We start from the raw sequence: 72,089 nt of genomic DNA, 5'->3' as shown, positions 1-72,089 counted from the left end.
ACTGATTAACCCCTTATTGACAGAGGACGTACCAGGTACCTCATAGAAAAAACTTCCCTTAATGACAGTTGATGTACCTGGTACGTCCTCTGTTGTCTGAAGTGCTGGAAGCGATCATGATCGCTTCCAGCTGCTTACAAGGGATTGTAGTGATGCCTCAATATTGAGGCATCACTACAATCCCCCATTTTACATACCGATGCAGAAAGGGCCACTCTGTGGCCCCATCTGCATCGGCTATGTATGTTTACAAATTAGTTGGTTGGTGGGAGCTGCTTTTACTTAATAATCCCACAATGTTTGATTAAGTAACCGATCTTGCTTTCTCTGCCTTTGCAGCCCGTGCGGCGGTTGCGGCCGGGGGGGGGCGGTGGTGGCGGGTGCGTACAGCCCACTTAAAAAAAAAAGGATCGATCTAGATGCAGTGGCATCTCTGTTCTTTAATAAGGGATCTGGGAGGGGGAGGGATGAAGATTATTTAGGGGGGCCAGCTACACTACAGAAAACAAATATTTTATATTTAAAAAGTTAAAAAAAAACTATATTGGGGGGCAAATTGGGTACTGGCAGACAGCTGCCAGTACCCAAGATGGCGGCAAATAGACAGAGGGGGGATCAGGGAGGTTGTGGGGTAAGGGGGGATCTATCACTGCAGACTGTATGCCAAAAAATAAAAAAAATAAAAAAATATATTTTTATTTCAGTACTGGCAGACTTTCTGCCAGTACTTAAGATGGCGGTGACAATTGTGAGGTGGGGAGGGAAGAGAGCTGTTTGAGGGGGGTCAGGGGGGGATCAGGGGTTGGGATGTGTCAGGTGGGAGGCTGATCTCTACACTAAAGCTAAAAATTAAAACCACAAGCTACCTAATTAACCCCTTAACTGCTGGGCATATTACAAGTGTGGTGCGCAGCAGTATTTAACGGCCTTATTATTACCAAAAAGCAACACCAAAGCCATATATGTCTGCTATTTCTGAACAAAGGGGATCCCAGAGAAGCATTTACAACCATTTGTGCCATAATTGCACAAGCTGTTTGTAAATAATTTCAGTGAGAAACCTAAAATTGTGAAAAATTTAAGTTTTTTTTTTTATTTGATCGTATTTGGCGGTGAAATGGTGGCATGAAATATACCAAAATGGGCCTATATCAATAATTTGGGTTATCTACTACACTACACTAAAGCTAAAATTAAACCTAAAAGCTCCCTACAAGCTCCCTAATTAACCCCTTCACGGCTGGGCATAATACACGTGTGGTGTGCAGCGGCATTTAGCGGCCTTCTAATTACAAAAAAGCAACGCCAAATCCATATAGGTCTGCTATTTCTGAACAAAGGGGATCCCAGAGAAGTATTTACAACCATTTATGCCATAATTGCACAAGTTGCTTGTAAATAAATTCAGCGAGAAACCTAAAGTTTGTGAAAAAAATTGTGAAAAAGTCAACAATTTTTTTTATTTGATCGCATTTGGCGGTGAAATGGTGGCATGAAATATACCAAAATGGGTCTAGATCAATGCTTTGTGATGTCTTCTAAATATAAATATATACATGTCCAGGGATATTCAGGGATTCCTGAAAGATATCAGTGTTCCAATGTAACTAGCACTAATTTTGAAAAAAAGTGGTTTGGAAATAGCAAAGTGCTACTTGTATTTATGGCCCTATAACTTGCAAAAAAAGCAAAGAACATGTAAACATTGTGTATTTCTAAACTCGGACAAAATTTAGAAACTATTTAGAATGGGTGTATTTTGGTGGTTGTAGATGTGTAACAGATTTTGGGGGTAAAAGTTAGAAAAAGTCTGTTTTTTTTCAATTTTTTCCTCATATTTTATATTTTTTTATAGTAAATTATAAGATATGATGAAAATAATGGTATCTTTAGAAAGTCCATTTAATGGCGAGAAAAACGGTACATAATATGTGTGGGTAAAGTAAATGAGTAAGAGGAAAATTACAGCTAAACACAAACACTGCAGAAATGTAAAAATAGCCATTGTCATTAAAGGGACATTATACACTCATTTTTTCTTTGCATAAATGTTTTGTAGATGATCTATTTATATAGCCCATGAAGTTTTTTTTTTAAAAAAAATGTTTAGTTTTGCTTATTTTTAAATAACATTGCTCTGATTTTCAGACTCCTAACCAAGCCCCAAAGTTTTATGTGAGTACTGATGTATACCTTCTCCAGCTTGCTCCTGTTTGTGTAAAGGGTCTTTTCATATGCAAAAGAAGGGGGAGGGGGGAGTGTCTTATTTGCCACTTGCAGTGGGCTTTCCAGCTATCTTTTCAACAAAGCTAAACTGAAAGCTTCTAAGTAAGTTTTTAAACAGTTTTATATTGGATTTTTATATCAGTATCTGTGCATCTTATTCTTTATAGTAGTGTCTATTACATGCAGTGATATGAAAATGAGTGTATACTGTCCCTTTAAGGGTAAGAAAATTGAAAAATGGTCCGGTCATTAAGGGGTTAATTTCAGCTTGCTTGGCTTTGCTGCATCACAAGCGGACAGCTCCACCTACTGGCTATTTTAATAAATGAACTGCTTCTCAATGCTTTTTAATAGCAGTCACATGACTGGAAAAAAAGGTTGTTATTCTGAAACGGTGTAAATTGAACCGTTGTAAAACGAAGGCCACCTGTATATTAACCCCTAATCTAATCCCCCTACACCGCCGCCACCTATATTAAATATATTAACCCCTAATCTAATCCCCCTGCACCGCCGCCACCTATATTAACTATATTAACCCTAATTATATTAGGGTTAATATAGTTAATATAGTTATTATATTATATATATTATTAATATAGTTAATAATTAATATAGTTATTATATTATATATATTAACTATATTAACCCTATCTAACCCTAACACCCCTAATTTAATTATTATTGCAATAAATCTAAATAATATTAATCTTATTAACTAAAATATTCCTATTTAAAACTAAATACTTACCTATAAAATAAACCTTAAGATAGCTACAATATAATTATTTTTTTTTTACAGGTAACTTGGTATTTATTTTAACTAGGTACAATAGCTATTAAATAGTTAATAACTATTTAATAGCTACCTAGTTAAAATAATTACCAATTTATTTGTAAAATAAATCCTAACCTAAGTTACAAATACACCTACACTATCAATAAACTAATTAAATAAACTACAATTATCTAAACTAAAATATAATTAAATACACTAAACTAAATTACAAAAAAAACAAACACTAAATTACAAAAAATAAAAAAAAGATTACAAGAATTTTGAGCTAATTACACCTAATCTAAGCCCCCTAATAAAATAACAAAGCCCCCCAAAATAAAAAAATGTCCCTACCCTAAACTTAATTTACAAAACCTAATCAGCTCTATTACCAGCCCTTAAAAGGCATTGCCCCAAAGTAATCAGCTCTTTTACCTGTAAAAAAAAAGAACAACCACCCCCCCATTACAACCCACCACCCACACACCCCTACTCTAAAACCCACCCTATCCCCCCTTAAACAAACCTAAGTCTAACCCCCAAGTGCTCCTTACCTGTCCTGAAGACCGGCGGAGAAGGTTCTGTTCCAGGCGGAGAAGTCTTCTTCAAGGCGGTGACCTCTTCTTCTTCCAGGAACCAGCCGGCACAGAGCGGAGGAGTTGAAGACTGATGACCGCGGAGCTGAAGACCGTCCTCTCTGGAACTGAAGACCGGCGATGCAGGAACTGAAGATCGGCGACGCTGGAACTGAAGACCGGAGCCATGGAGCGTGGAGGATCCTCTTCATACGATCGCCGCCGTACACTGAATTGGAATTCAAGGTACGCGATTAAAAATGGCGTCGCTTGAATTCCTATTGGCTGATTTGAGCCTTCAAATTCAAATCAGCCAATCGGATGAAAGCTACTTTAATTCTATTGGCTGATTAGAATAGCCAATAGAATTACAGTAGCTCTTATTCTATTGGCTAATAAAATCAGCCAACAGAATTAAAGTAGCTCTCATCTGATTGGCTGATTTGAATTTGAAGGCTCAAATCAGCCAATAGGAATTCAAGGGACGCCATTTTTAATCGCCTACCTTGAATTCCGATTCAGTGTACGGTGGCGATCGTATGAAGAGGATCCTCCACGCTCCATGGCTCCGGCGTCGCCGATCTTCAGTTCCTGCATCGCCGGTCTTCAGTTCCAGAGAGGACGGTCTTCAGCTCCGCGGTCATCGGTCTTCAACTCCTCCGCTCCGCGTCGGCTGGTTCCTGGAAGAAGAAAAGGTCGCCGCCTGGAAGAAGACTTCTCCGCCTGGAACAGGACCTTCTCCGCCGGTTTTCAGGTCAGGTAAGGAGCACTTGGGGGTTAGACTAGGGTTTTTTAAGGGGGGATAGGGTGGGTTTTAGAGTAGGGGTGTGTGGGTGGTGGGTTGTAATGCGGGGGGGGTGTTCTTTTTTTTTACAGGTAAAAGAGCTGATTACTTTGGGGCAATGCCCCACAAAAGGCCCTTTTAAGGGCTGGAAATAGAGCTGATTACTTTTTGTAATTTAGTTTAGTGTACAACGATTAGTACAGCAACTCCGGAGTGCAGTGCTCGTGAAGACAGGGTCCTGCCAAATCTCCCCAATTCCAATAGTGAATATATAAATGTCCACAGCACTGTATCATTCAAAATATTTTATTCTCTGTACAGAGAATAAAATATTTTGAATGATACAGTGCTGTGGACATTTATATATTCACTATTGTAATTTAGTTTAGGGTAGGGACATTTTTTTATTTTGGGGGGCTTTGTTAGATTAGGTTAATTAGCTTAAAATTCTTGTAATCTTTTTTTATTTTTTGTAATTTAGTTTAGTGTATTTAATTATATCTTAGTTTAGATAATTGTAGTTTATTTAATTAATTTATTGATAGTGTAGGTGTATTTGTAACTTAGGTTAGGATTTATTTTACAGGTAAATTGGTAATTATTTTAACTAGGTAGCTATTAAATAGTTATTAACTATTTAATAGCTATTGTACCTAGTTAAAATAAATACCAAGTTACCTGTAAAATAAATATAAACCCTAAAATAGCTACAATTTAATTATTAATTATATTGTAGCTATCTTAAGGTTTATTTTATAGGTAAGTATTTAGTTTTAAATAGGAATATTTTAGTTAATAAGATTAATATTATTTAGATTTATTGCAATAATTATTAAGTTAGGGGTGTTAGGGTTATATAGGGTTAATATAGTTAATATATATAATATAATAACTATATTAATTATTAACTATATTAATACTATATATAATAACTATATTAACTATATTAACCCTAATATAATTAGGGTTAATATAGTTAATATAGGTGGCGGCGGTGTAGGGGGATTAGATTAGGGGTTAATATATTTAATATAGGTGGCGGCTGTGTAGGGGGGTCAGATTAGGGGTTAATATATTTAATATAGGTGGCGGCGGTGTAGGGAGATTAGATTACATGTAAAAGAGCTGATTACTTTGGGACAATGCCCCGCAAAAGGCCCTTTTAAGGGCTGGTAATAGAGCTGGTTACTTTGGGGCAATGCCCCGCAAAAGGCCCTTTTAAAGGCTGGTAATAGAGCTGGTTACTTTGGGGCAATGTACCGCAAAAGGCCCTTTTCAGGTCTATTTGTAATTTAGTTTAGGGTAGGGATATTTTAGTATTTTAGGGGGTAATACATTTATTATAGGTGGCGGCGGTGTAGAGGGGATTAGGGGTTAATATATTTAATATAGGTGGCGGCGGTGTAGGGGGATTAGATTACATGTAAAAGAGCTGATTACTTTGGGACAATGCCCCGCAAAAGGCCCTTTTAAAGGCTGGTAATAGAGCTGGTTACTTTGGGGCAATGCCCCGCAAAAGGCCCTTTTAAGGGCTGGTAGTAGAGCTGGTTATTTTGGGGCAATGTACCGCAAAAGGCCCTTTTCAGGGCTATTTGTAATTTAGTTTAGGGTAGGGACATTTTAGTATTTTAGGGGGTAATACATTTATTATAGGTGGCGGCGGTGTAGAGGGATTAGATTAGGGGTTAATCATTTTAATATAGGTGGCGGCGGGGTAGGGGGATTAGATTAGGGGGTAATGTAGTTAAAATAGGTGGCAGCGAGGTAGGGGACTCACATTAGGGGGTAATAATTTTAATATAGATGGCGGCGGTGTAGGGGGATTACATTAGGGGTTAATAATTTTAATGTAGGTGGCGGCGGTGTAGGGGGATCACATTAGGAGGTTAGACATTTAATGTAGGTGGCGGCGGTGTAAAGGGGTCAGATTAGGGGGTAGTACATATAATGTAGGTGGCGGCGGGGTAGGGGGCTCAAATTAGGGGGTAATATAGTTAAAATAGGTGGCGGCGGTGTAGGGGGATCATATTAGGGGGTAATATAGTTAATGTAGCTGGCGGCGGGGTCCGGGAGCAGCAGTTTAGGGGTTAATATATTTATTGTTAGGAGTGAGAGGGGGTATTGCGGATAGAGGGATATACGTGTCAGGCTATGCTAGACAGTTACGGGTGATTTTATAATTTAGTCAGTTTTTGTATGCGGCGGCAGTTTCTAAAGCGCCGTAAGTCACTGGCGACTCCAGAAATTTGTACTTACGCAGATTTCTGGACATCGCTAGTTTGTCCGACTTACGGCACTTTAGCATCTGACGGCACCGTATATGTGATAGCTCGAGTTGCGAGCTGAAACTACGGGCGGCGCAGGTTTCCACGCTTGCGCCGAAACCTGCGCCGTATATCGGATTGCGCCCCTGATGTTTGAGGTACCCCAGTATTTCCAAAAAAATCTAATTCACTCACAGAGTACAAGTTCCAACAAATGGCACAAAGGGTTAATCAGTAGGGGGTTAATCTAGTCATTCCCCTTTACTATCGCAAAGCACCACCCACTCAGGCTTCAGGGAATCCTTCATTCATCCATGCAGAGCAAGAGTGAGGGTGAAGTATATTTTAATACATTGCAGCTGTCCCAGGTACTATGTAGGGAAAACGTACAGAGAATTGAAAGAGAGGTTCAAAGAACATAAGATATAAAAAATAAACTAGTGGATACTAGTAGTGTGGCCAGCCATTTTCTTCACAAAAACAATAGCAAACAAGATTTAGAGGTTTGCAAAATATTGATTTAAAGGAAAGAGGAGGTGATTTAGACAGAATATTGCTACAAAATGAATGTAAGTGGATGAGATCACTATCCCCAAATGGTATGAACGAAGAGTTAAATCTGGCATGTTTTCTTGGTGAATAATCCAACATAAACAAATGGACTTATCAAGACACTGATGGGTTAATAACAAACTCATTTCAATTGCCTTTAAATAATTCTCTTCCTCTTTCACTAGTTATATATATATTTTATTAGTGTTATATACATTTTTGCTTATTGCATTATCATTATTACTTCATATATATTCTTTTATGTATGTGTATATATATATATATATATATATATATATATGAATACTTTTTGATTTTTTTTGTAAATACATTCGTTTTTTAATTGATATATAAAAGTATAAACCCATATTTTCTACAAATATCCCATGAAGCAATGGATTATTATGGAATTTAACATAGATAGCAAGTAGTTGAATCCTAACTTCTTCTGTATTGTTTGAAAAATTTAAGAAATTAAGAATCCCACCCTGTATACATATATGTAAATTAAGACTTATATTATAGAAATAATGTTTGAAGGTACTTAGACTATTTAACAGTTTGGGTACCATGTTTCAAGATTGAATAATTTATAAATGTAACTAATATAAGTTCACAATTTCACCCCAGCTACAAAGTGTCAAAATAGCAAAGATGGGAGGAGTTTTACTCCCTTAATAAACAGGTAATGACAGACTGTCACTACAATCACATGTAGCCGGAAGAAGCCCCATGCTTTAGGGGTGAAACGTGCGTAGCTGGCAGATAGCTACATGAAGACTCAGACTGATTAATTGGAAAAGGGGTGATTAGTGCAGTATCAGTGAACAACATGAGAGCAGTGAGTATATCCGACAGCTGGAGAGTAGTATTACATTGAGGACCGCTAATGCTCTAAGACCAACGGAGCATAGAGACTACTTCCTGAATGTCAAGGTAACAGGGAATTTATAGTCAGCTTTCAGTAAAAACGATCAGCGGGAACAATAAGGTATGTCAGTAGCCTTATAGAGGCGAGGTGTAATGTTTGGAACATGCACATTTCTTACTATCTTGCTCTGCTGGGATGAATGAAGGATTCCCTGAAGCCTGAGTGGGCGATGCTTTGGGATAGTAAAGGGGAATGACTGATTGTTTAACTCACTGCTGCTCAGCTTGCTGCTATACTAACCCCCTCCTGCTTAACCTATTGTACCATTTGTTGCAACTTGTACTTTGGGAGTGAATTATATTTTTTGGAAATACTAGGGTACCCCAAACACCAGAACTGAGATGATACATTCCTTAGAGAGCTCTCTAGACAGTTTCTTGTGCACAAGAAGGGACATTATATGGTTTATTAATTTAAGTCTGAGTCCTCATGTGTGCTACATTTTTGTTATAAAAGGGATTGTTGATGTATATGATATATATACACACATAGAGAAGTGCACTCACAAGAAAGAACAACCAGCTAAATACCATTGTTAGCCTGTTTGATGGTGACTTACAACCTGGGTCCAGCTTTTTTTTTAGCCAAGAAATGCTTTTCACAGAGTAGAACTTTCCTGTAATATATTAGTCTGATCCCGCCTAAAATGGTCAGTCCAGCATCGAAATACCAGGCAATTAATCTCTGAACAAGGAACACAGCAACCCCAGATGATCGTTTCGGCCTCGTCAGTGAGGTGTAGCATTATTCACATAAGCACACTGAGCAAGGAGTCCAAGTCTGGTTGCCCCTTTTTCCCTTAGGGAGACTTAATACACTCAGAAAGAAGCACACTCACAGGAACGAACAATTAGCTCAATACCATTGTTAGCCTGTTCTATGGCAATTTACCACCTGGGTGCAGCTTCATTCTAGCCCAGTAATGCTTTTTACAGAGTAGAACTTTCCTGAAATATATCAGTCTGATCCCGCCTATTACGGTCAGTCCAGCGCAGAAATACTAGGCAATTCCTCTCTAAACAAGGAACACAGCAACCCCAGACGATCGTTTCGGTCTTCATTGGGCCTTGTCAGTGAGGTGTAACTATATTCCTCTAAGCACACTGAGAAAGGAGTCCACGTCTGCTTGCCCCTATTTCCCTTAGGGAGACTTAATACACACAGAGAAAAGTGCACTCATAGGAATGAACAACCAGCTCAATGCCATTGTTAGCCTGTTCTATTGCGATTTACCACCTGGGTGCAGCTTCATTTTAGCCCAGTAATGCTTTTTACAGAGTCAGTCAGTACAGCGCCAAAATACCAGGCAATTCTTCTCTGAACAAGGAACACAGAAACCCCAGATGATCATTTCCGCCTTCATTGGGCCTCGTCTGTGAGGTGTAGCTATATGCCTCTAAGCATACTGAGCAAGTAGTCCACGTCTGATTGCCCTTTTTTTCTCTTAGGGAGACTTAATACACACAGAAAAAAGTGAACTCACAGCAACAAACAACCAGCTCAATACCATTGTTAGCCTGTAATATGGTGATTTGCCACCTGGGTGCAGCTTCTTTTTAGCCCAGTAATGTTTTTAACAGAGTAAAACTTTCTTGTAATATATCAGTCTCATCCCACCTATTACGGTGAGTCCAGTGCCGAAATACCAGGCAATTCCTCTCTAAACAAGGAACACAGCAACCCCAGAAGAACGTTTTGGCCTTCATTGGGCCTCGTCAGTGAGGTGTAGCTGTATTCCTCTAAGCATACTGAGCAAGGAGTCCACATCTGGTTGCCCCTTTTTACCTTAGGGAGACTTAATACACAGAGAGAGAAGCGCACTTACAGGACTGAACAACCAGCTCAATACCATTTTTAGCCTGTTCTATGGGGATGTGCCACCTGGGTGTAGCTTCTTTTTAGCCAAGGAATGCTATTCACAGAGTAGAACTTTCTTGTAATATATCAGTGATCTCGCCTATTACGGTGAGTCTAGCACTGAAATACTAGACAATTCCTCTTTGAACAAGGAACACAGCAACCTCAGACAATCGTTTTGTCCTTCATTGGGCCTCATCAGTGAGATGTAGCTATATACTTCTAAGCAGACTGAGCAAGGAGCCCACGTCGTGTTGACCCTTTTTTCCCTTAGGGAGACAATACACACAGAGAGAAGTGCACTCACAGGAACAAACAACCAGTTCAATTCCATTGTTAGCCTGTTCTATGGCGATTTGCCACCTGGGTGCAGCTTCTTTTTAGTCCAGTAATGCTTTTCACAGAGTATAGCTTTACTGTAATATATCAGTCTGATCCTGCCTATTACGGTCAGTCCAGCGCAGAAATACCAGGCAATTCTTCTCTAAACTAGGAACACAGCAATCCCAGATGTTCATTTCTGCCTTCATTGGGCCTTGTCTGTGAGGTGTAGCTATATTCCTTTAAGCACACTGATCAAGAATTCCACATCTGGTTGCCCCTTTTTCCCTTAGGGAGACTTAATACACACAGAGAGAAGCACAGTCACAGGAACGAACAACCAGCTCAATACCAACATTAGCCTGTTTTATGGTGATTTACCACCTGGGTGCAACTTCTTTTTAGCCCAGTAATTTTTTTCACAGAGTAGAACTTTCCTGTAATATATCAATCTGATCCCGCCTATTACGGTCAGTCCAGCGCCGAAATACCAGGCAATTCCTCTCTGAACAAGGAGCATAGCATACCCCAGATGATCGTTTTGACCTTCATTGGGCCTCGTCAGTGAGGTGTAGCTATATTCCTCTAAGCACACTGAGCAAGGAGTCCACATCTGGTTGCCCCTTTTTATCACACACTCATTATAAAAGTACTACTCTGTATGCAATTTATCTATACCCTTATAATAAGAACACTAAGGAAAACTTAGCAAAGTGCAGGCGGAAAAATTCTCAAGTAGAAAACCTGTTAATATGCAATCACCCCTCATGATTCAGATTGCGTGGCAAAATTTATGATTTCACAAGGGAAAGGTCCTGTCATTCACCCCAAACTTGCTTGTTCAGGGTGATTTATCTCCACCACCTCTGAGGTGGCAGAGAGGATAAGAAATAGAAACTATTTTTTAAATTTGTGTCTGCAGGCGCACTCATGGGAGCCTGCACTGAAGAGTCTCAGAAGCTGTGAATACAACCAGATAGTTACCCCATGGCTGTTTGCATTAAATGTATTGTATTGCAATCCTGTATGGCAGGAAATGTATTTAAAAACAGATTTTAAAGAGGTCTGTTAAAGGTGTAAAATGATATACCACTTTTGAGTCACTAAATAAAGGATCCATGAACATAAAACTAACTATAAACGTAAACATCAAAAAGAACATGAAGTACAAGACACCTAAAAGGAAAATATTTACAAAAAATTGTAAAATTAATAAGCAAACCTTATAGTGGCAGTTATAACTGACTAATTGTCTTTTGCTGTACTGTATGAGAGAGATATATAATTTATTCACACTCCTGTTTAACTCAATACTTAAAAATAATGAAAGGAACAGTAGTTGTCTTAAAGGACAGGTGCTGTTTTAGATAGGGCATGTAATTGTAAACAACTTTCCAATTCACTTTTATCAGCAAATTTGCTTTGTTCTCTTGGTATTCTTTGTTTAAAGCTAAACCTAAGTAGGCTCATAAACTGATTTCTAAGCTGTTAAAGGCCGCCTCTTATCTCAGTGCATTTTTACAGTTTTTTACAGTTAGGCACTGCTAGTTCATGTGTGTCATATATATATATAACTTTGTGCTCACTCCTGTGGAGTTATTTATAAATCAGCATTGATTGGCTAAAATGCATGTCTGTCAAAAGAACTAAGATAAGGGGGTAGTCTGCAGAGGCTTAGATACAAGGTAATCAAGGAGGTAAAAAGTGTATTAATATAACCGTGTTGGTCATGCAAAACTGGAGAATGGGTAATAAAGGGATTATCTTTTTCAACAATAACATTTTTCTAGTAGACTGTGCCTTTAAATCTAGCAACTTCTGATAATGATAAATTTAAACTAATTTACAGCAAAAAAAGCCAGAGGGCAGTAAGCTATTGATTCCACTGTAGCTCTCTGTCATAGTAAAGGGGTTAAAATGGGCACTAAATATTATATACTGTATACAATATTCCTTTTTAGATGATGAAGACTAGCATTTGAAATGTGAGGTCTGCAAGGTATTGCAATGTAGTGTTTTTGACAAGGAGATGAGTTAATCAATGTTATGAGGGCAGGGCTGGTGCTATAATAGAGGCAGACTTGGAGACCGCCTTAGGACGCCCCTACAGGGGGGGGGGGGGCGCAAACTTAGTACATGAGATAATTTTTTAAATGTGTATATTTATTTTTGTTGGGCTTCATAGTAGGGGCCATTTGTGATGGCAACATTTCTAGAATAGGAGACCCTCCTGGAACATAGAGAGTGCAGGTCAGTCAGAGCAGTTGGAAGCATCTGGCTGAAAGAACTCACTGCAAAGACTATGCCCTCCCCAGCCTCCATATTTATATATCTGTCTATCTATCTAAAGTTATAATTGTGCAGTACCATGTCTATTATCTGTCTATTCTACATACCTATAGATAAAAGTGTATAGATGGCCATTATTATTATTCAGCATAATATGTCCTATTCCAGTGTATAAATACTTTGCAAAATTATACAGCATAGTTATGTTTTCCTGTTAGACATGCTCGTATCAGTCTATGTATAATGGTGAAAAAGAAAACAGGTCATCCTTCCTCCAGCTTCGTGTGTTTTATATATTTGGGCCAGTCAATGCTGCTTTTTCAACACGGATCATGCAGGATCTACAGCGGATCATGTCCGTCCAACATTTAGTAAATCGGCCCAATTGTCACCACTATTTGATTCATTATGCAGAGCCACCACTGATTTGCTATGTTGTACAGAGCCACCAGGTTAGTATGTTTTATCATGCAGAAATGAACCATTATAGCTATTATAGTTAATATAAATCAGATTCACAGTCAAAAACTTGATGTGATTACAAAAATCTATTTTTTTATCATTATAGATACATCATTATAGATACATCCAGTGCAAGAAAGCAGGCTAGCACTTAGCAGTGGCTAGTACACTGTGGAAGCCAAGCTCCAAAGGCACTCGTCCTGGTTGCAATTTGGTATAAGTCTCCTGTTAACTGGACTTCAGGTACTGCAAAGGAGTAATCTTTTGTGTGTTGTTCAGTTGGTATTGATAAACCACAACACAGACAACTTCAAATAAAAATGACTTTTAATAATTATGACGCGTTTCTCAACCTCCAGGGGTTGTTTCATCAGATAAAAAATTGAAATCACTTTTTTATCTGATGAAACAACCCCTGGAGGTTGAGAAACGCGTCATAATTATTAAAAGTCATTTTTATTTGAAGTTGTCTGTGTTGTGGTTTATCAATACCAACTGAACAACACACAAAAGATTACTCCTTTGCTGTACCTGAAGTCCAGTTAACAGGAGACTTATACCAAATTGCAACCAGGACAAGTGCCTTTGGAGCTTGGCTTCCACAGTGTACTAGCCACTGCTAAGTGCTAGCCTGCTTTCTTGCACTGGTCACAGTACAGGGCCACACCATCTGGTAAGCATAATACTTACTTTTATCTGTACCTGCATTCCAGACGATATCACGCTATTGTGGCGCCCTCTCTCCATTCTTTTCTTTTGCAACATTAAATAGTTTGTACATTTAGATTAACCTTGGAAGTGATGGTTTAAGGTTAAAGGGACAGTCAAGTAAAAAACTTTCATGATTTAAATAGGGAATGTAATTTTAAACAACTTTCCAATTTACTTTTAATACCAATTTTGCTTTGTTCTCTTGGTATTCTTAGTTGAAAGCTAAAGCTAGAAGGTTCATATGCTAATTTCTTAGACATTGAAGGCTGCCTCTAATCTGAAAGCATTTGACGGTTTTTCCACCACTAGAGGACGTTAGTTCATGTGTTTCATATAGATAACATTGAGCTCAGGCACGTGAAGCTCCTAGGAGCCAGCACTAATTGGCTAAAAATGCAAGTCTGTCAAAAGAACTGAAATAAGGGGGCAGTTTGCAGAGGCTTAGATACAAGGTAATCACAGAGGTAAAAAGTATATTATTATAACTGTGTTGGTTATGCAAAATTGGGGAATGGGTAATAAAGGGATTATCTATCTTTTTAAACAACACACATTCTGGTGTTTACTGTCCCTTTAATGCATTGTTTTCATATAGTCTGAGCGTAAACACCAGTATTATTTATACATGAACTGCCTGTGTCCTGCCAGACAATCACAAATATTTTCTGACAACTATAGTGTGTAACTAACAATAATAGTAACAGCGCCATTTGCTTTCTAAAATTGAAAATCAGAATAAAGTTTGTAATTGTTGCTTTTTATACAATTAACTAATCATATGCTGATGGAAATATGTAACAATCCATAAACTGTTGGCAGTGTATCTCATTCTAAAAACAACAGCAAGGCGGTTTCTTAGCTCCTTAAAAATCCCTTTAATTATAAGACATGCGGATCAAAATTCAACACAACATTTCGGTGACGTTCCCCTTAATCATGTGATATTCTCTACACATTCTCTGCCATAATTTATAGTTGTTTTTATACTGTATGTGAACTTGGCAGTAGCTCATGGTGGTCCCTGGCCACACTGAAGACAGTGTTGGTCTGATCAAGTTCCTTAGTGTATCTCATTCTCTCAGGAAAGAACATTATGTTCTGTTTCTTGTGCTCTACGTGTTATGCACAAGCACCTGACATTAGGTTGCAGTCGTCCTCTTTGCAGTCAATGGTTTCTAAAGCCTGGTTTACCTTACACCAGAAGACAGGTGCAGCATTGATGTCTTTGGGCCAGAGAAGGTATGTCTTCTTTTTGATAAACTTCCTCATCTTATGATAAGGTGAAAGTTTGTAACTGGGAATATCCTCAAGAAATAATAAAATCAGTACATCCGCATGCTCATCAAAAAGTCTGTAGCTAGCTACCTGCAATTCCTTAGAACACCACTCACTCTCTAAATAGTAGGTGCTAATGATGCAGACAGTTTTCCGACTGCTGTAGATGCTATCAATTACATTATCTAATATGGGCTTTCCTGGTTCAAAGTCTCTGTGATGGAGGCAAAGCTTCCATTTATATTTGTCCTCAAGGTTAGGTACAAGATGTTTGAAGACCCATTCCTCATCATGATTATTGAAAGAGATAAAGGCATCGTATTGATATTTAGGTTTTCTTTTTTGGTATTTTTTGTCATACAGAAAAGCGAGGAATATGTAATAAGCATAGACCACTTGCCATCTACAAAAATTAAATATTGTTAAAGAAATCATTAGTGTACTTATGAAAATTGTGGTAGATAGAAACATAATAAAGGAATAGTTTAGCCTGCAGGAGGAGATGTTGAAATCATGAAGATTTGTCCCTTTGGAGGATGGGGGATAAGCACATTTGTATTCAAAGAAATACAAAACCTGTGTGTTCACATCATTCAGTGCCCAGTCTATAAACCACTGGTTGTCACAGCTGCAGGTAAGCTTGTTATTTCGAAGATCCAGGAAACGAAGTGCAGGTAGTGCTCCCAGCTGCTTAGAGGTTAGCAAGTTTAATTGGTTCCCTGATGCACGGAGTAAAGTGAGATTGGGGTAATATGATATATTGAGAAAATCAAGAGAATCCAAATGCATTTGATTGACATGCAGTTCAGTTAAGTTAAGCAGAGGTTTTAACAACAGTGGATCCAGAATTTCGACAGGATTGTTGCTTATGTCTAATTCCTTTAACTGTGGAATGTATGAAAATGTTTTTGACTCAAAACTATTAAGAGCCAAATTGCCTGCATGTATCTTTTCTAACGACACCAAGCCTTCCAACAAGTTTACTGGAAAATTACGCATACCACTGGAACCTTGGCTATTAAGGGTGATCAATTTTAAAGAACTTAATTGATGAAAAGGGGCAATATTAAGTTTTTCTGAGGAATCATATTCAATGTAATTGCTAAAAAGTTGTAGTTCAACAAGTGATCTCAGTCCTTGAAAAGTTCCCTTTTGGAAGACATTACTTTTTATTTTGTTGCTTCCAAGTAGCAAGACTTTCAGATTTACAAGACCATTAAAGGCTCCTTCATCAATTGTTTCAATCTGATTATCAACTAGATTAAGATTTTCCAAGGACTCTAAATTCTTGAAAGTGTTTAAAGTTATTGAATCTAACTTGTTTTTTCTTATTTGTAGGTTTTTTAACTTTCTAAGACTATATGCAAATGAATTTGAAATATCCAATAGGTGATTTTCTCCCAGGTACAAATTTTGAAGACTCAAATTTCCAAGTGCTGATGTACTGAAGACTGATATTATGTTTCCACTCAAATCAAGATCCTTCAGGGTGTTGTATGACTTGGATTCATTCAAATGCACATCACTAAGGTGATTGTAGCTCAGGTTTAGCCTTTCCAAGGAGGCTAGATTAGACAAGTCATTTGGCATTACATTAAGCTCATTATTAGCAATAGACAATTGCTTTAGAGAGCTAAGGTGTTGAAAGGTTGATGCAGTAAACCTCTGAAACTTGTTGTGAGATAAATCCAAATATTGTAAAAAAGTGCAGTTTTGAAAGGTGTCTACCTTAAATTGTGTATAATTATTGCCTTGTAGATTAAGAATTTGAATCTTTGGGTGCCAATGACATATCTGTGGAATAAGAGGGTCAGAGTCTGTTAGATTTAGATAGCTTAGGTTAAGTTCTTCCAGACTGCTGCATGAGAGACTTTGTATAACATTTGATATAGCTGTATGATTTAGGAGGATCCCATTCATGTTTAACCTTTTAAGACCTTTTAAGAAACACGGCTCTTTAATGTTCCATGAAACAGTTTGTGGCAAAAATGATATGTCTAAAGAAGTAATGTTCTGTAAATTGCTAGTTATGAACCCGATAAAAAAAAATGGATTTCTAGAAACATCTATTGTTCGAAGAAAGCTAGACGCATTTACTATGTCCCCAGTAGAAAAAGTCTTTAAATTATTATTGCCTATATACAGCTCACTAAGTCTATTTATCTGAAAAAAATAATTAATAACTTTTGTTGTGTACAGTTTGTTGGATGATAGGCCAAGTATCTTCAGCTTTGGTAAGCTAGAGAATGCATTTGGCTCTATAGTTGCAATCAGGTTTGTATCTAGTAGCAGAGTGGTGATATTTTTCAGTCCTTTGAACATATCACTTGTTATGGATTTTAATTGGTTTATCCTAAGGTTCAGTAATTGCAGTGCTTCCAAGTTCTGAAAAGTTCCATTCTCAATAAAACTGATTTGATTGGCTGATGCATTCATTATCTGCATTTGTGTTACATTTCTGAAGTCAGCAATAGTTAGTCTTTTAATTCTATTGTGAGAAATGTCAAGATTGAAGGTACCCATAGGAAGCTGCTCAGGGACATGGGTTAATCTTTTGTTGTAGCATAGAACCTTCAGGTTATACTTTCCATGTACTTCGCAACCTTGCAATGCATAGCTTTCTCCTTTCTCAGCTGAATAAAGCAGAAATGTTATCAAAGCGGTAACTATAATTTTCAACTCCAGATCAATACAATGCATTTTGGTACCAATAAAAATAAATTCTTATCATGTAGGAAATAAATACTGTCCCATAATATTGTCCTGGTTCAAAGTGAAATGCAGGTTCTTTATGCTGTTTTAACATGTAATCCTTGTGATATGCCAGCAGAACACCAGGTGAAGCAAATACACGCCCTGGATAAAGAAACAAAAAGTACAAAGGTTAAATTACCATTCCCAGTCTCCCTGTGTTGTGTTATATACAATAGTGTGGGCTTAAGTCACTTTACAATGTGTACTGGAATAGAGTCCACAGGAAGTTTAGTCATAGAAATAATTCTCCATATAGTACTCTAAAGTGACATGTAGAATTTCATTCTAATTAAAATGTTTATATATCTATATGAAAATTGAAAAAATATGCAAAATAGAAACAGATGAGGTATAATAAATAAATAAACATAGCTCTGTAGTGCATATGCTCAGCAGAAAACAAAAAATCAAAAGTGTACTGAGGTGCCTTAATAAAATAAGTGCATTACATATAGATAGGATTTCTTCTTTTTTCTTATATGGTTTGCTAGAAAAGATCAGGTTGTTAACACCCTATATACAAATATTTATCTAGGATACAAGATATTTATTTTATATTTAACAAGTAAAAATTAGTTTGACATAACAAATGAAATAAAAATAATATACTAAAGAAAAAATAGCTCTAAAAAAAGAAATCTGTAATAAATATAATCTGAAGAATTGGTGACTTTACTAATCCTTTTATAAATTATTCAAATATATTAAACTCTTTTTTTGCATATGCTTTTCTCTATATATTTTTGAGTTTATCTTTTTCTAGCATGATATTGTTATTGAACTTGTATTAAAATCTGCATGTATATGCTATTTATAACTTAATAAGAGAAAGAACAACGAGGATACCCAGGAACTCAAGGCCAAAGTGGTTTATTCAAACGTACAGGTGTTGCACTTGAACAGTGTGCAAGGAAGGCAGGATCTGATGCGTTTCGCGCATGGTCACATACGCTTTATCAGAGATATTATGCATACGGCCGAGCTGGCCTGAGGATCAGAACTTGTCTACGAGCACTTAGCTCTGTTCCCTGCAGAGTGTTACCTGGATTCCCTAAGAAAGGGACGATCTACTCCTTGCATAGAGCTTACCTGCACCGCCATATTTGTACTACCTTCCTGTCGTCATCAGACGAGGAACAAGCACTTGGCAATTGGGCAAGTCATACCGTTACATTCAGCGGAGGTCACAGCGATATACCCGTGAGAGGACCCCGTCACCCTTTGACCCATCCTCCATGCACGTCTGACGTCATCAGGGGTGGACTCCGGCATGCAGACATTTGTCTAGTATTCAGGCTATTACCAGCGGACCATACACCTGCACGCAAGACACAGACTAACCGCACTCTGACTGCCCATCCTGAAACAAATAGGCACTCTGGTATACAGCACTATGCTAATATGGTAACACAGTATCAGCGGTGCTGAAACCTCATACCATACACTATAGAGACTGACTACTCAGCAGAGTCCGTATACACTTTCTCTCTTTTTGGTATTTGCGAACAAGCAGCATCCTTGTGCACATAGCACTCTTACTCTGCAGGGTTTTAAGTTTTAAGTTATAAGAGGGACTGATTATTTTCTTTGCTTTTCCCTATGCTATTTATAACATTAGGATCCTTTAGAGTTTGCAGCATAACAATTTCACTCTCAGTGTTTTTTTGCATTCCAATGTATTAGACTTGCCATTGCTAGTGTTAGTTAAGTCGCCCTAAATACTAATACTATCAAGAAATTCTGGGATTTTTTACATGGATATGTGGTAAAAACTATAAAAAAAAACAAGTTTTTCAAGGGAGTTTCAGTGCACCAACTTTGAAACATAATACTTGCAGTTTAATATTGCACATGGCTTCTAGTGTATTTTACATTGATGATGACTTAAAGGGACATAATACTCATATGCCAAATCACTTGAAACTGATGCAGTATAACTGTAAAAAGCTGACAGGAAAATATCACTTGAGCATCTCTATGTAAAAAAGGAAGATATTTTACCTCACAACTTTCATAGCTCAGCAGAGTAAGTTTTGTGTAAAAAGTTATACTCAGCTGCTGCCCAGCTACAGGTAAAAAATAAATTAAAAAATGAAGAAATGAACAGCAGCCAATCAGCATCAACAGTGCTGAGGTCATGAACTTTTTTACTGTGATCTCATGAGATTTGACTTAACTCTCATGAGATTTCATAGTAAACTTCCTTAAAATGAATAGGGAAATTAGATGAGTGTTCATGAAGCTCACTCCCTTAGCTGTCCTGGGACAGGCATACTGATTTGCTGCTTATAAGTCCTTTACAATGGGATGTGGCTACTGAGGAACTTTTTAGGTAAAATATCTTTCTTTTTTACATAGAGATGTTCAGGTGATATTTTCTAGTCAGCTTTTTATATCTATGCTGCATCACTTTCAAGTGTTTCAACATTTGGGTATCATGGCCCTTTAAGTGTTTGAATATAGTTTTTCGCTTACCAAACAATGGGTTAGTCTCAAAGACATTTGTTATGCAGGCCAAGGGGTCTTGTTGTTCAGACAAGATCATGTTTACAATGCATTGAGACTCACTTAACCTACCTTCCTACCATTACCAAATATAGGGCTAGAGTGGGTCACGATAAGCAATATCACAACCATGCTAACTAGAGCGCATATTACAAGTACATATGTGTATATATATATATGTGTATTTAAATAAATATATATGTGTATGTACGTGTGTATTTATGTGTTTATATGTGTACATATGTATATGTTGTGTGTAAAGTTAGAAATTTGGTAATCACTGCATCAAACATATATACAAAGCACTGTAATTCACACATCTTCACTATCTTTTTTGCCTCTCCCTGTCGGGTTTAAGGGGGGCAAGGTTCACTTGGGGTGAATGCCAGAGGATCGGAGGGGCGCCTTCCTTGAACCCCCCAGGCAGAGGCAAAGAAAATAGAATAGATGGGGGATAATGTCAGATTTACCTAGGATTACCTGGATTTCTGAAGGCTGGTGGCACATTAAGAAGTCACGGTCATTTTGGGAAGGTTGCTGTTAGAATGGCTGGCATCCAGATTTGCGCTAAAGAGAGGATGCTTAGTGCAATGGATAGGGCAATGGATAGTGCAAAGTGCACTATGGGAATCTCGGTGTCTGAAGATAGTGTGCCCTTCTGAACTAAGTTTAGAACACATGATCTGCAGGCTTCTTATATTAACATGGCTAATTGTTATGAAGGTAGCGCTATTTGTAACCTGGATTCTGGATTCTTATGTTCTGGTTTACACTCCAAAGAGTCGATTTACCAATGTCTGTCCAACATGATACGCTGTAGTGTATCATGTCTGACAGACATCGCTGAATACGCTGTCTGCATTTATCATTGCACAAGCAGTGTACCAGAACTGCTTGTGCAATGCTGCCCCCTGCAGCTTTGCCGCCAATCGGCCACTAGCAGGGGGTGTCAATCAGCCTCAGAGGCAGCGGACAAGTTATGGAGCAGCGGTCTTTAGTCCCCTGCTTTATAACTGCTGTTTACGGAGAGCCTAAAGGCTCGCACGGAAACAAAGGGAACAAGGGCCCTTGTTAAATGTGACATAATCACATATAAAGTTAGCTTTGCTCTATTGAAATCTAGCCTAGAGACTTATAGACATATATTTAATTGTTAGTTTGGCAATAGAAATGTGAGCACTAAACACCAACTATAGGTACACATGCTTAATAAATATATCAATTCTAGCTACTAAGGTGTTCCTATGTTGATAACAATGGTTATTTATAAACTGCTGTAATATCTTAAGAGAGCAAAAGACTGCTGCCAATGATTTAAGGTGCATATTTATCTGTATATGTATATGTAAATAACTATTTAGTTAGTAGGAGGACAGCTTCTAATTTCTGCAAATGCTCCTCATACAAATCCGAGATCAATGACATTGAATTTATCTACATCCCTATACATCACATTACTTAATTGTAATAGCGGATTTTAATATCCGATCGCCAAAGATATTGTGGTGGACACTTCCGCAATACACAAGCCATTACCACGGCAACCGCAGAGGATAAAAGACGGCACATGAGGCTGGGCGTGCCCTATGCCCTGACGAAGTCACGTACAGTGACGAAACGCGTCGGTGGGCATGCTCTAGAACTCTAGCGTGGTGAAAGAAAGAGTTACTGATAACTCAAGCCTGTTGGTTACTAACTTGGCCGCTATTATAGAGGATATGTTTGATAGCGATATAGCGTTATATGGGTATTAGCAGTACTTGACTTATGAGCAAATGGTGCCAATATTTTAGAGAACTTGTTCTATTAGTGACGATATGCACTCGGAACTCAAATGAATTTTCTCTAGGCTTAGGAGCACTATTATTTTGCTTTAATTTGCCTGTATAATATTTAGGCAATTTGAATTATAAACTGAAGACCATAGTAATAATCACAAGCGCTATATCACTGCAACTATCTAACTGTCTTATTATCTTTTGTGCACACAAGCATATGAGTGCGATTCCAACAGACACATTGATACTGTATGAATGTTGTGGTACTGATCGATAGGGAACAAGCTAGAAATCGGCTGACTGTGTTAAATCTCAGCAGTACGCAGGTAGGAGGACGCCTTTGAGCGCATAGCCTGTGTGTAAAGTGTTTGGCTCTAACTAGAATATTTCCCAGATCACCACTACCAGATTAACTCTACCACAACCACATTAGTAGCTACTAGAGAACCTTGCCCTTATTATTTTTTACCTTTTGGTTTTATTATGTTCTAGTTGGATCACTTATAATGACGAACACATAGAAACAATTGATGATTATCTGTTTCTTAATAGTGATCCAATTTAAGTGAATTGTCTGTCTTTGTATATATGTTAAATAAAGTGTTAAATTTTAACTGACTCTATTAAATCTACCCCCACGCCTTATCCTTATCTGTAGCGTGAATTGAGGACTGATTTACTGGCTTCTGACTACAGGAACATAACTTTTGACTCCTTCTGCTGAGACATTTCCTTCCTAGGGGTTACTCCGATTGAACTTTGGCCTGGCTTTTGACTATTTTTCTGGATTATGCCTGAGTGCTTCGTTCTGCTCATCTGGTAACAACCTAGGTCTGTTCCTGGCATCCGTATTATCATTGCATCTTGTGCAAGCTTGGTTTCAGTCACCCAACATGGTAAATCCTTTATTGCTTTATAAATAGTAGAATCGGCCTTAACCCTTTACCAACTAATGAGTAGTCACATATTAAAAACATGAAAAAGAGTTTAATTTCTAACTGTAAATTGTCATGAGAGATATAATAAACTTGAAAAAATGTTTGTTTTAAGCAAGAAAACAAAAAAACAAAAGTAATCTAATGTACTAGCAAAATAAATTACTTTTGCTTTACTTTGTACACTTGTCAGATTTTTAAAACTCATGCCTATTTTTATATTTATTCTTTATAGTCCATAATTATTGAAGGGATATAAAACAGCCTGTTTAATTATAGTAATAAAAAAAACACTAAGCAGTGGGTTATACTTAATAGGAATCATTATAATATGTATTATTCATTAGATTTGTGCAGCCAAGAAAATTTCATTTGGACGAAATTTTCATAACGAATATTTGGGGAAATTCGTTTGGTGGCACTATTCAATATTCTTTTTGTTTAAATCTAAACGAATACTGAATTTTAGTTAAACATTTACATTTGTTTTCAATAAAACTAATGTAAATGTGCAAAGCTACAGGTGAAAAGTTCACCTGTAGCAGTTTATACTTATCTTTTGTGCAGTGGATAGCGCACTAACCTGAACCTCTTCTTGCCAGAGCCCCGGACTCGCAAACATCAGGCTTGGCTCACAGGACTGCATTAGCTTTAATTTAGGTCCTGGGAGCCGACTGCGGTAAGGGCACTGGCAAGAAGAGGTTTACCACACTCTCCAGAATGCAAAAGGTAAGTATTAAGCCTTAAAATAAAAAAAATAAAGGAAGCGAATGAATACTGATGATTTTTGTCAGTATTTTTTTGGTTTTCTTTAATTTTTTTTGGGTGCACTCATTCAGATATTCGTTTCGTCAAAACAAAAAGAATATCCTATTTTCTTTATGAAGGTGTATTCCTAATGAAATTAATGCACATCTCTATTATTCATAATTTAAAAAGGATTTTACCTTATATTTATGTTTTTAACTTCATTTGTGCAGGGTCCATTACTTCCAGAAGGGGCTGGGGTCTCAGGAAGGCAAATTAATAGTTTTTCCTTTGATGTGGTTGCTAGGAGACATCTGCTCAAGCTTCAGTCAGTTTATTGCCCATGCTCATTAGAGGACTTTTACTGAAAAATAATATGACATTAGAACCTACGTTAACTAATGTCACTCATATCTCTGATGGCAGTGGCTACACTGAGAATTTCTTAAATGCACATTTTGCAAGAAAACAAGTAGTTTGATGTTTCTAACGCAATCTGATTCTATTTATGTTTACTTTGATTTAACACATGTTCTTACTGAAGAATCACTGTTTCATATTGTTTTAACTATGGATAGTCTAATCAGCTACAATGAAAAGGATGAGGAAACAAAGGAAAGAAAAATAAAAGTGCAAACTTATTAGTATATTGTAGGCATATTCATTTTAGCATCTTCCCTTTCATTGTTTTGAAATAGCAAGCATTTTTTAATTTGAGTAACAATTAAAAGAAATGATCTTTACCAGAAAGCACATACTTCCTCTTGCTTCGTTATGCAATGCCACCACACTTAAGTCACTACTATGAAATCTCCCTGGTTTTCTGAAAACAATATGGATGTCAAATGACAGACTATGATTCATCAGAGCATGACATTTGTGCATTACTAGCCATAGCTAACTATTAGTGCATTTACTATCGGCTAGATTACGAGTTTTGCGTTAGGCTTAAAAAGCAGCGTTGGCCGGTCCAAATGCTGCTTTTAACGCCCGCTGGTATTACGAATCTTGCAGGTACAGGCTCACCGCTCACTTTTTTGGCCAGACTTGGAAATACCGCAAATCCACTTACGTAAATTGCGTATCCTCTTTTATCAATGGGACTTGCATAGCGCCGGTATTAAGAGTCTGCCAAAAAGTGAGCGGTAAACCCTCTCCTGTCAAGACTGGTACCGCATTTTAAAGTCAGTAGTTAAGAGTTTTACACTACAAAGCCGTAGCATAAAACTCTTAACTAAAGTGCTAAAAAGTACAGTAACACCCATAAACTACCTATTAACCCCTAAACCGAGGCCCTACCACATTCGCAAACACTAAAAAATTTTTTTTAACCCCTAATCTGCCGAACTGGACATTGCCGCCACTATAATAAATATATTAACCCCTAAACCACCGCATTCCTGCCTCGCAAACATTAGTTAAATATTATTAACCCCTAATCTGCCGTACCTAACATCACCGACACCTACCTACATTTATTAACCCCTAATCTGCCGCCCCCAACGTCGCCGCCACTATACTAAAGTTATTAACCCCTAAATCTAAGTCTAACCCTAACCCCCCTAACTTAAATATATTTTAAATAAATCTAAATAAAATTACTTTAATTAACTAAAGTATTCCTATTTAAAACTAAATACTTTTAAAATAAACCCTAAGCTAGCTACAATATAACTAATAGTTACATTGTACCTAGCTTAGGGTTTATTTTTATTTTACAGGCAAGTTTGTATTTATTTTAACTAGGTAGAATAGTTATTAAATAGTTATTAACTATTTAATAAACTACCTAGCTAAAATATATACAAAAGTACCTGTAAAATAAAACCTAACCTAAGTTAAACTAACACCTAACACTACACTATAATTAAATTAATTCCCTAAACTAAATACAATTAAATAAAATTAGCTAAAGTACAAAAAAAACACACACTAAATTACAGAAAATAATAAACAAATTACAAGATTTTTAAATTTATCTGAAGCAGCAGTCTTAAGAACGCTGCTCCTTAACTGGTCTGCTGCCACCGTGGCTGCGGACATAAATCCGTCCGATCCTATATGATCGGGTTGATTGACACCCCCTGCTAGCGGGCGATTGGCCGTGAATCTGCAGGGGGCGGCATTTCACAAGCATTTCACTAGAACTTATTGTGCAATGTTAAATGCCGACAGCGTATCATGTCGGACAGACATTGATAAATCGGCCCCTTAGTGTCAAATTTTTGCAATAGTTGCATTACTCATTATTATGTTATTTAACTTTTAAACTTTAAAGTAAAAATTGCAAAAATGTAAACTTCCTGTTAATTCAAAGCATATTATATAGCAACATCACTGAATTGTTAATGTTCATCACTTTTGTCACAGGGTGCGAGAATACATGAGCTTCAAGATTGGTGTGCCCAGTAAGATAATGCAGAACTTTACCAGGGGACAATTTCTCTGGAAAGAGACTCCAAATATGGCTTAGATTACAAGTGGTGCACTAAATTGCTTTTTCGCTGTGCTCAAAGTAAAAACGTATCACTGCCCAGTTAATGTGCATATTGCACATTGAAAGTAAAAAGTTTGTGACACTGCGTTAGACCATGCGTTAGACCATAAATTCCAACACAGGCACACCTCATTCTACTTAAAAGACATGAAAACCCATTTTTTTTTAATGATTTAGAAAGAGAAGGCGATTTTTAACAACTTTCCAATTTACTTCTATTATCTAGTTTGCTTCATTTGCTTCATTCAGAGGGCAAAACCTAACTGGTATTGTATAATTTTATTCACAGTGAGAATATCATAAAAAACATTGCCACTCCAACATTTTTTATGATATCCTCACTGTGAATAAAATTATACAACACCAGTAAGGTTTTCCCCTCTGTCTCTCCAGACAGATTTTATCAACTCGATGTACAGTCCAGCGCAAAGATTGGCAGTCTGGCATAGGTCTGTATATCTTCCTTAGTCCCTGTCACTGGTTGTCTGTTTATGATATCCACATATATGCCACATATCTGTGTATCACCTACCTCCTTTGACATTCATATAAGTTCAATGTGAAACAGCTACTTAAAACTAATTAGAATATCCTAGTTGCTGTAACTAACAAATATTATATAAATATATCATTATTTTTTTCCGGTACATTCAAATAACTGCAGTTAAAGTAATAAATATGACTATTGTACAGAACTATCTGATGTGTAACCTCTCACTCTTTAAGAAAAATGAAATTCTTTATGTTTAAGGTATGCTAAGCTGTGGTCTCGTTAACCAGTAATATACTTACCCATGAAATTTGGGAATAAGAATATAGATGCCGATATCATTTTGTGTCCCCCTAGTTTAAGTCTAAACTTTTAATTCTTATTTTTATTTACCCAATTTTCTTTAGTATGATCATAGTAGTTTGTGTTAAACACTCCTAATGGAGTCCAATTGTTACTTTGTACACATAAACACAAGTATCACGTAATTTGTTAACTACATTGCCATGGTGTCTAGGGGTGTGAGTATCATGTGACACGCCACACCGGAAGTGATCTCCGGCTGTGGCGCTCACTCGTACAGGGGTTGCCTTTGTTTGTGAAGTTTTAAGTATAAATAGCACTGTATTTATTGTGTTTGTTGTCTGAAGAAGGGGTTAATCACCCCGAAACATCACAAGATTAAAAACGTTTGTTCCAAAATCCAGAGAGCCTCCCACTTATTTTCCATATTGTGGAACTGCATATTTTCTTGGCTGGACACCCTGGTCTGTGATTTTACATGAAGTAAGAATTTTCTTTCCTCAAGGTTTGCTTTATATATATATATATATATATATATATATATATATATATATATATATATATATATATATATATACCTGTATATATATATATATATATATATATATATACACAGTATATATATATATATATATATACACACATGCATATATATATAGAATTAATAAATATTTAAAAATACATAGAACGTATTATGCTATGTGCAGAGCATTAGAATGTGAACTATTTACAGTAAATATGCAGTATAACACTTAAAAATGAATATTGCATTCATATGCTTTTACATGTTTTCATCTACTTGACTTCCAAATGCTCTAATTTATATGTGTACATATGTATTTATGTATATATATATATATATATATATATATATATATATACACTTATAAATACATAAATACATATGTACACACACACACACACACACATATATATATATATATATATATATATATATATATATATATATATATATATATATATAGACATGTATATTTATGTATCTCTATGTTAAAGCCATTTGGAGCCTTTTTTTTAACACCTGAGACTTTATAACTTTTTTGTGCAATATTTTTCTTATTACCTTTTATTAGTTAGTGTTATTATTAGTTTAACTGTATTTTTGATGTGTTTTGTGACACTTTTTTGTTTTGCGAAACACTTAACTAGAGCTCTGAAGTTCTGCTATCCCCCGACCATTAAATTCAATTGCACTCAAATGATTGCATTTAGTTTCAACTTGTAATTTTAGCGCTACATCCAACACTTGCAAACAGCCGCGATAAACCCAAAATCGCTCATGCGTAACTGTTAGCGCGCCACTCATAATCTGGCCCTTAATGAGGAGAAGTATAAAAACCACTGATGTAGTACTGCAACAGGAGCAGCTGGATGGCAAAAACAGTGCTAGTAGTATCTCAAAAATAATTGGAATAAAAAAGAACTATTGACCATGCCAAAAGAGTAAGGAAAAGGGTTCAACTCTGACTTTACTGGCCAAGGAATACAATGAGCGTCAGTTTGCTTCCATCCTTAAAATTTCAAAGGTTTTGGTTCATAAGAACAAGGACAAGCAGCAGACATTGGGAACAACAAAGCAACAGACCGGGAGAGGGCGAAAACAACTCTCCACTGTCCACAATGACTGACAAAGTTCCGATGTAAACAAATAAGTAAAAATTTAAATCACGCGGTCGTTCATGCGATCTCATGATTTCAATGATGGGATCGAGTCTTGGGGAGTGCCTATGACACTAGGCATGCCCTTCAGCCCGCAATCCAAGTTAGGAAACTGTTATGGCTTCAGTATAGCCAAATGACTAGGATGTTCCATGCCGTCCTAACGGCGCTAATGCCCAGTGTAGTTAGGACGGCATGGAATGTCCTAATAGCAGGAAGGGGTTAAAGAGAAATTAAAGCTGCATTTGAAGCATTGCCCTTCACATACCATTAGAAGCATTTTCATAATATACTGTATTCTGCAAAAAATGACACTAACAGGCCCATTTATCAAAGGGCTTGCGGACCTGATCTGACACTGCGGATCAGGTCCGCAAGACCTCGCTAAATACGGAGAGCAATACGCTCTCCGCATTTAACATTGCACCAGCAGCTCACAAGAGCTGCTGGTGCAACGCCGCCCCCTGCTGACTCGCGGACAATCGGCCGCCAGCAGGGAGCTGTCAATCAACCCGATCGTATTCGATCGGGTTGATGTCCGGCGATTCCTGTCCGCCTGTTCAGAGCAGGCGGACAGGGTTATGGAGCAGCGGTCTTTAGACCGCTGCTTCATAAGTTGTGTTTCTGGCGAGTCTGAAGACTCGCCAGAAACACGGCCCTTCAAGCTCCGTACGGAGCTTGATAAATGGGTCTGCCTGATTGTTACTGCTAACATGATTAGTTGAAACAAGCATGTGGCCCAACGTCAATAAGATGTTAAGCTGTGTGCTCATGCAATCTTTTTTTTTCACTTGCTTTGGATACCACAGTGATACATTTCAATGTAAGCTTGTTTGAAAATACTGATATTATATCTCCCTGTAAGCATAAGAACAGTAGACTGCTGAATATGAATTTCCAGTTAATTTAAAACTATAAAAAATCATAAAGATGCTGTATTCAGCAAATTGGTTGCCCTACAATTACATTAAACTTGAAAAGTGCAAAAGGGAAATGCCTAATGTGTTATAGCATTTATTTTTATACTATTGCTTGCATATAACTGTGTTTAACCCCTGTTTAAAGTTGGCTTCAGAGCAGAAATTCACTACCGGGGCTTAGGTGAACACATCTGGTGCGCCAATGACCAAAGGCATAAGTGCATATCCACCAATCACTGACTAGCTCCCAGTAGTGCATTGATGGTCATTAATCTGCCTAGCTATACCTTTCAACAAAGGTAACAATGAGAATTAAGTTAATTTGGTAACAGAAGCAAATTTAAAACTTTAATTAATGTCTTCTGAATGCAAAGATGATCATAAAATGCTAGATAATGGCATAGCGAGCTACAGACTCGTTGAACCTCCAGTAAGGATGCTTCTGCAGCTGCATCTCTTCCAGGTTTGTCAAACACTCAGCTAGATTACAAGTTTGTGCGTTTGTCTTTTAACTATGAAAATGTAATATTCTCAGCATTAAAACAGCCCTGCAGCCATTACAAGTCTTGTCGGTATAGGTGTACCGCAAGCCTTTTAGCCTGTAACGCAACGTCAGTCCCCCACTCATAAAAACAACGTTTTTTAATGGGATTCCCATAGCGCTGGCATTACGAGTTTTGCGGTGAGGCTAAAAAGCGAGCGTTACACTCTAAAACGACAAGATCCGTAACACCATCTAAAGTCAGTAGTTATGAGTTTTACGCTACAAAGCTGTAACATAAAACTCATAACTAATGTGTTAAAAAGTACACTAACACCCATAAACTACCTATTAACCCCTAAACCAAGGCCCTCCCGCATCGCAAATACTATAATAAATGTATTAACCCCTAATCTGCCGCTCCCGATATCGCAGCCACTCTAAAAAATATTAACCCCTTTTCCGCTGCTCCCTGACATCGTCATCACTATAATAAACTTATTAACCCCTAAACCGCCATCCTTCTACATCGCAAACACTATTTAAATATTATTAACCCCCTAATCTGCCATCCGCCCACATCGCCCCCACTATACTAAAGTTATTAAGCCCTACACTGCCACCACTATAATAAACCTATTAACCCCTAAACCGAAAGTGCCCACAATTAAATATATTAAACTAAACTATTAACCCCTAAACCGAAAGCCCCCACATCGCAATAAACTAAATTAAACTAGTAACCCCTAAATCTAACCATAACCCTAACGTAACCCTAACACCCCCTAACGTTATATTAAAATTACAATTTCCCGGGGGGCGGAGCTAACAGCCGAGCAGTTCAGACGTCTTCTTATGGAGCTCCTCAAACATACAGATTAAATGAGCCAATTTCAATACAAAAAGGAGATTTTTTGCACCTAGGGCTATATATCTACAGTGATGAGACAACTTTTTACTGATGGAAGTTCTGTTTTCCGAGTACATGGCGGTACCTGAGTAGTAGACGGACAGAAAGTATCTGCGGCCCTGTGCAGCGCTACATAACCAAGCTTGTTATACTAATTCTGTCACGGTACTCACTGGGGATCACCATCCTAAGCTTGGAGATACAACCCGGAATATGGTACGATGTTGTGCAGTGACACACAGGCAAGCAGATTCTAGTCTCCGGCTTAAGAATTCGCCTTCAGGGGCGCAACTACGGACAAATAATCTAAAGTGAGTTTCCCAACAGTGTCGGTTCAGGTACGCCCTCACAATACACAGCCTCTACAGGATCACAGAACGGGTCCCCTATACCCTCCAGCTAGCAATAACCGCTCCTGTAGCGATTCACCATTATCCACATCTCCATACCTACAGGGAGCACTATAAGCTTAGCTTATCTCACAGACATAGCTTCCGCAATACAGCTTAGCTTTGATATAATAGCACATGGCAGTCGCCATCTTGCTTACAGTCTGAAAACAGTAGGAAGGAATCATTCATAGAGGTTAAAGATCTCGGATACTTAAAAGTCACACTCTATACCGTGGCTTGTGAAACAAATAAAGCAGTTTATAAGTATCCTCTACCCCAGCATACTTTACTTTGCTTGTAGGTTTCTACATCAATGTAAGTTTCTAAATACATACAGGAGATATAGTACCTACAGTCCGAAAATCCTCCAACCTTGGGATCAGTCTGATCCTTAGTCAGCTGAGAAAATGGACTCCCTAATCAAAGAAGCGCTGGCTGCGCTAGAACACCGCATGGACACTCAGTTTCGCTCTCTGCTCCAATGCCTGAGCTGTTCTGACACACCAGAGAGTGACCCAGACGGCGCACCTCTCATTTTGGCCCTTATTTCAGAGGAGAACAGTATAGCCGATGAGCATCACAGAGACCTACTCACACCATCTGAATACTCTCATGAGGTGGATCCTCGGCCCTCCGCTTTGCTCAGTCCAGTGAGGTTCCCGGGAGCTTTCCCTGACATTGACACTGCTCACTCTCGCCCTACTCCGGAGCGGCCGGTCGGAGTGGGGATAGAGGATAACAGGGTTGTATCTCAAATTACCAGAGACATTTTCACTCTCAATCACGGTGGGGCTGAGGATCTAATGATCAGCTGGAGTCACATCAGAATACCACGATCTTCATTTTCTGATCCCTCCATTGCAGTATATCCCCTATGCCAGGCCCATAACATCTCTACCCCCTGTCTCTGGGTACCTGCACTGTTAATTCCAAACGCCTTCAGCCTCCCAGCAAATGCTCCCCGCAGACTACCACCTACGGGAGTTAGACACCGTCTGGAAACTAAGGAGCAAACGCTACAACCTGCACCCCACCTAATTGGAAGTAAGGGTCTGAGGAGAGGGGTAGGATGAAGTTCTGCTGACACTTGGTAAAGCTCCGTATTCCTGCAGTATTAATCCTTGACAGCCCTAACTTAACACAAATTCAATAGCTCTCACCCTAAGACATTTCCTGATTTGACTTTTTTGTTGCCGGTCCGGGTCTATGGAGTACGGAACTCAGTGTTATTTTACCTTTACTGCAAACTCTGAAAAACCCATCTAATTTGTAACTTTTATTTAGTGGAGTGGATAGGCCTGTGTGACATCTGTACAGTTGATTACTATTTACATAGAAAACTTGCCACTTACCCTCCTACTAATTCCCTATATTATGTTGCTGATGCTTATGTCTAGCTACCTAAATATATGTGACAGGAGTGCTTCTTCATATATCCTTTGTATAACATTTCTTTAAGTGTGTAGTAATTGGCTGTTTGTGTTTTATGCTAGATACCTATATATAGCTGTTTGTGTTTTTGAGTTAAAAGATATATCATATGTAACCCCCCTATAGCAAGATCTGCACACTTAATGTACCATAGGGGGATATCTCCTGGGCTCTCTATACCTCGTTAGTTTTTCATGTATTGCAGTATGGGTACTACTGGTTCCCCTTACATGAGAGAGAATACATTCATACCTCACAAATACTAGATGTTTAGCGGATTTAGCACTGACAGACTAGACCACAGTACTACTATAACTTATCCTGTAGCAACAACATAATTATCACCCTATATTCCCATAACACCCTTTTTATCACACTGTGGGTACTATTCCTACTCCTCAGGAATAAACTTTAAAAACATACCACAGACTCATCTGTCCTTTCGTTATTGACACTATTTGTGCTATTTGATTTATGATAGTCAGTTGGAATTTTTTTTTTTAACCCCTTACCAAGATGATAAACAGGCATATTTGACTAGACTACATGCGCACACAGTGTAAGCTTGTTTGCTTATATCTATGCATTAGCTACATTAATTTGTGCTATAATTTAAACGTATCCCTCTATTTAAGTATTACTCAGTCTGTAAGCTGCAAACCATCCCCTGGCTTGTATACTAATTGCATATGTTCTGTGACATAACTCACATATTTAGCACTTATCCACAAGCCCAAAAATCTGGATATGATAGCAATTGATCTTATCACTGATTGCCTACTGGACTCAGGTTCAGTGATTTTCTTTTTACCTACACATAGCCCTCCTTTTTGATACCCCCCTATGTTACATTGAATTGCGTAAGAATCTGAGCTTCTGAATACGCAACCTTGTTATAAGACCCTCATAAGTTTTCTATCGCTTCTAGTTCTTTAAGGATAACCATGCTCTCTCTATATTTATTCTAGCCCGCCCCCCCTAAATCCCCCCTCCCCCAAACTAAAAGTGGCTCTGGCCCACTGATATCCCCCCCCCCCCTTTAAGCCATACTACTACCTATATATACTTATAAGCTCCTTCGCTGTATACTTGAATCCATGGGTTCTCTCTGTTCAGAGATGTCTAACTTTCTATAATCCTAAACTATCCTACACAATATTTGCCTCATCATTAGGATTCCTGAATAAGTGTACTCATTTTATCATGTCCCTTGATATATAAGGTAGTTGTTGGTTTATGAAAAAAGAGGTCATTCTTACCCCCGCTCAGGTTAGTTGCTATAGCTATCATCACCTTTTTGTCAATATTTCACAAAAATACTTGAATTGCATCATTCTCGTTTCTCTATTAAGTTTTAATACTGTTTTGCATCTTGTATTTAACCTGTGCGGTTGGAACACTGTATGTTATCTTTTACTTTTACCTCAATAAAAAAATATCTTTAAAAAAAAAAAAAAAAAAAAAAAAAAAATTACAATTTCCCTAACTTAAATTAAAATTTACCTGTCAAGTTAAAAAAACTAAGTTTAAACTAACAATTACACAAATATAATTATTAAACTAACTACAAATTAAATTAAACTAAACTACACATTAAAAAAATCCTAACACTACTATAAAAATTACAAAGTATCTAATTACAAAAAAAAATACTGAATTACGAAAAATAACAAACACTAAAGTACGAAAAATAACAAACGAAATTATCAAAAATAAAATCTAATCTAATAGCCCTATCAAAATAAAAAAGCCCACCCAAAATAAAAAAAACCTAGCCTACAATAAACTACAAATGGCCCTTAAAAAGGCTCTTTGTAGGGTATTGCCCTAAGTTAAACAGCTTACAAAGACCCCCCCAAAAGTAAAACTCACCACCCAACCATCCCCCCAAAATAAAAAACCTAAATCTAAAAAAACCTAAGCTACCCATTATCCTGAAAAGGGCATTTGTATGGGCATTGCCCTTAAAAAGGCATTTCGCTCTTTTACATGCCAAAATCCTAATCTAAAAAAAAAAACACCCAAAAAACCCTTAAAAAACCTAAAACTAACCCCAAGACGATCCACTTACAGTTTTTGAAGTCCTGCTTGAACGATCTTCATCCAGATGGCGAGAACTCTTTATCCACACGGCCACTTCAATCTTCATCCAGCCAGCATCTTCTATCTTGATCCCGGCGGTGCGGAGCGGGTCCATCCTGAAAACATCTGGTGCGAAGCATCCTCTTCATACGGTCGCCGCCGTACACTCAATCTTCAATGCAAGGTACACGATCCAAGATGGCGTCCCTTGCATTCCTATTGGCTGAAAAATTTGAATCAGCTAATAGGAATTAGAGCTGCTAAAATCCTATTGGCCGTTCAAATCAGCCAATAGGATTTAAGCAGCTCTAATTCTACTGGAAGATGAATCAGCCAATAGAATGAGAGTTGCTTAAATACAGTTTGGGGGGTGGGGGTTTGTATACTGTTACGGGGTGTTTTTTTGTAGCAAAAGAGCTGTTTAACTTAGGGCAATGCCCTACAAAAGGCCCTATTAAGGGCCCCCGAAAAGACTCTTTTAAGGTCCCTTGGTAGTTTGGGGGGTGGGGGTTTGTCTATTGTTCGGGGGTGTTTTTTGTAGCAAAAGAGCTGTTTAACTTAGGGCAATGCCCTACAAAAGGCACTTTTAAGGCCCCCCCAAAAGGCCCTTTTAAGGGCCCTTGGTAGTTTGGGGGGGGTGGGGGTTTGTATACTGTTAGAGGGTGTTTGTTGTTTTTTGTAGCAAAAGAGCTGTTTAACTTAGGGCAATGCAATACTATTAGTTATATTGTAGCTAACGTACGGCTAGATTTAGAGTTTGGCGGCCAAAGGGGTGCGTTAGCTACGCATGCTTTTTTTCCCCTGCACCTTTTAAATACCGCTGGTATTTAGAGTTCACAGAATGGCTGGGTTTTCAGTGCGTTAGGCTCCAAAAAGGGAGCGTAGAGCATAATTTAACGCCACTGCAACTCTAGATACCAGCGGTGCTTACGGACGCGGCCAGCTTAAAAAACGTGCTCATGCACGATTCCCCCATAGAAAACAATGGGGCCATTTGAGCTGAAAAAAAAACCTAACACCTGCAAAAAAGCCGCGTTCAGCTGCTAACGCAGCCCCATTGTTTTCTATGGGGAAACACTTCCTACGTCTGCACCTAACACCCTAACATGAACCCTGAGTCTAAACACCCCTAACCTTACACTTATTAACCCCTAATCTGCCGCCCCCGCTATCGCTGACACCTGCATATTTTTTTAACCCCTAATCTACCGCTCCGTAAACCGCCGCTACCTACATTATCCCTGTGTACCCCTAATCTGCTGCCCCTAACACCGCCGACCCCTATATTATATTTATTAACCCCTAATCTGCCCCCCACAACGTCGCCTCCACCTGCCTACACTTATTAACCCCTAATCTGCCGAGCGGACTGCACCGCTACTATAATAAAGTTATTAACCCCTAATCCGCCTCACTCCCGCCTCAATAACCCTATAATAAATAGTATTAACCCCTAATCTGCCCTCCCTAACATCGCCGACACCTAACTTCAATTATTAACCCCTTATCTGCCGACCGAATCTCGCCGCTACTGTAATAAATGGATTAACCCCTAAAGCTAAGTCTAACCCTAACACTAACACCCCCCTAAGTTAAATATAATTTTTATCTAACGAAATAAATTAACTCTTATTAAATAAATTATTCCTATTTAAAGCTAAATACTTACCTGTAAAATAAACCCTAATATAGCTACAATATAAATATTTTAGGATTAATATTTATTTTACAGGCAACTTTGTATTTATTTTAACCAGGTACAATAGCTATTAAATAGTTAATAACTATTTAATAGCTAAAATAGTTAAAATAATTACAAAATTACCTGTAAAATAAATCCTAACCTAAGTTACAATTAAACCTAACACTACACTATCAATAAATTAATTAAATACAATACCTTCAATTATCTACAATTAAACCTAACACTACACTATCAATAAATTAATTAAATAAAATACCTACAAATAAATACAATTAAATAAACTAACTAAAGTACAAAAAATAAAAAAGAACTAAGTTACAAAAAATAAAAAAATATTTACAAACATTAGAAAAATATTACAACAATTTTAAACTAATTACACCTACTCTAAGCCCCCTAATAAAATAACAAAGACCCCCAAAATAAAAAAATGCCCTACCCTATTCTAAAATAAAAAAGTTCAAAGCTCTTTTACCTTACCAGCCCTGAAAAGGGCCCTTTGCGGGGCATGCCCCAAAGAATTCAGCTCTTTTGCCTGTAAAAAAAAAACATACAATACCCCCCCCAACATTACAACCCACCACCCACATACCCCTAATCTAACCCAAACCCCCTTAAATAAACCTAACACTAAGCCCCTGAAGATCTCCCTACCTTGTCTTCACCTCACCGGGTCCTGATCTGTCCAGAAGAGGGTCCGAAGTCTTGATCCAAGCCCAAGCGGGGGGCTGAAGAGTGACGTCCATCCTCGGGCTGAAGTCTGGATCCCAGCGGCGGCTGAAGAACTCCATCATCGGGCTGAAGTCGGAAGTCCATCATCGGGATGAAGTCTTCTATCAAGCCGCATCTTCATTCTTCTTTCTTCCGGAGCGGAGTGGAGCCATCTTCTTCCAAGCCGACGCGGAACATCCTCTTCAACCGACGCCTACTAGCCGAATGACGGTTCCTTTAAATGACGTCATCCAAGATGGCGTCCCTCGAATTCCGATTGGCTGATAGGATTCTATCAGCCAATCGGAATTAAGGTAGGAATATTCTGATTGGCTGATGGAATCAGCCAATCAGATTCAAGTTCAATCCGATTGGCTGATTGGATCAGCCAATCAGATTGAGCTCGCATTCTATTGGCTGATCGGAACAGCCAATAGAATGCAAGCTCAATCTGATTGGCTGATCCAATCAGCCAATCGGATTGAACTTGAATCTGATTGGCTGATTCCATCAGCCAATCAGAATATTCCTACCTTAATTCTGATTGGCTGATAGAATCCTATCAGCCAATCGGAATTCGAGGGACGCCATCTTGGATGACGTCATTTAAAGGAACCGTCATTCGGCTAGTAGGCGTCGGTTGAAGTGGATGTTCCGCGTCAGCTTGGAAGAAGATGGCTTCGCTCCACTCCGGAAGAAAGAAGATTGAAGGTGCGGCTTGATAGAAGACTTCATCCCGATGATGGACTTCCGACTTCAGCCCGATGATGGAGTTCTTCAGCCGCCGCTTGGATCAAGACTTCGGACCCTCTTCTGGATCGATCGCTGAACCCGGTAAGGTGAAGACAAGGTAGGGAGATCTTCAGGGGCTTAGTGTTAGGTTTATTTAAGGGGGGGTTTGGGTTAGATTAGGGGTATGTGGGTGGTGGGTTGTAATGTTGGGGGGGGGGTATTGTATGTTTTTTTTTACAGGCAAAAGAGCTGAATTCTTTGGGGCATGCCCCGCAAAGGGCCCTGTTCAGGGCTGGTAAGGTAAAAGAGCTTTGAACTTTTTTAATTTAGAATAGGGTAGGGCATTTTTTTATTTTGCGGGGCTTTGTTATTTTATTAGGGGGCTTAGAGTAGATGTAATTAGTTTAAAATTGTTGTAATATTTTTCTAATGTTTGTAAATATTTATTTATTTTTTGTAACTTAGTTCTTTTTTATTTTTTTTACTTTAGTTAGTTTATTTAATTGTAGTTATTTGTAGGTATTTTATTTAATTAATTTATTGATAGTGTAGTGTTAGGTTTAATTGTAGATAATTGTAGGTATTTTATTTAATTAATTTATTGATAGTGTAGTGTTAGGTTTAATTGTAGATAATTGTAGGTATTTTATTTAATTTATTTATTGCTAGTGTAGTGTTAGGTTTAATTGTAACTTAGGTTAGGATTTATTTTACAGGTAATTTTGTAATTATTTTAACTAGGTAACTATTAAATAGTTATTAACTATTTAATAGCTATTGTACCTGGTTAAAATAAATACAAAGTTGCCTGTAAAATAAATATTAATCCTAAAATAGCTACAATATAATTATAATTTATATTGTAGCTATATTAGGGTTTATTTTACAGGTAAGTATTTAGCTTTAAATAGGAATAATTTATTTAATAAGAGTTAATTTATTTCGTTAGAATAAAATTATATTTAACTTAGGGGGGTGTTAGGGTTAGGGTTAGAATTAGCTTTAGGGGTTAAAAAATGTATTAGAGTAGCGGTGAGCTCCGATCGGCAGATTAGGGGTTAATACTTGAAGTTAGGTGTCGGCGATGTTAGGGAGGGCAGATTAGGGGTTAATACTATTTATTATAGGGTTATTGAGGCGGGAGTGAGGCGAATTAGGGGTTAATAACTTTATTATAGTAGCGGTGCGGTCCGCTCGGCAGATTAGGGGTTAATAAGTGTAGGCAGGTGGAGGCGACGGTGAGGGGGGCAGATTAGGGGTTAATAAATATAATATAGGGGTCGGCGGTGTTAGGGGCAGCAGATTAGGGGTTCATAGGGATAACGTAGGTGGCAGCGGCGTGCGGTTGGCAGATTAGGGGTTAAAGTTTTTTAATAGAGTGGCGGCGATGTGGGGGGACCTCGGTTTAGAGGTACATAGGTAGTTTATGGGTGTTAGTGTACTTTAGAGCACAGTAGTTAAGAGCTTTATAAACCGGCGTTAGCCCAGAAAGCTCTTAACTACTGACTTTTTTCTGCGGCTGGAGTTTTGTCGTTAGATTTCTAACGCTCACTTCAGCCACGACTCTAAATACCGGCGTTAGAAAGATCCTATTGAAAAGATAGGATACGCAATTGACGTAAGGGGATCTGCAGTATGGAAAAGTCGCGGCTGGAAAGTGAGTGTTAGACCCTTTAATGACTGGCTCCAAATACCAGAGGGCAGTAAAAACCAGCGTTAGGAGCCTCTAACGCTGGTTTTGACGGCTACCGCCCAACTCTAAATCTAGGCCTTAGACTTTATTTCACAGGCAAGTTTGTATTTAATTTTAAATAGGTATTATTTAGTTAATAATTGTAAATTTAAATTAGATCTATTTTAATTATGTTAAAGTTATGGGGTGTTAGGGTTAGGTTTAGGGGTAGGGTTAGGTTTAGGGGTAGGTGTAGGGGTTAATAGTTTAAATTAGGTTGTTGTGATGTGGGGGGCTGGCAGTTAAGGGGTTAATAGGTTTATTTAGTTAATAATTGTAAGTTTAATTTATTTCTATTTTAATTATGTTAAATTTAGGGGGTGTTAGGGTTAGGGTTATGTTAGGGTTACGTTAGGTTTAAGGGGTAATAGGTTAATTTAGGTTGTTGCGATGTGGGGGGCTGGTGGTTTAGGGGTTAATAGGTTTATTTAGTGGTAGTGATGTGGGAGGCCAGAGGTTTAGGGGCTAATAGCTTTTTTTTAGTGTGAGCGATGTTGGGTTGAGGCGGAATAGGGGTTAATAACTTTAGTATAGTGGCGGCGATATTGGGAGCTGCAGATTAGGGGTTAATAACTTTATTTAGGTGGCGGCGATGTCGGGGGCAGCAGATTAGGAGTGTTTAGACATAGGGTTTATGTTAGGGTGTTAGGTTTAAACCGTATTTTCTTTTTCCCCATAGACATCAATGGGGCTGCAATACAGAGCTTTTCTTTCTGCGATCGCAGGTGTTAGGTTTTTTTTCTGACCCGCTCTCCCTATTGATGTCTATGGGAAAAACGAGCACAAGCACGTCAAATCAGCGCTTGTTTTTGGTGCGGTATGGAGATTAAAAACCCGATATCGCACGCACAAGTCTGTTTTTTTAAAACTTGTAATGGCAGCGCTATAGTTGATTAAATAACGCCACTTTTGTTGCATTCGTTAATTTCCCTATAGCGCTCAAAACTCGTAATCTAGGCGACTTTTTGGAGAGCAGTAAGAAAGGCCTTGGTATCAGGAAGAATGGGATTATCTTTCTCCTGCAAAGGAGAGACCAAGGGGCCTATTTATCATATGTCTGTCGTACCTGATCAGACACTGCCGATCAGGTCCGACAGACATTGCTGAATGCGGAGAGCAATACGCTCTCCGTATTCAGCATTGCACCAGCAGCTCTTGTGAGCTGCTGGTGCAACGCCGCCCCCTGCAGACTCAGCAGGGGGGTATCGATCAACCCGATCGTACTCGATCCATTCCATCAGAGCAGGTGGACAGGGTTATGGAGCAGCGGTCAGACTCGCCAGAAACACGGGCCCACAAGCTCCTTACGGAGCTTGATAAATGGGCCCCCAAGGCTAGTGCTTTCCCTTTAAAGAGTGAAATGATAAAAGTGATTTGAGTTGAAGGAGAGTGAAAGGTAACTGGATCATTCTTGAAATGATGACATTGATTGAGAAATCCCCCGCATTCATTTTTTGTACCACTGAATTTCTCAGGTAAGGGTAATTTAGGAGCGGGAGCCCTCACGGTAGGTGGAGGATGAGAAGATGCAGGTGTAGGCGCTTGAGATGATTGCGAGACTTGGTAGAATGTTTTGAGCATTTCTGTAAATTGGCTAAATTTCACATCTAAACTTTGGAGATGAGCAGCATGAGCCCCAAGTAGTTGAGCTTGATGGGCTATAACTTTAGACAATTCCATGCGGTTTCATACTTTTGGTGTATACTATCATGGTCAGAGGTTACAATTTCCACTCAGTAAGGGACCCTTAGGTTGGGAAGTGTAAGTTATGCACAGTGTCCCAGTAAAAGGATAGTTCCCAGAACATGACCAGTAAGGAATGGCCAAGGCGTAGTCGAGTAGGCAAGTCAGCAACAAACAGGGCAAAGAAGTACCAAAACACAATCCAGAAGAATCATCAAAAAAACAGGCCAGCGAGGCAGAAACCAGACGGGCAGACAAAAGCTTAATCACTAGATGAAAGCACAGTCAGGAGACGGGTCAGAGGTCCAGGCAGCAAAATCCAGTAGAAGGGTCCAAGTTCAGGCAAAGGTCGACAACAGGAGAAACAGTAAGCAGAATAAAGCATACACAGGAACAGAATCCAATACACATGCACAAACAGGTAACAGGAAGCTGCTTTTATAGGCAGTTGATTAGGTAACTGCCTGCAGCTGGAAGGCAGTTGAAGCTAGAGAGCCAGCCAGAGCAGGCAGTAGGATACAACTATCCACACACAGATTCTGAGCTCTACAGGTGCTCAAGAGGCAAGGCTATCGGCTAGAGACTGGAGGTTTCAGATTTAATTCTGGGTATGCGGTGACAATATGTCAAACTCTATGAATATCCAACCAAAAAAATACATGAAATCTTATATGAGTTTATTAGTGGAGTTAAAGAAAGAGGATTCTAAATAAAGAAGAATTTGGGTTTATATTTACAACCTAGCCCAGAAAACTGATTTTTTTTCATCATATCCCCAAAATTCATAAACATCACCATAATCCCCCAGGTAGATCCATCATATTAGGGATCAATTCCATTTCCAGTAATCTTGTTATATAGATTGGTTTTTAGAATGGTAAAGAGTATTAGATTCTACGTGAAACACATTAGATGATTTTAATATCTTTGATGGTCTAAAATGGAAAGATGAGAATGTTTGGATGACCTATGATGTTTCAGCCCTGTACACAAGTATGAGAAATAAAAAACAGAGGGGCGCCTCATGTGTGGTATAGTCTGATTGAAGACATAAGAAAAAGCAACAGAATAGCCAAATGAGTACTCACATACTCCACGAGCACACTCATGTGCTGGTAGGGGCAGGCTGTAGATTTAGATGGGTGTGACAGCTCACCTGTTCAAGGATACTTCCAATACTGTAGTTCTGCAACAGGTGTAAAACAAACAGAGAGCACTATATGTGCAGACCATTAAGGATGATACATAAAAATGTGCTTTATAGTATAAAGTGGGTACTCACATACTCCCAAAGCACACCAATGTGCTGGTAGATACAGGCTGCAGATTCAGGCAGGTGTGGCAGCTCACCCAAACAAACGATCTTTTGGTATTGATGCAGTGAAAACAAAGGCAGGTTTAATGCTTCTCAGCAGCTGTGCACTTAGTAGTGATTGCAGGCAGACGGTAGGAAATGAGATCCACTCCAAAAGTAAAAATTTGCAAATATTTATTAAAAACAAAAATTTAAAAACAACACCAGGGTTGTTATACAAAGTGGATTACAGGGTCACCCAGTTGGCCCCAATGATTGCAACGCGTTTCTCGGTTGGCAAACCGTTTCATCATTGCCTGGTTTATCCTAGAGCACAAATATTTTTGTTCTGTTGGTCAGTTTTGTCAACAAGTCCAAGGGACTGCCATGAGCACAACACAACAATGGCACCCTCTTATGCTAATATATATATATATATATAACCCATTCTGAAAACCATTATGTATGGGACAACAATCCTTTTCAAGCCAACAACGTCAAGTATTAAAGATATATTGATGATGTTATCATTATTTGGAAAGAAGATATACAGTGCACTTAAGGATTTGTTAAACATTACAGCCATAATAGCTTTAATCTTAATTTTACTGAAATTATATAACCAGAATCCTTATAATTTTTAGATCTGATTATATTTTATGATACATCTTTAAGTACTATTTCAGTTAAAAATGGGCAAGCAAGAGAAAAAATCTGCCAATATCACGGTCCAATGTACAACTACCTATAGAAATAGAAAAAACACGGAGCGCATACCACTCTAAGAGTAACACTGTTTAATAATTATAAAACACACAGCGCTGTTAAAATAACACGTACAATGTTTAAAACACAACAAGCATAACTACCACTCCACAGTACTGTTCACCGGCTCCCGTTGGTTTGCTGTTCGTGACCCCGTATCTGCACTCCTTCATATGACTTCTGGAAAGCCTCAGGAAACCTCACTAGGCAGGGGAATACACTGACAAAGCAACAGTACTGTGGAGTGGTGATTGTGCTTGTTGTGTTTTAAACATTGTACGTGTTATTTTAACAGTGCTCCCTGTTTTATAGTTATTAAACAGTGTTACTCTTAGAGTGGTATGCGCTCTGTGTTTTTTCTATTTCTACAGCTTCTATCGGAATCAGGAGCACAGCCCTGATATCTACACTAGAGCAGCATCCACACATCCTATTACTGTTTGGGAAGTATTCTACCAATACTATTCCTGTTTTATTTGCAATCCTTTTTCACATTGGGTCTGATGCTTGGAGGTGGCCTTGCTTTTTTATGTGCTTATACTGGGCTCACTGTCTGTGATTGTATTGTATTATACACATTGTTTGGCTTACATATATATTGCATCACCCTTCTCTATTGGGCACAAACTTGAATGTTATTTTAACTTGTATTTGGTATATGAAGCCTGAGCAGAGAAGCGCAGCTTAATTTTATGTAATTGTACAATTACCTATAATGAGGAATCACATTTCATAAAAAAAGTTTTACACAAGCATTGGGGGATCTTACAAAAAGACCCAATTCTCAAAGATGAGGTGGGTCCATCACTATGTGTAGTGTTCAGAAAGAATAAGGCCTAGATTACAAGTGGATTGGTATTTTGCTGGTATTACAAGTTGAAAGTAACCTTTTTTTTTCACTAACAATAACCAAAATCACGAATAAAGAAGAAATCCGAAAATTGCGGTCGCGTTTATGCATTCACCCATAACTTAACACCTTGATATCATGCAAACACTAATGCATATTCACATTCTCTATAGAAGTCAATGGAGAAAATTTTTTTTTAAAAAAAATAACCCCTCAATATCGCGCAAACAACATAGCAAATTCACATTCCCCATAGAAGTCAATGGAAAAGAAAAAAACATAGCATATTCTCATTAGCGCTAACCTGACATGAATATAGTAATATTTTATTTTCCAATGTTCTTTACAAAACAGAATATGTTCTATATATTCAGAATTAAATATTTCTACATATATCTGATGGTTTATAAAACAAATATATTTTTATACCTATATATTTATATATATATATATATATATATATATATATATATATATACAAATTTATATATATACTGTATATATAGGACTTTCCTATATAAAAAAGGCCAAGTGTGTTTGTCCGAAGCTGTCATGCGCAGTAGAGACTACGCGCGAGGACAAACACACCTGGCCTTAGAGTCCCTACCTGAACAGCTGGTGCGGGCGGAAGTGGGCGTGGCCGGGCGTGACGGGGAGCATCGCCGGGCGGGGGTCGCGTGCGCAAGAGGGAAAGAGGGGAGAGAGATAGAAAGAGAAGGGGAGAGAGATAGAAAGAGAGGGGGAGAGAACAAAATAGATGGGAAAGAGCAAGGGGGGAGAGCAAAATAGAGGGGAAAGAGCAAAAGAGATGGGAATGAGCAAAATAGAGGGAAGAGAGAGAGAACAAAAGAGAGGGGGAGAGAGAAAATGAGGGGGAAACAGAGAGAGCAAAAGAGAGGGGGAGAGAGAGCAAAAGAGAGGTATGGGGAGAGACACAGAGCAAAAGAGAGGGGGGGAGAGAGAGCACAAAAGAGAGGGGGGAGAGATCGCAAAAGAGAGGGGAGAGAGAGAGAGCGCAAAAGAGAGTGTCGAGAGATCGCAAAAGAGAGAGGGGATAGAGAGTACACAAAAGAGAGGGGGGAGAGAGAGCAAAAGAGAGGTGGGAGAGAGTGCAAAAGAGAGGGGGGAGAGAGAGCGCAAAAGAGAGGTGGGAGAGAGTGCAAAAGAGAGGCGGGAGAGAGAGAGGGAAGAGAGAGAGAGTGCAAAAGAGAGGAGGAGAGAGCGCAAAAGAGAGGGGGGAGAGAGTGCAAAAGAGAGGTGGGAGAGAGAGCAAAAGAGAGGGGGGAGAGAAAGAGCACAAAAGAGAGGGGGAAGAGAGAGAGCAAAAGAGAGGAGGGAGAGAAAGAGCACAAAAGAGAGGGGGAGAAAGAGCAAAAGAGAGGTATGGGGAGAGACACAGAGCAAAAGAGAGGGGGGGAGAGAGAGCACAAAGAGAGGGGGGAGAGATCGCAAAAGAGATGAGAGAGAGAGAGAGCGCAAAAGAGAGTGGGGAGAGATCGCAAAAGAGAGGGGGGAGAGAGAGAACACAAAAGAGAGGGGGGAGAGAGAGTGCAAAAGAGAGGGGGGAGATAGAGAGTACAAAAGAGAGGGGGAGAGAGAGAGCACAAAAGAGAGGGGGAGAAAGAGCAAAAGAGAGGGATGGGGAGAGAGACAGAGCAAAAGAGAGGGATGGGGAGAGAGAGAGCGCAAAAGAGAGGGATGGGGAGAGAGAGAGACGCAAAAGAGAGGGGGAAGTGAGAGAGCGCAAAAAAGAGTGGGGAGAGATCGCAAAAGAGAGGGGGGAGAGAGAGAGCGCGCAAAAGAGAGGGGGAAAGAGAGCACAAAAGAGGGGGGGAGAGAGTGCAAAAGAGAGGGGGGAAGAGAGAGAGTGCAAAAGAGAAGGGGAGAGAGAGCACAAAAGAGAGGGGGGAGAAAGACCGCAAAAGAGAGAGGGGGAGAGAGCGCAAAAAAGAGAGGGGAGAAAGAGAGTGCAAAAGAGAGGGGGAGAGAGAGCGCAAAAGAGAGGGGGGGAGCGCAAAAGAGAGGGGGGAGAGAGAGCAATAGAGAGGGGGAGAGAGTGCAAAAGAGAGGGGGATAGAGCAAAAGAGAGGGGGAGAGAAAGCAAAAGAGAGGGGGGAGAGAGGGAGCAAAAAGAGAGGGGAAAGAGCAAAAGAGAAGGGTGATAGAGAGAGCCAAAGAGAGGGGGTAGAGAGAGCAAAAGAAAGGTGGAGCGAGAGAGAGCGCAAAAGAGAGGGGGAGAGAGCACAAAAGAGGGGGGGAGAGAGAGTAAAAGAGAGGGGGGAGAGAGCAAAAGAGAGGGAGAGAGCGCAAGGGATGGGACCGTCTGTACTGCAAAAAATGGCCCGTGTGACCGGGCTTTAGGACTAGTGTATTTATAAATGCTTAGAACATATTTCCCTATGTGCAGAACATTGAAATGTGAAATTTTTACAGTAAAGGCATAGTTAAACCCTTTATTAAATATGATTATTGCAAAAATATGTTTTTAGAAGTTTTCACATACTTAACTGCAAAGGGCTCCAATGCAGCTAATATATACAGGTCGAATTGCAGGTGCCTCAACATTTTATAGGAATCATTTTTGAATTGACCTCATCATAGACATTCTCTCTTATGAATGTGGTTGTACATGCAACAATTTTTTAGTCCACGTTTATAAGTCTCTGACTTAAGAGAGATCTAGCCAAATACGGTGCCATCCTTTTGAGTTTTGGACTCAATAGGTTTGAATTTTGAAGGTGCCAAAATGTTTTTAAAACTTTTAGGGCTAGATTACAAGTGGCATGCAAACTATTGCGCTAAAATTATCTCGATCGTTTGTGCCCTCTTTCCATTGCGCTATTACAAGTTGAGCGCAAGCGCGTTTTCCCTAGCCCAGTCTTTACCGAGATCTCAGAGCTGTGGTTAACTGTTTTCCCGAAAATAAAAAGTTTCACAAAGCAATTGTGTGTACATATGTATTTATGTATCTATATATATATTTGAAGATATATATAAATATATGTTAGGGAAAAATATTTTTAATTCTGTATATATTTCTCATGTGTTATAATGGGCTGACGTGACATTTTTAAACAGTTACATTTTTCTTGTCAGTTCAGCTATTCTCTGCTGTGTATGCAAAGTAAGTCTTTTCAGCTATAGGAACAACACCCAAAGTCTGTATGGACAAGATAAGGAAAGACCACGAGGTGCTTACATGTGAAGATTCTCAGAAACACAACATATGGGCTATAAAAGAAGACACTGTTCCTATCTGATGCTACGCGCCACACACTGTATTACTGTAAAGTGACCTGTTGTCATTTTGTTGTAATTTTGTTTAATTGTACAATTATAACCTTTTAATTTGGAACAGCTGGCTCATGTTATTTTTCTTCAACATATATAGGTACACATATACAGATATTGGAGCCCATTATGAGCTAGATTACAAGTGGAGTGCAAAAATAATAGCGTTATTGAGAGCTAACATTGCTCAAGTTAAATAGATCCCTTATTTTTAAGCTCATATTACAAGTTGAAAGTAAAAAGTTATCGCTCAATAGAGTTCCTCAGATGCACTAACATCTGGAGGTCAGATAGAGTGAGCCCCTTTCACCATAGACTATGGGGTGCCCTACAAAATACTGTTCTGTCTCAAGCACTAACTTAACATTTTAGTTTTATTCTATAAACTACTGACATTTCTCCGAAATTCCACATAAAAATATTGTCATTTAGATTTTAGAGCATTTATTTGCAGAAAATGACAACTGGTCAAAATAACAAAAAGGATGCAATGTTTTCAGACCTCGAATAATGCAAAGAAAACAAGTTATATACAATAAATTAAAACTGCATTTTGAAAATTTCTAAATTTTGAAGTACTCTCATGAACTGTTATACTCAAAATGTACTGTATATAGAATAACTTGGTATGACATTTTCAATAAACTTTAACCAGCTGTAAATAAGCACCAATTAACCCCTCCTCTTATGAGAGGGTTAGTATATATTTAACCAACCCGAAGACATATTTACAGAAGAGCAGAAATGTATCCTGTATTCCAGGAATTCACTTTCAAAACAAAAACACAAACGCTGCTAGCTTACACATCTACATACTATACATAATTGACACACAACATAGCATTTATATATATATATATATATATATATATATATATATATATATATATATATATATATACTACAAAGAACACACACATAAAGTATATATCCACTACACAACATACATACACATATACATTTGTGATTGTCAGATTATTGTTACAAACACAGACTGTGAGATTGCTGGCCTAAGTCTAAAAGAAGTACAGTACTCAACACAACGGCTTCTTACATGATTAGCATGTCAGATTGTTCTATAATGAAGTGCCCATGACTGCATGTGTCCTTGCAGACATGGAGGGGATAACTTATTAAGGACCAGACTACAAGTGGCGTGCTAACTATTTCTTTGGCGCGCTAACTGCGCTCAAAATAAAGTTTTAATGTGGCCGGAATACCTTGTGTATTACAAAAAATAAATTAGTGCATGAGTCCAATGCACACTAACTTCAGGACATACAATATCAAAACTACGCTATCTTTTTCTCCCCTTGAACACTTATTGTTCGCTAACACGACACACATTAGACCAACAGCGCTAAAGCTGAAGGTAGTGATGAATATTTTATATTCCATTGTTATTTACATAGAAGAAAATGTTCTTTTTATTTTTAATATTTATTACTATATATATCTGATGATTATATACAGATATATATATAAAAAATATAAAGAATATTTTCTTCTAAGTTAAAAACATTGGAATGTAAAATATTTTAAATATTTCTAGTCGAAACAGAGTAAAAAACATTTTAATATATTAAAAAATATATTAATATATTAAAAAATATTTTGAAGTATTTGACTGGAAAGGGCTCAAAGTGTGTGTATATGTGTATATGTAAATACATGTGAATATATGTGTTTATATGTGTATATATGTATGTATATACAGTATATATATATATATAGGCATAAATAAAAAGAGAGAACTGCTCAACCTGGGAACGAACAATAGCATAATAGCTTATTCTATGGCTAGTTACCACCCAAGAAGCAGCCTCTTTTTGCTCAACATGTGCCTTTCATAGAGAAGAACTTTCCTGTAGCATATTAGTCTGATCCTGACTTAACAGTATAGTCCAGTCCTGAAATACCAGGCAATCCCTCTTTGAACGAGAGAAACGACAAAACCCCAGACGTATGTTTCGACATAGTGTGGGCCCCGTCAGTGAGGTGCAGCCATATCCATCTGGGCACACTGAGCAACGGGTCCACGCCTGGATTCCTGCATCATGTTTAGGGAGACTTCCCTAAGAGTCATAACTGGCATAAATAAAAAGAGAGAAGAGCTCAACCTGGGAACGAACAATAGCGTAATAGCTTGTTCTATGGCTAGTTACCACCCAAGAAGCAGCCTCTTTTTGCTCAACATGTGTCTTTCACAGAAAATAACTTTCCTGTAGCATATCAGTCTGATCCTGACTTAAAGTGAATGTAAATTTTGATGCTAAAGTGCCCGGTTTTTAAAAATTGGATTAAAAACAGGGGCACTTTAATTCATCAAAATTTACATTTCACTCCTGTTGTGAAAAAAAACTTACTTTTTAATCTTCACAGCAGCTCCAGCTTCCTCCACCCGTTGCAAAGCCTCTTCCTGGGTCTAAAATGAGGAATCCAGCTTCCTCCAATAACAGCGTTGAATCAGACACTAATTCCCCCGGAGGGAAGCTGTGATTGGAGGATGACCTATCCATCATTTCTGACATCAGAAATGGCTTGCGACGACCGGAGGAAGCTGGAGCTGCTGTGAAGATTAAAAGGTAAGTTTTTTTTTCACAACAGGAGTGAAATGTAAATTTTGATGAATTAAAGTGCCCCTGTTTTTAGTCGAATTTTTAAAAAACGGGCACATTAGCATCAAAATTTACGTTCACTTTAACAGTACAGCCCAGCCCCGAAATACCAGGCAATCCCTCTCTGAATGAGAGAAACAGCAAAACCCCAGACGTACGTTTCAGCCTAGTGTGGGGCTCGTCAGTGAGGTGCAGCCATATGCCTCTAGGCACACTGAGCAACAGGTCCATGTCTGGATTCTGCATCACGCTTAGGGAGACCTCCCTAAGAGTCATAATTGGCATAAATAAAAAGAGAGAAGTGCTAAACCTGGGAACGTACAATAGCATTATAGCTTGTTCTATGGCTAGTTACAGCCCAAGAAGCAGCCTCTTTTTGCTCAACATGTGCCTTTCACAGAGAAGAACTTTCCTGTAGCATATCAGTCTGATCCTGACTTAACAGTATAGTCCAGTCCTGAAATACCAGGCAATCTCTCTCTGAACGAGAGAAACGGCAAAACCCCAGACGTAAGTTTCGGCCTAGTGTGGGCCTAGTCAGTGAGGTGCAGCCATATCCCTCTAGGCACACTGAGCAACGGGTCCACGTCTGGATTCCCGCATCACGCTTAGGGAGACTTCCCTAAGAGTCATAATTGGCATAAAAAAAAGAGAGAAGCGCTGAACCTGGGAACGAACAATAGCATAATAGCTTGTTCTATGGCTAGTTACCACCCAAGAAGCAGCCTCTTTTTGCTCAACATGTGCCTTTCACAAAGAAAAACTTTCATGTATAGCATATCAGTCAAATCATGACTTACCAGTACAGTCCAGCCCTGAAATACCAGGCAATCCCTCTTTGAATGAGAGAAACTGCAAAACCCCAGACGTACGTTTCGACCTAAAGAAAACGGCAAAGAAACCCAGTGAGCTCCGGTAGATATAAAAAAGGTGAACTTTATTCTTTATCTCAAAACAACACACTTATACGAAAAAATGGGGGTAAAAATGGTAAATAAAAAACAAGAATGATGAGACCGTTGTGACCATCGGCTGCCAGTCGGTCTTACGTGTTTCGGCTGGGTAATTTAGCCTTAATCATAGACCTAAGGGATATCCGGTGTTCACCCTTAAGTAGCCAGCTTAATGGAACTCAAGGGTGAACAGCTGATGGTCACAGCGTGTTTCGTTGCTCAAAGCTGACTAGGCAAATTGCTACTGGAATCGAGTTGAACTGACAATTACATTTAAAAATCACTTTATCACGGGGGGCGGAGCGAGGCCAAGCTGGAAATGGCCGCAAAAGACTGAAGCTCTGAGCAGGTTAGACGAACCTTAGCCAAAAAAGAAGAGTCGGACTCCATAATAAAGGACCACTTTCTGGCATATCACCTATCTACACTTGGGGGATAGGCAGATGCAAGAAAAACTCCGATGTAAAAACCGGGAGGCGTAATGCAAAGCGAAAACGCTGTGTAGGCCCAAGCCCTGACAGCCTGTAAAACCGGAGGGGCGCAGATTTGCGAGTTTCTCAGAGAGATGAAGAGTTGCATGGTTCACATTTTTAAGAGCTCTGGAGACCAAACATAAGCAACAGGTATGAATCACATTTGTTCAAAACAGTAAGCAAGGGGAAAAAGGTGCTTAAAAATCTTAACGCTGCAAATTATATGACGACCCACGTGGCACATGATAACACCGGCACTTTCAAACCCCCCATAACAGCTACTTCCCTCACATATGGACTATAAAACATAAGATGTGACGAACCTATCTTCCTACCCATATATAAGCATCACTAATCAGAAATAGGCCACTGGGGATGGCCCCAAAAAGGCTCAATAAGCAGACCAAACCGAGCAAAGTATTAAAAAATCAAACACTCTCACCAGTGCCTGTAAGCAACTTTTTTCAACCTCAAGAACATTCCCATAGGGAAGCAGACAAAACTACAATGGAGATGCAGCCTAGTTCCTTGTCGGTGGCGATATCAAAAGAATATGCAGACCAGCTAAAAATGGACATTGCCAAGCTGCCTACCAAGGCTGACTTTGACGGTCTAAAAGACTTAATACAATCTGAATTGTCTTCCATGAAACATGACATAAAGGAGATAGGAAACAGGATAGAGTCCATAGAAGAAGCCCAAGATTCCACAGATAAAATAGTGGACTCATTAACAACTCACGCAAGAGAGCAAGAAGCCTATATGGAAGCTATGGATGACAAACTAGAAGACCTTGACAACAGGGGACGTAGAAACAACCTGAGGGTAAGGGGAGCACCGGAATCCATTACCCCAGCAGAAATACCGGAATACCTACAAGGGCTGTTTAAGCACTTACAGAATGACCAACAGGCTCCTGACATGGAGCTGGACAGGGCACACAGAGCCCTTCGGCCCCCTCCACCACCGAATGCACCCCCACGAGATATCATTCTGAGGTTTTTGAGGTACACAGATAAGGAGAAGATATGGCTTCAGGCTCGACAACTGAGACAAATAACATATTTAGATCACCACCTACAAATATTTCTGGACCTTAGCCCCATAACAGTGCAGAAAAGAAAAGAGGTCCGCTTTATAACTAAAATACTACAGGAAAAGAATGTGAGATATAAATGGGGATATCCCTTCTGCCTACATGTGCAACATGAAGGAAGATCAGTGTCATATAGATCACCCAAAGACCTAGAGGACCTATCTAAACTACTGGACATCTCTTTTAGTCCACCAACCACAGCTGAAGAAAGGTCAAGATTGCCAACTGCTGTAGCTTCTTTCAGCAAGCAGATGAACCAAAAGCCGACCTGGTCAAAGGTTATAACGAAGAAAAGGAAGGAGAAAAGACCAAAGCCCTCTACATCGTCCAGCAGCGATCCAGGTTGATTAACAGGACAATGAATTTGTGGGTGAGATAATTCTATATTGAACTTAGAGAAAAATCACTTAGGACATTAAAATGTTAAGTGAAGCAAGTCATATGGACATTGTTCAACGAAAGAGAAAAGTTAACATTTGGGTTAAGTTTGTAAGGTACCCAGTTCTGATAACCAGATCTGGTAAATGGTTTATCAAATCGTTACTAAAGCATGTATATAGAGTTAAATTAAGTTTGGTTCTGTCATGATACTATGGACTCTGAAGAGACCCCTAGAAATGTTAGAAAGGTTTTAAATGGATAAGCTTTTCACCCCTTCTCTTCCCCCCCCCTCCCCATAGAAATGTTTATATTGGCAAGAGGAGTCAACCAGCAATCCCCCCTAGCTGGGATTTATAGCACAAGATAGATTGTGCTCAGATTGTAATGTTTGAATTGTTTGAAATGTTTATGTTACACAAAGTGAATGCAGTTCTTTGTTTTATTGCCTTAAAAGTCTTAAGCTACTGTTTTAAAGATGCCACAGGTCAGGAGCAAATGCATGGGCGACATGATTGCCTTGAATGGAAACACTACACAATTAGGGAACAAGATAAATTCCAAGTGTTAAACAAGGTTATATTTAGACTTCTTAATGAGTCAGACGACAGAAAACACGCAGAATAGCCTTAACATCCTAACGGCAAATGCAAAAGGCCTCAATAGCCCACACAAAAGAAGCGTAGTGCTAAAAGACATAAAAGAGAAAAGGGGGGACATAGTGTTTCTACAGGAAACGCATTTTGTAAAAGGCAGGGAACCTAAGACATTTAAATTTAAATATGGTGAAACGTTCTATGCATCCAATTCTACCAAAACAAATGGGGTGGGAATCCTAATCAAAAGAAATATACCCTTCCAGCAGATCAAGGTGCATAGGGACAGGGAAGGGAGATACTTGATTGTCATAGGTAAGCTATTTAATACAGTGGTGACCATGGTCTGCATGTATGCCCCCAACACTAGACAAGATGCATACTTTAAACATTTAACTAACTTACTATTAGAAGTGTCCAAAGGTACCCTAATTCTTGGAGGGGACTTCAATCTTACACTCGACCCCTATATGGACAATTCCAACCACACTTCATCTGTCCCCAACAAAATAATTAACACAACACGACAGTGTCTAAAGGACCTCACAGTTCACGATGCATGGAGAGTGAAGTATCCAGACGCAAGAAATTACACTTTTTATTCACACCCTCATGCCCGATACTCTCGCATTGACTACATCATGCTAGACGTAGCCAGCTTAGCTAGGGTAAAGGAACTCACCATTTACCCCAGAACATGGTCGGACCATTCGATGGTAGGCTGCACTATATACTGGCCCCTAATGAATAAAATCTCACACACATGGAGAATAGATGACAATTTAATTAGGGACCCAGTCTACACATTCAAAATAGAAAAAACATTAACTGAATACTTTACACTGAATCAAGCCTCCACATCAGATAACAGGCTCTTGTGGGAAGCTCACAAATCAGTGGTCAGAGGCGAATTAATAAGCATGAAAGCTCACAAAATAAAGGAAGAAAGAATTTATCTACACAATACCCTTACTAGGCTTTCAGAGCTAGAAAAACAACACAAATATAACACTAACGATCATACATTACTGAAAGCAATAGAGGATTGTAGAGCCACGATACAAACCATTATAGATAAGGAGTGTAAGCAACACGCAATAAAATTGAGGCAAACATATTTTGAAGGTAACAACAAGAGCAGCTCACTATTCGCCAGAAAACTCAAAAGGAAAATTAATAAAACATATATTTTACAGACAAAAGACATCAAGGGGAAAGATGTATACACGACTACCCAAATAGCTGAGGCATTCAGAACATATTATGAACAACTATACAACATTAGTAAAGCTGGGGAATATCCACCACAATTGAAAAAAAGCTCACTGACACAGGAATACCTAGAGAAACTAAAGTTCCCCACACTGAGTCAGGAACAGATAGATTCACTGGATAGTCCGTTCTCTTATGAGGAAATCAAGATAGTAATAAAAGACCTCCCTACGGGGAAGGCCCCAGGACCAGACGGTTACTCAAACAGCTACTACAAACAATACAAGGACATTTTAATACCACAACTATTAGACTTGTTTAACAGCATCAGTGAGGAGAACCCATTCCTAGACACTAACCTGGAAGCCCATATAGTGGTCTTGCCTAAACCAGGCAAACCTCCAGACAGGGTGGAGAATTTCAGGCCCATTTCACTATTGAACTCGGACCTCAAAATATATGCAAAAATTCTAGCCAACCGTTTAAATCAGGTATTGCCCCAGCTTATTAAGAATGATCAAGTAGGTTTCATACAAAACAGAGAGGCCAAGGATAACACAGTTAGGGCAATACATCTCCTAGAATACACCCAGCAACAGAAATTGCCCCTGGCCCTGGTCTCAACAGACGCGGAGAAAGCGTTCGACCGCGTCTGTTGGACATTCCTCAGGGCCACATTACAAAAATTCCAACTGGGAAAAACCACCATATCAAGGATTTTCGCCCTTTACCATTCCCCGTCAGCTAGGGTCAGAGTCAATGGCCACTTGTCTAATCCATTCAGTATATCAAATGGGACCCGCCAGGGTTGCCCCCTATCCCCATTGCTGTTTGCCTGCATAGTGGAAGCCCTGGCCTTGGCAGTTAGAGACAAACCCTCAATCCAGGGACTAGAAATAGCGGGTTCTACCCACAAGATCTTATTATATGCTGATGATATTTTATTTTTCCTTACCAACCCCGCAACCTCTATACCCTCCCTTTGTGAGGAACTAGACAATTTCCAAAAAGTATCCAATTTTCTCATCAATAAATCTAAGTCAGAGATGCTTTTGCTAAACCATGATCCCCCGCAATCCCAAAATATTTGTCAGATATGTCCATTCAAAAAAAGAGGGAACTCCCTAAAATACCTAGGCATATACTTAGCCCCAACAACTGAAGAAATGTTTCAACTAAACTATGTCCCCATCCAACAACAGATCATAGCAGATCTCTCAGCTTGGAGATCAAAGAATGTATCCTGGTTAGGGAGAATCACAATCCTAAAAATGAATGTCCTTCCAAGGTTATTATATATCTTCCAAACCCTGCCCATCCCCACACCCAAGAACTTCACCAATTCACTACAATCCAAACTATTAGCATATGTATGGGAAAATAGGCCAGCAAGGATCAATAAGCAACTAATGTGCATGCCAACTAAAAGAGGTGGATTGGGGGTCCCTGACTTGGAAAAGTACCGTACGGGAATATTCCTGCAAAGGATCATTGATTGGTACACAAACTTCACAACTAAGGCTTGGGTAGCACTGGAGCATGATATTGCAAATAAGACACACCTGGGGTCCCTCTGCTGGCTACCGCCAAAACAGACCTCTTTAGAACATCACCCTAACTCTATCATAGCAGAGACATTCCGGGTCTGGAACCATATTCTAATATCATACCCGAATATATCCTCAAGAACCTCCCCGCTAACACCCCTTACAAATAACACAGACTTTATACCGGGGCTGAATTTCCCCAGCAAAACCCTATCCAACAAGAGAAGAACCCTAGCGGCATATCAGTTAGGTAATGAGCATAAATTTTATAACCTAGAAGAGTTAGCAACAGAGGGAATTGACCTCTCAAAAAATTGGTTACTATTACGCCAATGCCAATCATATATAACAAAACACCCTGATCGAAGGAATTTAGTGAGGCCCATGACGGCATTTGAATCACTATGTAGAACAGACACCCCACATAAAAAGACACTAGCTATTTCTCATGCACTACTACAAATCCCACCTCATGGCTACACCCCGTATTACATAGACAGGTGGAATACAGAACTGAACCTAGACATGACACTAAGAGAGGTCTCAGAGATTTTCACGAATGTAACCAAGGTCTCCTCCTCCAGCCGGCTAATTGAACTAAATTTAAAGATAATCCAAAGATGGTACTACACACCGGCTAGGATACATAAACTCTATAGGACGACAAGTGATACATGCTGGAGGTGTGAAAATGGCAGGGGGAACATGGCACACATCTGGTGGGATTGTACTATGATAAAGGAAGTGTGGGAAAAAGTAGCAAGGGAGACTTCAGAAATGGTGGGGGTTACGATTCCACCAGATCCTCGCATCTGGCTATTTAATATTATTCCAAGAAAAACACAAACACAAGTGAAAAAACTAATCTTTATGGCAAGTAATGGCATGAAGACATTACTTGCAAGGCACTGGAAACAAAAATACACCCCCACAGTTGCTGATTGGATCCACACTTTCCAACACATCTTACAATTAGAGGAATATGCATACATTAAATCGAGGACAGAGGTGTCATACGGCTTAATGAAGATCATGTGGGACACATATATAGCAAATAAATTTCATAATTAGCATACGCAAACTAAGTTGTGTTTATGCTTTATTAGGAGATTGATATAGGACCTAAGGCTCCTGACAACTGTGGCAACAGAACGTTTCTAGATACTTTTTGTTAGACGCATTTCACTGCATAACTGTAAAATGTAAAAGAAAATGTTAAACGGTTTGTTGCAATTCCTTTTTTGACCTCTGTATTGTACGAATTTTATTTGACAATAAAACTGTTTATTCAAAAAAAAAAAAAAAAAAAAAAAAATCACTTTATCACATAGTTCTAAGTTTAGCACAAAGCTGATAATAGTTGAACATCAACTGGTGGATAAAAGATAATGTTGTTAGTAAATGATGACTATGAAAAAATTGATCCCTTGTATTGATAGAGTAAAGGCAATCAAAAAAGGAATAATTGATATAATGTCCTCCCTTTCACCATACAGATGGGAAACAAAAAAAGGGGGTTTAAAAGATTGTAACTATAAATATAAATAGTGACATGATGTATGCCTAAACTAAATACTGAGATAAAAATCAAATAAGTTGGATTAGGTATATATAAACATAAATATATGTCTATATAGATGCACAATCTAAGTACCTTTTTATTAAGACCTATCTCATGAAAGTCTCCTAATAGTCAATCCTATAAGGAATTGTAATCCAAACTTATAAGAAAAAAAGAGATCAATTTATGTTCTCTTGGGTTAGCTCACTTGTAGTAATCCCTTATTTTATATTTATCTTTATTTCCAAAAATTGATGATGTCCCCAACTGAATTAAAGCCTTTAGGATGTCTGGTTTGGAGAGTGTATATCCAGAATGCTTCTCTGTACAAGAGTCTTTGCATTCTGTCTCCCCCTCTAGGGGTATGCAATATCCTCTGTATCACTTGCCATCTAAAACTAGTAACTGATTTGTTGTGCTCAAAGATAAAATGATGCACCAAATCAGACACATCATTTTCTTTGTCAATGTTATTAAGATGCTCTCTAATACGTGTGCGTGCCTCACGTGAGGTACACCCCACGTATTGTTTTTTGCACTGGACACATTCGGCTAAATAGATAACATAATTAGTGCGACAATTGTTGCAAGTAGTAGAGAAGAAAATCCTCTGTGTACTTTTGGACTGAAATCTATCAGTAACATTTGCATGGCTGCAAGCTATACAGTTTGAGAAATGACACTTGTAGTGTCCTTTGATTTGTAACCAACTGCTACCTGTTACTGAAGGTTTTTTCAACATACTAGGAGCTACCATATTTCCAACTGTACGGCCCTTTTTAGAGATAAAATTAAGGCCATCCCTAGCTATATCTTTAAGGCTGTCCTCTGCAGTTAAAACTGGGAGATGTTTGTTGATAATGCCACAGATTTCTCTAAACTGAGGGCTGAAAGTTGTAATAAAATTGGGTTTCAATTTATCAAATCTTGTATTGGACTGGTTCCTATCATGTTGTAACATAGTGCCTCTGCCTAGTCTATTGACTTCTAAAAAAGCTCTATTTATAACCTTCTTGGAATAACCCCTCTCTAGAAGTTGATGTTTCAATACTTCAGATTCTTTTAGAAAATTACTATTAGCAATGCAATTTCTTTTTAGCCTTATATATTGACCCTTAGCCACCCCAAAACCTGTATGCTTGGGGTGGCAGGATCTAGAATGAAGAATGATGTTTGATGTAATTGGTTTTCTATACAATGTAGTTGTAGCTCGTGATAGGGAGGGTTCACCTATCAAATATACATCTAGGTAGGGAATTTTAAGTTTATCAAAAGTGAAAGTGAACTGTAGATTAACCTGGTTACTATTCAAATAAACAATAAACTTCTCCATTTCTTCCTCAGATCCTGAACATACAAAAAGATAATCTATATACCTTTTGTATGATCTTATGCAGTGTTTGTAAGCGTTTTGTTCTCCAAAGACGTGGGACCTTTCCCACCAGCCCATGAATAAATTAGCATAGGCGGGGGCAAATTTTGCGCCCATGGCAGTCCCACGCCTTTGGAGAAAAAAAGAATCATCAAACTTGAAATAATTGTGAACCAATAGAAATTCCAAAGTTTTCAGAATATAATTTTTCAAATTGGTATCATAATTACTATACAAATCTAGGGAGAACTTAACCGCTTCCACACCAAGATGGTGTGGAATACAGGAGTAAAGTCCAACAACATCTACTGTCAACCAAGAGCATTCACTGCTCCATGTTAGATGTTGTAAGCAAGTTAGTAGATGTGTGGTGTCTTTGAGAAAAGACGGTAGTTGCTGGACGATGGGCTGCAGCAATGACTCTATCCAACCTGACATTCTCTCAAACAGTGATCCTAGTCCAGATATAATAGGCCTTACCTTCACCTCCTCCAAGGATTTGTGCACCTTGGGGAGGTGATGGAAGATTGGACGTTTTGGCCTAGTGTGGGCCTCGTTAGTGAGGTGCAGCCATATACCTCTCTATATATATACTGTATATATCTACACATATAAGTACATAAATACACATGTATTCACACACAATATATATATATATATACACACACACACACACATATTGGTATTTAGGTACTTTACCAACCACCAACATAGGGCTATAACAGCACCTTTCAAAAAGCACAATACCCCTTCACAAATTTCAATTTCCCTTTTAACCCTTAAAAAATGTATTAATTAATCTATATATGCCATAGTATTCACTCATGTAAGCACTGCAGAACACATACACACATTGCACAGCATTCTTACACATACAAACACATTACACAGCATGCACACACATATACAATATACTATACATCATTCACACATGCACAAACGCACAGCACATTATATACACACACAAATACACACATTAGACATAGTTGCCAAAATTAAAAAAAATAATTCAGGGACACTTCGCAGCAGAGCCATGCCCATTTACTGCTTGCATAGCTCTGTCCACTCAGATCGACCCCCAAAACAAGCACATAACATTCTAGTAGTATAATTTATCTATACTGATTGCTTAAAGGGACAGGAAAGATTAAATTAAATGTTTATGATTCAGACAGAGCATGTCATTTTTAAATTCATTTATGCTTTATTCTCTTGGGTAACTTTGTTAAAAAGGATATGTACCAATCCTTAAGCAGCAGCAAAGCACTACTGGGGGCTAGCTGTTGATTGGTGGCTACATACATTTGTCTTTTGTCATTGTCAGCAGATGTATTTAGCTAGCTCTCAGTATTTCATTGCTGCTCTGGAACTGACTTTATGTATTTAATCACTTTACAGGGTTTAAACACATGTCTATATGCAAGTAATAATGCAATAAGAACATTTCTGTAACATATTAGAGCATTTTCTTAATGCACTGTTATAGCCTTTTAATGCAGGTTAAAGCATCAAGCTCCTCATCACCTCCCTTACTCTCAAGCACATGGGTTAAATTATTAACCCTTCAGCATCTGTATAGCAGGACACCACAAAGTACACTAGTCTATATAGATGTTACGTAGCCTGGAATTAGACAGTGATATTACATCAATGTTTAACCTGCTGACTACTGTCCTGGAGCTGCTATGAACATTATATGCAGAAATGTTAAGGACTTGCTAAGACACTATTGAAAGTTTCACAAGTAGGTGACATTTTATGAGGTAATTAGTTTTATCTTATCTGCTGTATTGATTGTGTGCAATAGGTTAATAGATCCAGGAATGCTCCAGTAAATCTGGATTTTTTATAACACATGGGGAAAATTCCACGTTACAAATTGTGCAACACTATTGATCACTCCTGGTCTCCTACCCTCTCTAGTATTATATAACAAATATTATGGCTTTCCCTTACCTGGTACCAAACTACACACTGCTAAACTTCAGTGTAACAGACGACCACAGAAAACTGCAGCAAAAACTGTAAGCATTAAGTAATGAAACTAATGCCACAGTGCTGTCTGTAGTGGGAGTACTGCACTGCACACAATATTTATAAACTACATACAGACTGAATTGAATAAGGTACAAGTTTAACCCCTTAAAGGTACATGAAACCCACATTTATTCTTTCACGATTCAGATAGAGAATATCATTTTAAACAACTTTCTAATTTACTTCTATTATCTAATTAGTTTCATTCTCTTGGTATCATTTGTTGAAGGAGCAGCAATGCACTATTGTTCACATATAATCAAAATCGATATGCAGCCACCGATCAACAGCTAGAATCTAGGTTCTCTGCTGCTCCTGAGCTTGCCTAGATAAACATTTCAGCAAAGAATAACAAGAGAAGGAAGCAAATTCAACAATAGAAGTAAATTGGTAAGTTGTATTCTTTATCTGAATCATGAAAGAAAAATTTTGGGTTTCATGTCCCTTTAAGCCACCTGGACGTAACTACTACGTCACAGGGTACTTTGCACAGCGTACCCTAATGACGTAATAGCTACGTCCTGCCTTCTGCTTCATGCTGCAGTCCCAGCTGTCAGCTTTGACAGCTAAGAACTCAGCTAGAGGTAGAAAACATCTACCCTCATATGAAGGTTGATTGCCAGATCTCCGTTGTGGCTGGCGGTTGGTGTAGAAGGGAAGGTGGGTGGGCGGCCCAGCGGCAGAGGTGGGAGGGGGAATGGTATCGGCCGTATGCTACAGAACATAAGTAGAAGAGGGAGTGAGGGATGGGATGCTGCACTACAGAAAAGGGGTAAAGGTGGAGGGAGGGGGGCTTAGTGACAATCAGTCAGAAATGTTTGTAAATGTAAAATAAAAATTAAAAACTAGGTACTGTCAGACAGCTGACAGTGCTTAAGATTACGGTTTTTAGTGAGGGGGTAGGGTTAGAGAATTGCTTGGGGAGGGGGAAGATCAGGGAGGTGGGTGGGTGAGGAGGGTTACCTACAATGCAGAATATTAAAAAAAAATTAAACATTTTTTTTTTTAAAAAATGTTTTTTAAAAAATTATCATCCCTACACTGCATACTCATAAACTCTCTGCCAGTACTTAAGATGTTGGTGACCAGTGAAGGGTGAGGGAGGGTAGAGAGCTGTTTGGGAGGGATCAGGTAGAGATCGGGGTTGGGAGGTGTCAGGTAGGAGGGTAATCTATACATTACAGCGAAACGTAACCTTATAAGCTACATTTTTTACCCCTTCACTTCCGGGTATTTCAGAAGTGTGTTGCGCAGCTGAAATTAGTGGCCTTCTAGTTACCAAAAAAACAAGGGCAAAGCCATACATGTCTGCTATTTGAAAACAAAGGGGATACAAGAGAATCTTTTACAACCATTTGTGAGAACCCGAAAGAAAATGTTTGCGGCTGCACAGCTCACGGAACTCACTTCCAAAGTCCGTCCGGGGTCTATGACGTCACCCGCTTTAGCGGCTGCATAATCCTCCGTTGTAAGGATCCTCAATCCAGGTAAGGTGCAGGGCTCAAGTGTGCAGGAACCAACCGCACAAAATGGTACAGGAAAAATGAAAAGAGCCGCACTAAGTTCAAATTCCAAACTCTGCAAGTTTATTGCATGATAACAAGAAAAACAAACATAGCAAAATTTGTGAGAACCCCAATGTTTGTGAAAAAGTTAACACATTTTTTTAATATAATCACATTATGCAGCGAAATGCTAAAATTTCTCTGGTCTTTTCATTGAAATTCCCAGTTCTTGAGGTTTTAAAAGGCAGGGACAGGAATCCCAAAAATCCAGACTGTACTGGAAAAAAACGGACAGTTGGTTACTATGATTACATAGCATGTACACACATAAAGACAGACTACACAGCATACACATATTCAGAAATTAAAGTGATTGTAAAGTTGCACTCTTTTCTTTTAATATGAAGCCAGTCTGTCTGTGAGCTTAGTCGCTAAGTTTTTATAAGTGATGTTTTCATCTAAATATGATATCGCAATGTTATAAACATTTTCAATTACCGTGCCTCGATCCTCTCATCTGCGACTTCCTGCTCAAAGATATTATTATAGTGAAGAGCAGTCCCACCCGCTCCCTACGTCATGACTTTAGGCTCGCTCCCGAGAAATAAGCGTTGTGCATGCTCAAGACCGAAGTATATGTTACAAAAATTAATCGTGCATGTGCTATAGATGAAGGGGGCAGTTTAGATAGAGTCCTGGTCGCCTAACGGACTGGATTTCAACTGGCTTATAAAAAAAACATCATAAGAAAAAAAAATCACGGAGCCAGGTGGAATATGCAACGATATGAATCCAACGTTTAAAAGGTAATAACTTTGATCTTTTACTAAAATATACAAAACCATGACTTAAATAATAATTATTTTACCAAAAGACAGTGGGGTAGATTTACCAAGCAACGGATGCTTTACCCCCGATGTTTCCGGCTCGCTGGAAACAAGAGTTAAGAAGCAGCAGTCATAAGACCACTGCTCCTTAACTCGTCCGCCACCTCTGAGGTGGCGGACTGCAATCATCCCGATTGGCCGAGAATGTGCAGGGGGTGGCATTGCACAAACATTTCACAAGAAATGCTTTTGCAATGATAAATGCCGACAGCAAGTTGATAAATCGGGCCCTTAAAGGGCCACTGTAAGTAAATATTTTCTATGCCTGTTACTAACTAACTACCCCAAATACGCTTTTTATCAATAGCATTTTATTAACATATCTCTACCGTATATCAGAAATCTTGTCTGCAAATTTAATTGTTTTCCAAACCCACTCCATGGGTATCCTTTGCTCTGTACCAATCCGTTTACAATACCTAGGTTTCAAAATGGCGCTTTAAACACAAAGTTATTGGTTTAAGTATTTTGAACACGCAGTGCTGAAAATAGTGGGCAGGATAACGTGACATCATCGGCGAATAAAAGATATAACTTTTAGAACGTTATGAAACTTCGTTTTGGAGAAAATATAGGTCAGTGGGTTTAAATTAATGTTTATTAACTTTAATATGTTAGTTGTTTAGCTTAAAAATTATAACAGAAAGTAATCCTTTAAACTGAATTTTTAAAATACTGTGACTTTACAATCACTCTAAACACTTCAAAGTATTTGGGATTTTTTAAGTTGAAAAAAGTTTACAAATATTTATTCAAGCTAATGTTTAAAATAGAATTACAATTGTATATGTACACACTACATTTTGAGATGATTAAGCAATTAATCTGTTTTTTAAATGATTAAGAAATTCTGCAAGCTGCTGTTTCCCATTGCAAGATTTACCAGAGAAAGATTAATAATAACATATGAAGCAGCAGATCTAGTAACTAAAATAGTGACACAATTTCACATTTGTTCTGTTAAAAACATTTGTACATAGTTGTGATTAGTGTGCAATGGAATGTTTAAAAGGCAATAAAAATTGTGTATAAAAATATAAAGTTAGCAGTTTGTGATAGAACAGATATAAACCTCTTGGTACATGCTTTTACAAATAGGACACAATGGACAAAATATATATTGAATGGTAACTCACCAGTGATTGTAGTTTTTGTTGTTCCCTTTAGAAATGTGTGCTGAAAAATCTGGCTTGGGAATCATTCCGTGTTGCTATGAAGTAAGGCTTTAAGAAGGGGAGGATCTAATGCCCTGCAGTTTCCTCTTTCTGAACTTTTATGTTTCTATTAACTATTAAGCATCTGGTTTGAATTAAAACCACAAGGTATCCGTGTAACCTGCAGAGTACCAACTCTGTGAATCATTCCATTAGACTTCTACAATAAATTAAAAGGGCTGAATTCAGAAGAAAGTTAAAGGGACATAACAGTGAATTTGTTATGTTTTTTCAGCTTCCCTGGAAAGTTATTATTGTAAACACTAGTCCGTACACAGTATTTGCATTATGAGAAAAAATGTATATGTGAAAATATATAGAGATTGAACTAAAAGACCTGCTTCTTTCAATATACATTTTTTATAGTAATATACTTATTTTCACAAATAAATTCAAAAATTTCAGCCAATAGGAATGCAAGGTACCTCGGGGAAGAAGATAAAAGATGTCAGCGTGATGGATGAAGATGGATCGGCATGGATGAAGACTTTACTCCGTCTGGAAGAAGATGGATGTCCGGACTTCAGGAACGGTGAGTAAATTTTTTGGGGTTAGTGTAAGGTTTTATTTTGGCTGTTTTTTTTTTTTAGATTAGATTAGTTTTTTTTTTGTTTTTTTTTTAATGGGCTGCAAAAGAGCTGATTGCCCTTTAAAGGGCAATGCCTATACAAATGCCCCTTTAGGGGCAATGGGTATCTAAGGATTTTTTTAGAGTTAGGCCTTTTTTATTTTTAATGGTCGGGTGGGTGGGGGGTTGTAATGTTAGGGGGTAATTTGTAATTTTTGAGGGAAAAGAGCTGATTTCTTTAGGGTAATGCCCTACAAAATGCCCTTTTAAGGGGTATTAGTAGTTTAGTCTTAGATTAGTTTTTTTTGTATTTTAATTTAATTTATTAGTAAGATGGTCTTTTTTTATTTTATGTAATTGGGGTTAATTTAGGGGGTCTTAGGTTAGGGGACTTAGTGATTAGTTTAATCTGTGGCGTTGTGGTGGGATCGTGGTTTAGGGGTTAATAGTGTTGATAGGTACTTTGCGTTGTGGGGGGTTGGCAGATTTGGGGTTAATACATTTATTAGATAGTTTGTGATGTGGGGGTTGGCGGATTAGGGGTTAATACATTTATTAGATAGTTTGTGATGTGGGGATTGGTGGATTAGGGGTTAATACATTTATAAGATAGTTTGCGATGTGGAAGGTTTGCAGATTAGGGGTTAATAGGGTAATTAGGTACTTTGCGTTGTGGGGGGATGGCGGTTTAGAGGTTAATACATTTTATTATTAGTTGCGATGTGGAGGGATGGCGTATATAGGGGTTTTGACGTGTCAGGTTTATTTTTGTGAGGCAGGTTAGATTTTTACAGGTGTTTTAACTTTTTTTTAAATTTTACTTAGGTGTCGGCAGTTCATAAACTGCTGTAAATCACTGGCGACTCCAGAAATGTGTATTTCTGCACATTTCGGAATGTCGCTAGTTTATCCGATTTACGGCAGTTTATCATCTGATGGCACCGTATATGTGATTCACCCGATGTGCGAGGTGAACTTACAGTCGGCGCGGGTTTGAGCAGTTGCGCTGAAGCCTACTTTGTATATGTAATCTCGCCCCTTGTGTTGTGTTGCTATAGAACAGGGGTTTTCAAACCTCTCTCAAGCCTCCCTAACAGGCTAGATTTTCAGGATTAGCTTGCGTGAGAGCAGGTTAATAATCATGTTTATATTTCACCTGTGCTCTAGGTCAGATATCTTGAAAATCTGGCCTGTTAAGGAGGCCCAAGGACAAGTTTGAAAACCCCTGCTATTGAATAATAAATGAACCAAGTCTTAACATTTTTAAAACAAATTATCATCCTTTCCAATGCAATTTTTTCAATAGCCAGCATTTGCCTTATTAGGAGGAGCCAACCTGGGGGCTTTAGTTCACAGACAACAAGGCTAGCCACTGTCATAAATTGAGTATAAAATGCATTGTTTTGCAGTTGTTATAAAGTTATTTAGGGGCAGATATGAGGCATAATTAGCCTTGAGAAGTCAGCAGGGTGCATTTCAATCTCTGAGGATTAGACATTTTAAAATTTTCAGAGCTAAATTACACGAAACAGGCATAAAATAAATAATGAAAATATATAAAAATGTTAAGGTGTTTACTACTATACCTTTAACATGTTTCAAATGTTGTCTTCACATTATAGTTCTACAAACTTCTCGAAAAAAATTATCCTGACACAATTTTATTCTCTAGCAATGCTGAGAGATATTGTTTTGCGTATTAAAGGGACAGTCTAGTCCAAAAGAAACGTTTATGATTCAGATAGAGAATGAAATTTTAAACAATTTTCCAATTTACATTTATCACCAATTTTGCTTTGTTCTCTTGGTATTCTTAGTTTAAACCTAGGAGGTTCATATGCTAATTTCTAAGCCCTTGAAGGCCGCCTCTTCTCTCAGGGCATTTTGACAGCTTTTCACCCCTAGAGGATGTTAGTTCATGTGTGTCATATATATAACACTGTGCTTACGCATGTGGGGCGCGATCAAATATACGGCACAGGTTTCGGCGCAAGCGTGGAAACATGCGCCGCCCATAATTTCATCTCGCACATCCGGGTATTACATATATGGCGCCGACATTTCCTAAGTGGCGTAAGTCGAATAAACTAGCGATGTCCAGAAATAAGCGTAAATACAAATTTCTGGAGTCGCTAGTGACTTACGGCACTTTAGAAACTGCCGGCGCCTAAGAAAAGTAAAGAAAATAACAAATCTCCCGTAAAAGTCTAACACGCCTCCCAAAAATAATCCTGACACGTAAAACCCCTATATCTGCAATCTCCCCCTCTCATTACTAATATTAAATGTATTAACCCCTAGACCGGCAACCCCCCACAACGCAATATGCCTATTTAAACTATTAACCCCTATATCCGCCATCAAACCCACACCGCAAGTAATAACTAAATTATTAACCCCTAAACCGCCATAGCCCACAACGCAATTAACCTATTCAAGTATTAACCCCTAAACCGCCATAGCCCACATAGCCTATTAAATGTATTAACCCCTAATCTGCCACCGCCAACGTCGCTGCCACTATAATAAAGTTATTAACCCCTAAACCTAAGTCTAACCCTAACACCCCCTAACTTAAATATTATTTAAATAAATCTAAATAATATTACTATTATTATCTAAATTATTCCTATTTAAAACTAAATACTTACCTATAAAATAAACCCTAAGATAGGTACAATATAATTAATAATTACATTGTAGCTATTTTAGGATTTATTTTTATTTTACAGGCAAGTTTGTATTTATTTTAACTAGGTACAATAGCTATTAAATAGTTAATAACTATTTAATAGCTACCTAGTTAAAATAACTACAAATTTACCTGTAAAATAAATCCTAACCTAAGTTACAATTACACCTAACACTACACTATCATTAAATAAATTAAATTAATTAACTACAATTACCTAAAATTAAATACAATTAAATAAAATAAACTATAGTACAAAAACAAACAAACACTAAATTACAGAAAATAAAATTTTTTTACAAGAAGTTTAAACTAATTACACCTAATCTAAGCCCCCTAATAAAATTATAAAATTCCCTACCCTATACTAAATTACAAATAGCCCTTAAAAGGGCTTTTTGCGGGGTATTGCCCCAAAGTAATCAGCTCTTTTACCTGTAAAAAAGAAATACAACCCCCCAACATTAAAACCCACCACCCATACACCCAACCTTACTCTAAAACCCACCCAATCTCCCCTTAAAAAAACCTAACACTAACCCCTTGAAGACCACCCTACCTTCAGCCAATAGGATTGAGCTTGCATTCTATTGGCTGATTGGATTGTAATTGTAACTTAGGTTAGGATTTATTTTACAAGTAAATTTGTAGTTATTTTAACTAGGTAGCTATTAAATAGTTATTAACCTATTAAATAATATTTAAGTTAGGGGGATTGTTAGGGTTAGACTTAGGTTTAGGGGTTAATAACTTTATTATAGTGGCGGCGACGTTGGCGGCGGCAGATTAGGGGTTAATACATTTAATAGGCTATGTGGGCTATGGCGGTTTAGGGGTTTATAGACTTTATTAGTTATTGCGGTGGGGGATTGCGGTTGACAGGTAGATAAACATTGCGCATGTTTTAGTTTAATTTTGCAGGCATTTTCGGGAATTACGGTGCTCCCATACTCAGCGCAAGGCCTGCTATGGTTGCCTTTTATGGCGAGGTAAAAATGGAGTAAGATTTCTCCATTTTCGCCACGTAAGGATGGATATTGGATACCGATTTACGACGCAGTCCCATTTTAGCCTATTAGAGTAAAAATTGCGAGCGACGGGTAAAATATACGGGCGTAACTTGTATGCTACGCCGTATATGTAATACTAAAATCGCATAAAACCTGGCGTTGGCGGCTTTTGCGGGCTACGCTCTATATGTAATGGAGGCCATGGAGTTCCAGTGAGCCAGCTCTGATTGGCTAAAATGGATGTCTGTCAAAAGAACTGAAATAAGGGGGCAATTTGCAGAGGCATAGATAAAAGGTAATCACGGAGGTAAAAAGTGTATTTATATAACTGTGTTGGTTATGTAAAACTATGGAATGGGTAATTAAGGGATTATCTATCTTTTTAAACATAAAAAATTCTGGCGTAGACTGTCCCTTTAAAAATAAATAAATCCAAAATCCAGTTGATTTCTAAAAGTACTGCATTAATTTCCTTTTTGTCTTTTGCAGAAACTAAAATATCCTATAACTTATTATCTTGCCTTTAGCAATCTGTTGTACACTGTAAATGTAATTTTCATAAGTTAAACATTTGCAGGTTAATTGTGTAATGTAAAACTAAATTTTACAATATATAGTATATAAAGTATACTATGACATTGGTATGCAAATGCACAGTTTGTATTTTTAATTAAAGGAAATAATGTGCATATAATCGATTTAATATCAGAACTTCTTTTCAACATTGAATGATGCTAAAAATTATGTATATTAATTTAATTGCAAATCAAAGACTTGTTATAAAGAAGGAATGATTGTATAAGGTATATTATACATGACTATAAATAATATTTACATTCCACAATTCTTAATGTTATTTTTTTAATAGATTACATACACATATCCAATATTCAATTATATATAATAACAATAATAAATATAGCTGCAAGCAGCAATAGAGGTGGCCAAGCGCATCACCTTTGCAATGGCATACAAGCAGCTAAGTCACAATATAAAGCTATAAAGCAAGTTTTTACATTTCTAAAATAAGCAGTTGGGAAAAAAACACATTTTCAATTTTTTTTTCTTTTTTCAAGATGGTTGCCACACCATATGACTATTACTTTCAACACAAACAGGTATAACTCTAGGTCACAATATATGCTTATATTTAAAATTTCACAGCTTTAACATAAGCGGTTGCAAAGAAAACACGTTTTTTTTTTCATTTTTGCGTAAAACAATATGGCTGCCACAGCTTGTGACCAATTCCATCAACATGAAAAACTGTGACTCTAGGTCTCAATATAAGGTTATACAGCAAGTTTCACAGTTCTAACATAAGCGGTTGCAGAGAAAATAGATTTTCTAAATTTTCATGTAAAACAAAATGGCTATCAGATCATATGATATACAGCCTCCATATTATGCACAATAGTTCTCATCATAGATCTCAATAAACATGTCAAATATAAAACATTTTTGTAAAGCGTTTTTTGTCTTATTATTAATTGAAAAATATTGTTAAGCATTTTTGAACAATTCAAAATGTCTGCCAAACCACATGACCTATTAACTTCTCTTTAACAAATCTGAATGTTAGTCATAAGATAACTCTATAAACAAAATTTCAAGTCTGTCCCATAAGCGGTTTCGTAGAAGAAGATTTTTGTACTTTTTAAAAACAGCGCATACGAAATAAAATGGCTGCCAAGCTATGCAATGTATGGCTTTCAAATTGCACATACTAATGCTCACTATAGACCTCTACAATTTGCAGAAGTTTCATGAAAATTTGGAAATGTTTTATTTCATGAAGGCGGCTGCGCAGTGCGAATTTTGACTGCAATATTGTCTTTGAGGGTTATGACTATGTGTAGTCATGTGTCTATTGCACTGTAATATTGTTAAATATTGTAAAACTAATGCATAAAGTGCAAATTTACGCAATTAAATGTCGATAAAAAGGTTAATGTCTCACGGCAGCCATGTTGATTATGGAAAAATCTCAGTTTGAACAAATTTGGTAGAGGACCTTGCAAGGAGCATATGTGCAAAATGTATTTATTATTGGGCTAAGCAGTTTAAAAGAAGATGTTTAAAGATTTTCGCAAAATGCAAGATGGCTGCTACATCATGTGACCAATGCACTTCCAGTGAGAAATGCAAATCTAGGTCATAGCAGCACTGAGCACAGCAAGTTTCAAAGTTGTAATATTAGCAGTTCTAGAGCTAAAGATTTTTAAGTGTTTCTCGAAATTTGTCTCAAAAAGCAATATGGCTGCCTAACCTTATGACCTATGAGTTCAATGTTGCATGAGATGTAGCAGAGCAATAGGCTGTACCAGCATACTTGATTTCAAGAGCTTAGCTTTAGCAGTTCAAGAGTTATGGGCAATAGAAAAAGTGTTGGAATAATTATAAAAATAATAATAATAATAATCCTGACAATAACAATAGGTTTCCAGCAACTACGTTGCTTGGCCACCTAATATTACGCACTCTCAGTTAAAGACTAGAAAACTTGCTGGGTTCCAGCTGGTTTTAAACATAAATCATCCACTTCAACTTCAGTTAAAAAGAATGGCAAGGACATTTTTTTATATATTGGTATCAACACCAAGTGTCTACTAGGAGGAGGCAAAAACACCCAACATACCATAGCTTTTAATCCTTCACACTCTCTTAGAATCACTCA

The 72,089-nt window shown here is 38.2% G+C and overlaps 1 protein-coding gene across 1 annotated transcript; it reads right to left on the bottom strand.

Moving 5' to 3' along the window:
* Positions 1-14,601: 14,601 nt before the first annotated feature.
* On the bottom strand, positions 14,602-65,124 carry LOC128662996 (toll-like receptor 13). The gene is made up of 3 exons (XM_053717099.1): positions 65,065-65,124; positions 23,945-24,108; positions 14,602-17,881 (listed from the first exon to the last, which is right to left on the bottom strand). The coding sequence occupies exon 3, from the start codon at positions 17,723-17,725 to the stop codon at positions 14,870-14,872; it is 2,856 nt and encodes a 951-aa protein (XP_053573074.1). The 5' UTR covers positions 17,726-17,881; positions 23,945-24,108; positions 65,065-65,124; the 3' UTR covers positions 14,602-14,869.
* Positions 65,125-72,089: the final 6,965 nt, after the last annotated feature.

Source organism: Bombina bombina, chromosome 6, assembly GCF_027579735.1.
Source record: "Bombina bombina isolate aBomBom1 chromosome 6, aBomBom1.pri, whole genome shotgun sequence".
In the NCBI taxonomy this organism is placed as follows: Eukaryota; Metazoa; Chordata; class Amphibia; order Anura; family Bombinatoridae; genus Bombina; species Bombina bombina.
This window is presented reverse-complemented; position numbering and strand designations above follow the sequence as displayed.

What these genes read in the sequence shown, in the direction of transcription:
- LOC128662996 (XM_053717099.1), bottom strand. Translation starts at nt 17,725, where the DNA reads ATGCATTGTATTGATCTGGAGTTGAAAATTATAGTTACCGCTTTGATA.